Here is a 67,554-nt window from a genome sequence, read left to right as displayed (position 1 = left end):
CTCACTAAGAGACAACAGTAGCAGTGAATCAATGGCTGTCCTGGGGGTGGTGCACAGCAGCACCAGCCCATGGGGGCAGCAGGAGATATTGCCTCCTGGATCTCCCCCAGTCACAGAAGTGTCTGAGATGCTGCAGTGTGCCCCCCCTCCCTCCCACCGCCATCATGGCCGGCCAGCTCTGCAGTGCAACAATTGCTGTGGCCCCAAGTCCTCCCCACTGCCATGGGGTTTCAGCTTGTGTGCTTGCCTGAGCACCAGGAATGCTCGTGTGACTGGCCCCTGCACAGAAGGTGTCAGGTGGTGGGAAAGGCTTTGAAACCTTCCCTCCACTTTTCACCCCTGTGCAGTGGCTGGTCACCATCGGGCACTAAGGAGCTGAAGGTCGAGAGCACCTCGGATTCACCAAGGGGCAGATTCCATCTCACTTGCAATTTGAAGCCTCCTTTGTTTGTAACGTGGGTACCTCACTTTAGCTCTTTGTCCCACTTCTGAAAGTGCAAATTCTGCATGGGTCAGTTCTGAGTCTTACAGCTGAAGAGCTCGGAGTCAGACTCTGGCCAACCCCTCTGGGGAGTGCCGGCCCTGCTCCCTGCGAGGATCCCGTATCAAGCAGCAGCTTGAAGTAGGTTGGAGAAGGTGGAGTCACGGACCCCCCCCCTCCTTCTGCTTGCACAGTGTGTATCGGGGAAGTGAAAGGACCCCCATCAGTTTGGAGCTGTGGAGTCCCAGGGAAACATTTGTCTGTGTGAACCAGAGGTGGAGGGAGCCTCCCGATTCAATGGGTACGCTTCCCTGCCACTGACTCTTCCTCCTCCTCAGCCCACTGAGGGGGCACAGACCAGCCACAACAGCACCCGCTCCCTCAGCACCGCAGCCCCAATCCCCGCCAAGTGCCGAGGGGAGGCCAGAGGGTAGGGGGCTGGAGAGTGAGCCCAGCCCACACTCATCCTGCCGTAGTTTGTCCTGTCCCATGGGGCTGTGCCTGGCTCCCCTTTGCGGGCTGAGTGACGGGCAGGCTCACTCTACAGCTGCTCCCCCATTGTCCCTTTGCACCAGGCTGGGTTTAGGGTCACAGTGCAGAGGTGGAAGGTGTTGCTGCAATTGGTCAGAGCCCCCAGGTCACAACACCCACAGCAGGGAGCCAGGCCCAGGCCTGTGGGACAGAAGACACCACTGCAGGGTTTTTGTGGGTGTCAGTGCGCCTGTGAACCCCTGATCAAACCACCCTGGTATGAACTTCTCCTCATGTCTGTGCTCCTTCCATGTCTCATTCTTTACAACCCACTAGATGGGCTCTCTGGCCTGTGAGCCAGACATCAGCAACGTTTGCTGTTTGCAGTCGGGATGCTCTTAGTGGGTATCTGAAGAGATGTGCAGCTTTCCGAGTCAGGGCAGACACCGTAAATTCCTCCAACCAAGCCAAAGAGCTCTGGGATCTACGTGCCCCCAGGAGCGGGTCATGGGGCTCCCAGAGTGGAACATCCACAAGCCATTTCCTTCCCATGCCCCCCTGAGGCGTGCACCTCTGAGCATGCTGAGATCCACGGCTACAGCTGCATAAACTGCAAGGAGCAGGGGTCAAAGATAAAACCCGAATCCACCTACAGCCTGACAATGTGTGTCCCCAGACTGTGCCATCAAAATGGAGACACTCAGGCTGTACCTTCAAAATGAGATCAACTCTAGCTTGTCAGAGTAAGCCAAAAAGTCTGGACACCGATGGCTTCTGGGAAAAGCTAAGCGCTTTTTTGTTGAAGAATTGCCAATTTTATTGCTGTTATTGTGTGACCAGGGAGATTGAAGAGTTCTCCTGCTGGTTTTTGAATGTTATAATTCCTGATGTCAGATTTGTGTCCATTTATTCTTTTCCTTAGAGGCTGTCCAGTTTGGCCAATGTACATGACCGAGGGACATTGCTGGCACATTATGGCAGATAACACATTAGTAGATGTGCAGGTGAATGAGCCTGTCAGGATTCCTTCCCCACTCTGAACTCTAGGGTATAGATGTGGGAACCCACATGAAAGACCCCCTAAGCTTATTCTTACCAGGTTAGGTTAAAAACTTCCCCAAGGTACAAACTTTGCCTTGTCCTTGAACAGTATACTGCCACCACCAAGCGTTTTAAACAAAGAACAGGGAAAGAGACCACTTGGAGACGTCTTCCCCCAAAGTATCCCCCCAAGCCCTACACACCCCCTTTCCTGGGGAGGCTTGAGAATAGTATCCTAACCAATTGGTTAAAAAATCATCAAAGATCCAAACCCCTGGATCTTGGAACAATTGAAAAATCAGTCAGGTTCTTAAAAGAAGGATTTTATTAAAAAAAAGAAAGGTAAAAATCATCTCTGTAAAATCAGGATGGAAAATACTTTACAGGGCATTCAGATTGAAAACACAGAGGATTCCTCTCTGGGCAAAACCTTAAAGTTACAGAAAACGAATAAACCTTCCTCTTAACACAGGGACAATTCACATAAAACAAAAGATAAACAAATCCGCCTCGCCTGGCTTACCTATACTGGTTGCAATATTGGAGACTTGGATTAGGATGGGTTGGAGAAGATGGATTTCTGTCTGGCCTCTCTCAGTCCCAAGAGAGAACAACCACGTAAACAAAGAGCACAAAACAAAAGCCTTCCCCCCCCAGCCCACCCTGCAAGATTTGAAAGTATCTTGTCCCCTTATTGGTCCTTTGGGTCAGGTGCCAGCCAGGTTAGCCGAGCTTCTTAACCCTTTACAGGTAACAGGAAGTTGCACCGGCCAGGAGGGATTTTATAGCATTGTATACAGAAAGGTGGTTACCCTTTCCTTTATATTTATGACAGAGCCCTTGATGGTGTGGCTGATGTGGTTAGGTCCTATAGTGGTGTCCCTTGAATAGATATGTGGACAGAATTGGCACCGGGGTTTGTTGCAGGATTAGTGTTTTTGTTGTGTGGTGTGTAGTTGCTGGTGAGTATTTGCTTTAGGCTGGGAGGCTGTCTGTAAGTGAGGACTGGCCTGTCTCCCAAAGTCTGTGAGAGTGAGGGATCGTCCTTCAGGATAGGTTGCAGATCATTGATGATGTGCTGGAGAGCTTTTAGTTGGGGGCTGTAGGTGACGGCTAGTGGCATTCTGTTCCTTTCTTCGTTGGGCCTGTCTTGTAGTAGGTGACTTCTGGGTACCCTTCTGGCTCTGTCAATCTGTTTCTTCATTTCAAAAGGTGAGTATTGTAGTTTTAAGAATGCTTAATAGAGATCCTGTAGATGTTTGTCTCTGTCTGAGGGATTGGAGAAAATGCAGTTGTATCTTAGAGCTTGGCTGTAGAAAATGGATCGTGGGATTTGGTCTGGATGAAAGCTGGAGGCATGTAGGTAAGTATAGCAGACAGTAGGGTCGTGTTTATGTGACCATCGCTTATTAGCACTGTAGTATCTAGGAAGTAGACCTCTTGTGTGGACTGGTCCAGGCTGAGGTTGACGGTGGGGTGGAAATTGCTGAAATCCTGGTGGAATTCCTCAAGGGTCTCCTTCCTATGGGTCCAGGTGATGAAGATGCCATCAATGTAGCACAAGTGGAGTAGGGGCGTTAGGGGACAAAAGCTGAGGAAGCGTTGTTCTAAGTCAGCCATAAAAATGTGGGCATACTGTGGGGCCATGCGGGTACCCATAGCAATCCCGCTGACTTGAAGGTATAAATTGTCCCCAAATCTGAAATAGTTGTGGATGAGGACAAAGTCACAAAGTTCAGCCACCAAGTTTGCCTTGATAGTATTGGGGATGCTATTCCTGACGGCTTGCAGCCCTAAGTGTGGAATATTGGTGTAGAGGGCTTCTACATCCATCGTGGCCAGGATGGTGTTTTCTGGAAGATCACCGATGGATTGTAGTTTCCTCAGGAAGTCAGTGGTGTCTCAAAGATAGCTGGGAGTGTTGGTAGCGTAGGGCCTGAGGAGAGAGTCTACATAGCCAGACAATCCTGCTGTCAGGGTGCCAATGCCTGAGATGATGGGGCATCCAGGATTCCCAGGATTATGGATTTTGGGTAGCAGATAGAATACCCCTGGTTGGGGCTCTAGGGGTGTGTCCGTGTAGATTTGTTCCTGTGCTTCTTTAGGGAGTTTCTTGAGCAGATGGTGTAGTTTCTTTTGGTAACCCTCAGTGGGGTCAGAGGGTAATGGCCTGTAGAATGTGGTGTCAGAGATTTGTCTAGCAGCCTCTCGTTCATATTCTGACCTATTCATGATGGCGACAGCACCTCCTTTGTCAGCCTTTTTGATTATAATGTCAGAGTTGTTCCTGAGACTGTTGATGGCGTTGTGTTCGGCACGGCTGATGTTATGGGCCAAGTGATGCTGCTTTTCCACAATTTCAGCCCATGGATGTCGGCGGAAGCACTCTATGTAGAAGTCCAGTCTGTTGTTTCAACCTTCAGGAGGAGGCCACGCAGAATCTCTCTTTTTGTAGTGTTGGTAGGAAGCTTTCTGTGGGTTAGTGTGCGGTTCGAATCCCCTGGGAATGCTGGGTAGAACTAGACATTAACTAGGGTGTCTTGATAACTTTTCCCTTTAATTTTGAAATGCAATTTTTCTCCCTTGTTCTCACTGGACTGAGCCTATTGTCTTGGAAAAAAATAAAGGGGTCAGACACCGCTGCCCCATTCTGGGAGCGTGAGGGGCTCGTCTCCAAGCTAAGCCCACAAGTGAGTCATGGACTGGGGAAGATTGGCATTCAGCTGCCGATCTTGCACGTGAGGCCTGATCCTCCCAGCATGACTACCAGATTGGGTCCCATTCAAACAGCTGTCCAATGGAAAAGGTGGTGGTGCCCACCTTATAACTTCTAGCCCAGTGGTTAAAGCCCTGAGCTGGAATATGGGGAACCCAAGGTCAGTCCCACCTCCCTGCCAGGAAGTATTTGAACTGTGTGTCTCCCACAGCTCAGATGGGCGTGTTAATCCCTGTGACGGGGTCCTCAGACTATGGGACTGCTGAGCCCTCTGTCCCACCAACCTGAGCTTCCCCTCACACTGTGATGCCGATGAGAAGCTACAAAGCTCTGGCAGGTGCTGCCCTTACTCTGCCATCCACCGGCAGGGACTCACCCAACCGAGTTACACGAATGCTTTTGTGAGCAATTCATGAACCAACAATAGAGAGGCTCCAGCTGATTGACACAGCTCCTCAGCCTTGCACCCCAGAACTTTACCATCTTGCACAGAAGCCTGGCCAGAGTCAGTTCATTTCACCCAGTCCGCCCCTCCCTCGATGTGGACAGGACACACACTAACTAGCCATTGTAAACTGACCTGAGATTTCCCAAGCACTTCAACCAAAACACACTGTTTTAGATAAAATATAAAACTGATTTATTAACTACAGAAAGATCACTGTGTGCTGAAGGGTTAACTTTCAAACTCTACTAGTTTGGACTTTCCTGGGGCAGTTTATAGTGCTGCCTTCCAGAAGGCTACCCTGCCTGGGAAAGGCATTTGATACTGCATTGAAGGACCATCGCTGAGATCAATCAAGGCTGCAGTCTGGGGCCATCAACTTTGAATGACTCAAAGCTACTGACCCGTCTCTATGGAGTAGAAGAATTTCTATACAGAAGCTGGGGGACAAGCATGAGTGGCTGTTAGGAAGTACACAGATTGACCAGTGGGGAGCAGGGCCGTCCTTAGGCATATGCAGCATACGCGGCTGTGTAGGGCACCTGCAAATTTGGGGCACCACTAGGACCATAGGGGCTGACTTCTCATCTTGCCAGGGGATGCTTGACCCCCCACTCCACTCCAGGCCCCTCCCCCCTCCACTCCTTCCCCCAAACCCCTGCCCCTCCTCCACCCCCGCCCCGCCTCCTCCCCCCTCCCTCACAGAGCTTGAACATGTGAATCAGCTGTTCACGGTGCTCTGGAAACATTGGGGGGTGGGGGGGAGGAGTTGGTCAGTGTGGGGCTGCCAGCACGCAAGAGGTGTTGGGGAAGGGAGGCAGAAGGGGGGAGCTTTGCGCTGGTGGGTGCTCCACACCCACTAAAATTCCCTGTGGATGCTCCAGCCCTGGAGTCCGCGCCTATGACCGGGACAGCAGGCAAGAGCGGGTCTGGTCCTGCACACCCAGTGCACGCGGCAGTCTCCTTCCGGGGCAGAAGGCCGGGGCCGTATTCACAGAGCCGAATGTGCTGGTTTGGGGCACCAGTTTAATAATATCGCATAGGGCCCATAAATCCTAAGGATGGCCCTGGTGGGGAGATCAAGCACATTGCACAGACACAATGGCCCTATTCAGGGGTGGGGGGCCTTCTCTGCAAGGGGGCTGACCATTGCCACATGAAAGAAGGAGAAGGAGGGCAGGGGCAACATTGGCCAGCGTGAAACACTGACAAACCACCGACGTACAAGAAGGGGTGAACTCAGACTACAGGAGGGCGCATCTCTGGACTCGTTATATTACTCAACTGTGCTTTATGAGTAAAGACTCCGTGGTTAAGAAATTCCTTTGCTAAGCCTGTGTGCCTTGCTTCCCCTCCACATTGTTTCTGAAATGGTTAACGTGTAAGTCCGGGGTGCCCACAGCCTAGGGGGAGTTCTGAGGGCATGTGTGTAAGTGATGTGGAGGCTAGAGGGGCTCAAACGCTGGTTTCAGAGTCTTAGGAAGCTGCTGACAGATCCCCCACATCCTAAGGGAGGACAGTAGATAAATGGTCTGAGCCCAGGAGTGAGCCCTAGAGTCCCAGGGCTGGATATAGTGACTAGACTCTGCCCAGAGCCAATTGGCTCAGAAGTATAGGAGACCCAGTAATTCAGTTCACTCACAACAGATGAGTGACTGTACAACGGCTCACTGGGCTGGCCTGTAACAACCACAATGCCATGTAGCCTTTAGGGTATCCTATTGCCTGCAATCTTAGAGACCAGTTCTGTCTAGTTTGCATTGGTATTTCTGGGAAAAGGACCAGCTAAGTAAATTCACCTGTTTCACCGTGGAAATGAAAATGTCAGCAAGTAAATAGTGAGCAATGCAACTGGAACTGATAAGAGTGACTTTATGGTAAAACTTCCCTGCTTTATTACTTGAGAGTCAAATGTTCACGGCCTATCCCATTCCCGGTTAGCAGGTGGTGATTTCAGTTTTAATTGTGGGAAACTCAACTCACAGAACCAGAAATGGTTTCTGTCAGGTCTTTCATGTGATCACAGCTAGTTTCCAAGGAAATTAGCTCAGTAATAAGAGAAAATGAAAGGGAAATGATAAAATAGTAGGTAATCTTTAAGCAGGGATATGACAGAGACTTCTTTCATTCAGCTCCAGCTCTCTTGAATGATCTGAAATAACCCTGGATTCCCTGGTGCCCTCTTCCTAAGCCTGGAGTCCTCTTGGGCTCACTAAGAGACAACAGTAGCAGTGAATCAATGGCTGTCCTGGGGGTGGTGCACAGCCGCACCGGCCCATGGGGGCAGCAGGAGATATTGCCTCCTGGATCTCCCCCAGTCACAGAAGTGTCTGAGATGCTGCAGTGTGCCCCCCCTCCCTCCCACCGCCATCATGGCCGGCCAGCTCTGCAGTGCAACAATTGCTGTGGCCCCAAGTCCTCCCCACTGCCATGGGGTTTCAGCTTGTGTGCTTGCCTGAGCACCAGGAATGCTCGTGTGACTGGCCCCTGCACAGAAGGTGTCAGGTGGTGGGAAAGGCTTTGAAACCTTCCCTCCACTTTTCACCCCTGTGCAGTGGCTGGTCACCATCGGGCACTAAGGAGCTGAAGGTCGAGAGCACCTCGGATTCACCAAGGGGCAGATTCCATCTCACTTGCAATTTGAAGCCTCCTTTGTTTGTAACGTGGGTACCTCACTTTAACTCTTTGTCCCACTTCTGAAAGTGCAAATTCTGCATGGGTCAATTCTGAGTCTTACAGCTGAAGAGCTCGGAGTCAGACTCTGGCCAGCCCCACTGGGGAGTGCCGGCCCTGCTCCCTGCGAGGATCCCGTATCAAGCAGCAGCTTGAAGTAGGTTGGAGAAGGTGGAGTCACGCCCCCCCCCTCCTTCTGCTTGCACAGTGTGTATCGAGGAAGTGAAAGGACCCCCATCAGTTTGGAGCTGTGGAGTCCCAGGGAAACATTTGTCTGTGTGAACCAGAGGTGGAGGGAGTCTCCCGATTCAATGGGTGCGCTTCCCTGCCACTGCCTCTTCCTCCTCCTCAGCCCACTGAGGGGGCACAGACCAGCCACAACAGCACCCGCTCCCTCAGCACCGCAGCCCCAATCCCCGCCAAGTGCCGAGGGGAGGCCAGAGGGTAGGGGGCTGGAGAGTGAGCCCAGCCCACACTCATCCTGCCGTAGTTTGTCCTGTCCCATGGGGCTGTGCCTGGCTCCCCATTGCGGGCTGAGTGATGGGCAGACACCACTGCAGGGTTTTTGCGGGTGTCAGTGCGCCCGTGAACCCCTGATCAAACCACCCTGGTATGAACTTCTCCTCATGTCTGTGCTCCTCCCATGTCTCATTCTTTACAACCCACTAGATGGGCTCTCTGGCCTGTGAGCCAGACATCAGCAACGACTTGCTGTTAATGGTCAGGATGCTCTTAGCAGGTAGCTGAAGAGATGTGCAGCTTTCCGAGTCAGGGCAGACACTGTAAATTCCTCCAACCAACCCCAAGAGCTCTGGAATCTGCGTGCCCCCAGGAGCGGGTCATGGGGCTCCCAGAGGGGAACGTCCCCAAGCCATTTCCTTCCCATGCCCCCCTGAGGTGTGCAGCTCTGAGCATGCTGAGATCCATGGCTACAGCTGCATAAACTACGAGGGGCAGGGGTCAAAGATAAAACCCGAATCCTCCTACAGCCTGACAATGCGTGTCCCCAGACTGTGCAATCACAACAGAGACACTCAGGCTGTACCTTCAAAATGAGATCAACTCTAGCTTGTCAGAGTAAGCCAAAAAGTCTGGACACCAGTGGCTTCTGGGAAAACAATGCAGCAAATACCAAGGTGCAGCACCTCGACCTTTCTAGCAGTTGGCCCGAAGCCCCCAGATTGCCGATATAGGGCTTGATCTTGCTTCTATCGGACTCAATGTCAACACTCCCATGGAGCCCACAGAGAAATAAAGCTACTGTGACTACACTAAAAATCCTGCCTCTGATGCTCTTACCTGAGCTGTCGACTCTTGATGCTGGTGATCTGGCAGTTCAGGCACCTTAATTCTGGCACTTCACAGTGTTTACATACTTGACTTCGCCACCGGAACTTTTTTTTTAATGTCGTTCTCTGCATGGAATTGAATCTCAGCTGTGCCATCAGGCAGTGCCAGCCTGCGCTGTACGGCCTGCCTGCAGAGTGCCCTCACTGCGGGCAAGGCAGAGTTCAGGGGCTGTAGCTTAGGCTACACTTGCAACTGAACCACAAAAGTTTTGCTGTGGCAAGTGCAAGTGTAAACGGCTCTTTGTTGACACAGCCTTGTCGCTAACAGCTGCACAGTGTAGACATAGCTGAAATGGTCTCCGGTTTCCACTGTCTACAGGACAGGAGAATTTGGCCAAAGCTTGCCACACAAAGCAAAGTGAGGTTCAAAATGGCAGGGGCTTTGAATCCTTAGTGTCCTGTAGCATTTATATTTACAGAAATTTCCAAAGCATCCGTAACCCTGACTTTCTACCTGAGCTTTGTGACACCCCCTCCTCTCCTGAGGGAGCCGAAAAATCCCTCAGTGCACTTGTAACCCTCTGGTGAGTGTGTGTCATTCACACCCCCCTTGATGGCTGACGCACAGGGTTTGTGGGTTTTTACAGCTCTGAACTTCACAGACTGACTCTTTAGCTCCAGCTGTAGAGACTTGTGCTAAGCGCTGTAGGTCCCCACTTCAATCCCCAGGGAGTGTTGGGGTGGGTTAGACAGTTCCTGCCCGTGGGGCAGGGGATATGCTCTCCCTTCCAGCCTTCCAGCAATACACATCAGATTGGTTCATATTCTTCCCCCTCATTCCATTGCCCCCTGTTCTCCCATCCCTTCTCCCCACCTCCATCCATTCCTTCTCTCCTGCCCTCTCCCTGTCCTTCTCCCTCTTTTACTCTCCTTCAGTTTCACTTTCCTGTTTTCTCTCCCTCCTGGCTCCTCCTTTTTCTTCTTCTCCTTCTGTGGCTGGGACTAGCAGATACTTGCAGGTGGCCCCTTCCAGCGTCAGCACAAGCCCACACTGTGTAGAGCCAAGGGCAGAGAGAACAGATACTCACCCGGCTGCCATGGCCACTGCAGCTACAGTAGGGGAAATACAAGATGAAGCTATTTGCTCCACCTGCCTGGGGTATCTGACGGAGCCGGTGACTATCGCGTGTGGGCACAACTTCTGCGGAGCCTGCCTCACCCAGTACAGTGAGGAGAAGGGAACGGGGACACCCCTGACCTGTCCCCAGTGCAGAGCCCAGTTCCAAAAAGGGGAGTTCAAGCCCAATGTCCAGCTGAACAACATCATACAAAGGATCAAACAACTGGGGTTAAAACCAGGAAAAGGGCAAAAGGATTATCTGTGTGGGAAACACAAGGAACATCTCAAACTCTTCTGTGAGGACGATGGAGAAACTATTTGCTTGGTGTGTGAGAAATCCCGGGACCACAAGTTTCACACTGTGGTTCCCATTGAGGAGGCTGCCCAGGAGTACAAGGTAGGAAATCCTGTTGACTTTGCTTAATTAAACCCCTTAAGGACACCAGGTTTATCCCCCATCAATACAAGGACAAACATTTCACACCTGGCTGCCTAAAGTTAGGCACCTAAACGAAAGGGGCCTGGTTTTCAGAGGGGATGAGCACTGGGGTTGTGGATAATGGGAAAAGATCCGAACTTTTTTTTCTCCGACACTGCAAGTTCCAACACGTAATAGAGGGAACAGGGCTGACGGCTCTTTGTGCACCTGCAACCCGTCTGCCAGGTGGAGTGGGCAGCAAGGACATAAGACCATAAGAACAGCCATCCCCTGTCAGACCAAAGGTCCACCTAGCCCAGCGTCCTGTCTTCTGACAGTGGCCAACGCCAGGTGCCCCAGAGGGAATGAACAGAAGAGGTAAACATCAAGTGATCCATCCCCTGTCACCCATTCCCAGCTTCTGAACAGCTGATCCGTGGCAGGTGGGAGGCGCTGGGAGGACGGGGCAGGAGCTGATCTCAGGGTCTCCAGCAGGCAGAAGACGTTGGGGGGCAGGGGCAGAGCTGATCGACGGGGATGCCAGTAGGTGCTGAGCACTCGCTATTTTTATTCCACGGTTGCTCCAGCCCTGGAGCACCCACAGAGTTGGTGCCGATGGTAGAAAAGAAACTTTAAATGAGAGGAGGGAAGTCACTGGCATTAATTAAGGAAAATGCCACACGCAGGATTCATAAACATAAAACTGTGAGCAAAACACCCTCTCCAGTGTACGTTGGTCAGTGTCTTCTGCCTCATGTTCTGGAGTTCCATAACCAAAAGCTCCTTTGCTCTGCCCCTCTCTGCTCCCTCACCCCACCCCACTCACAGTGGCTGTCCTTGGTCAGTGAAGACTCAGGGTTCAGAGATGCATCTGTGTGAGCTCACCTCCCACCCTGGTTCGGGGGGGGGAGGATGAAGATGGTACCTTGCTTGCTCCAGTGTCCAAGCCAGGGCCGTCCTTAGGCATACGCAGCTGCGTAGGGCACCATGAAATTTGGGGCACCAAATTGCCCCAAATTTAATGGTGCCCTAGGCAGCTGCATGCTGCATACGTGGCAGCACCAGCCCCGGCAACCAGCCCTTTCCCTCAGCCAGCCCCCCGCGGGCTGCGCCCACTGCAAGGGGCAGGGCCGTTCCTACGGGGGTGTGGGGCTCTGGACACTCCCTCCACCCTGCCTCTTACCCTTCCCCCCTGCTCTGCCCCCGGCCCGCCCCCATTCCACCTCTTCCCCCAGCAACCCCGCACTCACCAGCAGCGGCGGGAAGTGGAGCAGCCGGGCCCCAGCCTGATCTACTCCGCCAGATCCCAGCCACGGCGCTCCACTTCCCGCTGCCGGTGAGAGCGGGAGGCGGTCCTTTCCCCAACCCGAGCGACATGGCTGGGGCCGGGGCAAGAGAAGCGGGGCGGGTCCTCCCGGCCCCCCACTAATCCCCCGGGCCACTCTGGGCCTGTGGGGCCCCCAAAGGTGGCCCCCCACAGCTCCTGCCATCCATACCCTGGGGGTGGGTGGCCTAGGGCCCCCCCCACCCCCCTCCCACAGGGGGGCTGCGTAGGGCACCCAAATGGCTAGGGACGGCCCTGGTCCAAGCACTTGCTCTAAGGGTCACCACCCTACCGCACACCCCACTGTCTCACTCCACTGGCCACTCAGCCAGCCATCATCTGCTTCTCTGCTATAACCTCTGCAGATCAGGGCATGTCTACACTTGCAATTTAAAGCAGAAAAAGTCCCCTTTTTGCACAAAAACCTAGTCTCTTGAGGTTCTACGCTGCTCTTAGTGATTTTCAACTCTTAGTGGGGGAACGTCCTTGCTGAAGCAGGCTGGGCAGAAACGCTGTCCCACATCAAGTGATTTCAGCTCTAGTGATCACTTAACAAAACAAAAGACTCCGAATAGAGCCTTAATTAGTTCTGCCTGTGAACAGTGGAGAGGAGCAAGTTAAACCATGCCTAGGACTCTTGGGTAAAGTCCACACTTCCCAGCAAGCACACCTGTCTCCACCCCCTCTTCACCGTCACAGGGGTCTGGCATCCAAGCCCCCTGCTTAGCGAGTTTAGGGGCTTGTGACACCCTCAATCAGGACAGGCTAAGCCAGGGCTGGCCAACCTGAGCCTGAGAAGGAGCCAGAATTTACCAATGTACTTTGTCAAAGAGCCACAGTAATATGTCAGCAGCCCCGCATCAGCTCCCCTGCCCCGCTCTCAGCGCCTCCCAACCACCAGCAGCCCCGTCGATCAGAGCCTCCCCCTCCTCCCTGCACCTCCCGATCAGCTGTTCCGTGGCGTGCAGGAGAGTCTGGGGGGGAGGAGTGAGGGCACGGCGGGCTCAGGGGAGGGGGCGGGAAGGGGTGAAGTTGGGGCAGGGCCCATGGCAGAGCCAGGGGTTGAGCAGTGAACACCCCCCGGCACATTGAAAGGTTGGTGTCTGCAGTTCCAGCCCCGGAGTCGGTGCCTATACAAGGAACCGTATATTAACTTCTGAAGATCTGCATGTGGCTCCGGAGCCACAGGTTGGCCACCCCTGGGCTAAATGCTTCTCTGCTGCCCTTTACTCATACAGTAAAGATAACACTATTTCATTACCCCCACATTCAATACTGAAGTGATTTGTGTAACCCTTCTGCCCGTCAGAGTTGGCAGCAACAAGGGCCGGGTTCAATATCTAGGGGATCCATTCCAACAACACAATGCAAAACCGGCTCGAGCCCCCACCCATTTGTGACCTGGGACAAATATATACCACCCCCGCTGGGCGCCTCTGTCATAAATATAAAGGGAAGGGTAAACCCCTTTAAAATCCCTCCTGGCCAGAGGAAAAATCCTCTCACCTGTAAAGGGTTAAGAAGCTAAAGGTAACCACACTGGCACCTGACCAAAATGACCAATGAGGAGACAAGATACTTTCAAAAGCTGGGAGAAGGGAGAAAAACAAAGGGTCTGTGGCTGTCTTTATGCTGCTTTTGCTAGGGGCAGAACAGGAATGGAGTCTTAGAACTTTTAGTAAGTAATCTAGCTAGGTATGTGTTAGATTATGATTTCTTTAAATGGCTGAGAAAAGAACTGTGCTGAATAGAATGACTATCCCTGTCTGTGTATCTTTTTTGTAACTTAAGGTTTTGCCTAGAGGGATTCTCTATGTTTTGAATCTAATTACCCTGTAAGGTATCTACCATCCTGATTTTACAGAGGTGATTCCTTTACTTCTATTAAAAGTCTTCTTGTAAGAAAACTGAATGCTTTTTCATTGTTCTCAGATCCAAAGGTTTGGGTCTGTGGTCACCTATGGAAATTGGTGAGGATTTCTACCAAACCTTCCCCAGGAAGTGGGGTGCAAGAGTTGGGAGGATTTGGGGGGGAAAGACGTGTCCAAACTACGTTTCCCAGTAAACCCAGTTAAAGTTTGGTGATGGCAGTGGAAATTCCCAGGGCAAAGGGTAAAATTAATTTGTACCTTGGAGAAGTTTTAACCTAAGCTGGTAAAAGTAAGCTTAGGAGGTTTTCATGCAGGTCCCCACATCTGTACCCTAGAGTTCAGAGTGGGAAAGGAACCTTGACAGCCTCCAAGAGGCAATACTTCCCCTCTTGCAAGCACAGAGTCTGAGTGTGGCAAAAAGCCTTTTAATAACAGAGAGAAACAATGTGGCATTATGTTGGGGAAACACAACCAACAGGATTCATAACACAACCCATGAGCAAAAACCCACCCCAAGCAAATTGGGTCGTGTCCTTTCCCTTTGGTTCTTGAGTCCAGCAACCTGAAATCACCAAAAGTCCAATGACCCAAAAGTCTCTATCCCTGGTCAGGGCAGCCCCAGAGTTCGAAAGTTTATCTGCAGTGCTCCCAACATGGGTAGAGATGGGGGGTGGGGGTAGAAAGAGAGGTAAGGGACACTTTACATGCTCTGAAGCTGACTGCCCTGCAGCTCCATAGGGCTCCACTCCGCGTCCCATAAGCAGCTCCCGCCATCCCATAAACTGCTCCACAATATAGCCTCAGGCTCCCCCACTACTTAACACAACCCTCAGTGATTTCAGCTCTTAGTCAGTTCAACTCTTTGGTGAATTCAGCTTGTAGAAGAGGAGTCTTAACACTAGTACACCATTAGCCTAAAGTGAGCTCAGCAGCCTATAACTAGACTCCTAATGGAATCAAAATTAGCTCTGATATTCCACAGTGAAGAGAGAAGGAAGTACAATTAGCATGTAAGGCACTCCCTAAAAGACCCATACTATTAATACTTATCCCCAGTCTCTCTCAACTCACAGAGTTTTGGAACCCATGACCCTTGCCTAGTGAGTGCTACTTAGTTGATGGTGAGTCCCTCCATCATAACAAAAGGCCAAGTACAGTTCCAAGCACAGTTCCTGTAATCAGGGTAATAACAATTTATTCTTCCTGCCCCAATAGCAGAGACATTGAGGATCCCAAAACAGCCAAAGTGACCATTTGGGCAGCTATGGCCTCATTCTAGGCGGGGTGGGTGTGCCTATGCAAATGAAATCGGCCCCTGAAGTTCTTTTCCACAACTTGCCACATCTCACCACCAGATGTCAGGGTGGAGCTCATCCTGACTCTGCTTACATTTGTAAAAAGAAAAGGAGTACTTGTGGCACCTTAGAGACTAACCAATTTATTTGAGCATGAGCTTTCGTGAGCTACAGCTCACTTCATCGGATGCATACCATGGAAACTGCAGCAGACTTTATATACACACAGAGATCATAAAACAATACCTCCTCCCACCCCACTGTCCTGCTGGTAATAGCTTATCTAAAGTGATCATTAAGTTGGGCCATTTCCAGCACAAATCCAGGTTTTCTCACCCTCCACCCTCCCACACACAAACTCACTCTCCTGCTGGTAATAGCCCATCCAAAGTGACAACTCTCTACACAATGTGCATGATAATCAAGGTGGGCCATTTCCTGCACAAATCCAGGTTCTCTCACCCCCTCACCCCCCTCAAAAAAACACACACACAAACTCACTATCCTGCTGGTAATAGCTCATCCAAAGTGACCACTCTCCCTACAATGTGCATGATAATCAAGGTGGGCCATTTCCAGCACAAATCCAAGTTTTCTCACTCCCCCACCCCCATACACACACAAACTCACTCTCCCGCTGGTAATAGCTCATCCAAAGTGACCACTCTCCCTACAATGTGCATGGTAATCAAAGTGGGCCATGTCCAGCACAAATCCAGGCTTTCTCACCCCACCCCCCCTTTTTTTTCTTTTTTTTCCCGGGGACACACACACACACACAAACTCACTCTCCTGCTGGAATAGCTCATCCAAACTGACCACTCTCCAAGTTTAAATCCAAGTTTAACCAGAACGTCTGGGGGGGGGGGGGTTAGGAAAAAACAAGGGGAAATAGGCTACCTTGCATAATGACTTAGCCACTCCCAGTCTCTATTTAAGCCTAAATTAATAGTATCCAATTTGCAAATGAATTCCAATTCAGCAGTTTCTCGCTGGAGTCTGGATTGGAAGTTTTTTTGTTTTAAGATAGCGACCTTCATGTCTGTGATTGCGTGACCAGAGAGATTGAAGTGTTCTCCGACTGGTTTATGAATGTTATAATTCTTGACATCTGATTTGTGTCCATTTATTCTTTTACGTAGAGACTGTCCAGTTTGACCAATGTAAATGGCAGAGGGGCATTGCAGGCACATGATGGCATATATCACATTGGTGGATGTGCAGGTGAACGAGCCTCTGATAGTGTGGCTGATGTTATTAGGCCCTGTGATGGTGTCCCCTGAATAGATATGTGGGCACAGTTGGCAACGGGCTTTGTTGCAAGGATAAGTTCCTGGGTTAGTGGTTCTGTTGTGTGGTATGTGGTTGTTGGTGAGTATTTGCTTCAGGTTGCGGGGCTGTCTGTAGGCAAGGACTGGCCTGTCTCCCAAGATTTGTGAGAGTGTTGGGTCATCCTTTAGGATAGGTTGTAGATCCTTAATAATGCATTGGAGGGGTTTTAGTTGAGGGCTGAAGGTGACGGCTAGTGGCGTTCTGTTATTTTCTTTGTTAGGCCTGTCCTGTAGTAGGTAACTTCTGGGAACTCTTCTGGCTCTATCAATCTGTTTCTTCACTTCCGCAGGTGGGTATTGTAGTTGTAAGAAAGCTTGACAGAGATCTTGTAGGTGTTTGTCTCTGTCTGAGGGGTTGGAGCAAATGCGGTTGTATCGCAGAGCTTGGCTGTAGACGATGGACCGTATGGTGTGGTCTGGGTGAAAGCTGGAGGCATGTAGGTAGGAATAGCTGTCAGTAGGTTTCCGGTATAGGGTGGTGTTTATGTGACCATTGTTTATTAGTACTGTAGTGTCCAGGAAGTGGATCTCTTGTGTGGACTGGTCCAGGCTGAGGTTGATGGTGGGATGGAAGTTGTTGAAATCATGGTGGAATTCCTCAAGGGCTTCTTTTCCACGGGTCCAGATGATGAAGATGTCATCAATATAGCGCAAGTAGAGTAGGGGCTTTAGGGGACGAGAGCTGAGGAAGCGTTGTTCTAAATCAGCCATAAAAATGTTGGCATACTGTGGGGCCATGCGGGTACCCATAGCAGTGCCGCTGATCTGAAGGTATACATTGTCCCCAAATGTAAAATAGTTATGGGTAAGGACAAAGTCACAAAGTTCAGCCACCAGGTTAGCCGTGACATTATCGGGGATAGTGTTCTTGACGGCTTGTAGTCCATCTTTGTGTGGAATGTTGGTGTAGAGGGCTTCTACGTCCATAGTGGCCAGGATGGTGTTATCAGGAATATCACCGATGGATTGAAGTTTCCTCAGGAAGTCAGTGGTGTTTCGAAGGTAGCTGGGAGTGCTGGTAGCGTAGGGCCTGAGGAGGGAGTCTACATAGCCAGACAATCCTGCTGTCAGGGTGCCGATGCCTGAGATGATGGGGCGCCCAGGATTTCCAGGTTTATGGATCTTGGGTAGTAGATAGAATGTCCCAGGTCGGGGTTCCAGGGGTGTGTCTGTGCGGATTTGATCTTGTGCTTTTTCAGGAAGTTTCTTGAGCAAATGCTGTAGTTGCTTTTGGTAACTCTCAGTGGGATCATAGGGTAATGGCTTGTAGAAAGTGGTGTTGGAGAGCTGCCGAGCAGCCTCTTGTTCATATTCCAACCTATTCATGATGACAACAGCACCTCCTTTGCTGACAGGGCAGGAGCACGTTGCTGTGCTGTGTGAATGCATCACACGCTGTCAAAGGGGAAGGGAGCCCTGGGTTATTACAGCTCTGGAGCCATTATAATTAAGGATGGCCCATTTCCCCAGACCGAGTGTGTTCCCTGTTCCTCACTGACCTCCAGCCACATCACAGCTTCACCCTGTCCAGTTAACGGCATTGTACTGGCTCAGGTGCTCAGCTGCTGCCCGAGGAAGGCCACATGGGAGCCTGGACAGATGAGAGCACAGTGGGGTCTTGTTCCTGGCCTGGGTCTGGGGTACAGTGGAGTGAGGTGCTGTCCCAGCCTCTTCATTCTCACTGGCAGGAGGGATCGTTCAGAACCTTCCCAGCTATTTCACCTCTGGCCTGTGCTCTGGGATGGGAAACTTTAGCTAAGACACAGGCTTTGAGAAGTCCTGAGTGTCTGCACAAAGCAGAGCCCCAGCTCTGAGACTGGTGTCTTGGCTCCCATGAGGCCTTTGGGGCTGGCAGAGCCAGGTCTGCTGCTCGCTTCCAGGGTATTTTACTGCTCCTGTATAAAATGCTAATATGGATAGTACTGTCCGCCCATCAGACAGGCAAACTAATGGCCGTTTATCGCACACGATGCCCTTGTAGGTGAAACTCCAGGGAGCCCTGGACCCTCTGAGGAAGGAGCTGCAAGAGGCCCTTGCTCTGACGTCTAAAGAGAAAAAGAAAACTACAGAGTGGCAGGTGGGTGTCTGGTTTTATTCCTCCCTTCCCCCTTCCCCCTGCAGCATTCCCAGGAATGCTGGGCCCGTAAAGCTCCAGGATGAGGCTATGAACCTGCTCTGGTTGTTTGCTCCGTTGCACAGGCTTGGTGCCGGCCATGGGCAGCGGATGCCTCCAGCATTTGGGGAGGCCGGGCGTGAGTGCCGGAACCTCCCCGGTGCCTGGATCATCGCCCTGCCCACTGCTCCACCCCCATTTGGCCTCCTCTCCCCGAGGCCCCAACCATTCTCCCTTCCTGCTCTGCCCCAAGCCCGGCCCCACTCCTTTTCATCCCCCTCCCCAGAGGCTCCCTGTTCACTGTTGCAGCTCGCTCCTCTCCCCCACCCCCTCTCCCAAGGCCCCCCTCACCTGTCACTTGCTCCTTTCTGCCCCCTCCTGCCTTAAGGGCGAGCGACAGGGGAGGGGTGGAGAGGAGCAAGTGGCGGAGCCCCCCACACAGCTGATGGCCGCAAGCGGCGGGTGCTGTGGGGTTTGGGGGAAGAGCAGGAGCGAGGACTCCGGGCGGAGCTCAGGCAGCACTCCAAAGGCAGCAGGTCTGCAGCCTGCCTCCAAAGGGAGGGGCACTGCATCCTGTTTGGGGAGGCTCGGCCTCCCCGGCCTGTGGTACCTGCCATCCAGGGTGCTGGCAGCATCAGGCTGTGTCTCTGGTGGGGATCTCAGTGCAGCAGCTCCTGTAGGCGGAGGAGGAGGGACCGTTCCTGGCCCTTGTGCAGTGGTGCAGACCCACCCCTGAGATCTCTGATGGGGCAAATTCTCCATACTGGGTGCAGTGTTTTCACTATTCCATGGATCCTGTTTCCCTCCTGCAGATGGGGAGGGTGTGTCGGCTGCTCCAGCCATCGGTTTTCAGTGGCCTCCATGACAAAGCTCTGCAGCTTCTCTGCAGCCTGGAGGAAACAGATTGTTCCTTCTCGCCCTGCTCCCACAGTCCCTGCAATGAATCTGCCCAGTGCCTGGGCCAGACACTGGAGCTGGGAGCTGGGAGGAGGATTTGCCCCCATGGGTGAGGTTCAGATTCGCTCAGCTGGCTGGGCTGGGGGCACGCTGGGAGCTGAGCTCTTCTGAACATCAAACCCAGTGGTGGGTGTGGAGCTCTGTGGAAAATCTGCCCCCAGGGTGCATCTACATGGCCCCGGCAGCTAGCTGCAGGCTAGTCAGGGAGTGACACCCAGGGGTCTGGGTGGGCGTGAACAGCCCGTGCTGCTGTGGCTTCATAGCTACCAGTACCCGAGCTAGCTCGATCAAAGCTAGCTGGGGTGTGTCTACACACGTTGCTGTCAGACCTTCACTGCAGTGTGGACACCCCCTGAGTGAGCAGAGCCAGGGGCAGGTCAGTGTAAAGCCAGGCAGCGCTCGGCCACTTCACAGTCTCTGTTGCCATCACGTGGCCACTTCATCCCAGTCACCTGCTACTGTTACTGTGACTTGACCTGTGCTCGTCTGTAGCCAGGTGATGAACCCATGGGACAAAATGTCTGTTCCGGTTCACCTGCCTTTTCCAGTGAAATCCCTGCAGAGCGCGTGGGGGGTGTGAGGAAGACGCCAGCAGCAGGGCGGAGAGGAGAAGCAGGTGTCCCACTATTCAGATGAAAATGGCCATTTACAAGAGCTGAAATGCTCAGAGCTGGGTGCCCCTGGTTCTGCATCTGAAGCCGTGTTTAGAGCCCGGAGGAAGTGGGCCCATTTCCAGAGGACAGAACTGCAGCAGCTCCCACTGTCCGCAGCGGAAGCAGCTGGTGCTCAGTTCCTCAGACAGCAGGGATTTAGGTGCATAACAGTTAACGGCCAGGTTTGAATGTGTCCGGCAAAGTTCCCAGCTGGTGCCATGGAGGTGGCTGCACCTTGGGACAGTCACTGGGGTGGTTCTGAAACCCTTGATTATCGCCCAGTGAGAGCGAGTTACGTCCAGCAGGACCAGAGGTCATGGCCCAATGATCAGTGTCACTCGGTGCAGAGTAACTGCAGCCCCAGCGACTGTGAGATGAGGCCCAGCAGGGGCGGCCAGTCACCCACTGAGAGGGGCCGTCATGGGCCTGAGCCAGGTGGGGAGTATCCCCATGGGTGGGAGCAAGGCCCGGGAGGTGACAGGCCCCCATGAAGGATGCGTTGTCCATGTCTGATGGGGGGAGATGTTAGGGGATATGGTAATGCTGCACCACTCGAATTAGCTGTAACTCAACAGCTCCCAGGGGGCAGGAGGGGAAGGAGGCTGCAGGCCCACGGCCCTTTGCAGGGTCCAGGCCACATGCACAAAGCCTCGGGCAGGTGCCCACAGGGTCTCCTGAGGGGGCTGGGGCTTGTCAGGGCTATACCCAAGTTGTCTGAGTGCCCTTTGGCTGCAGCGCTCCCAAGGGTGGGGTGGGGGTTTGTCTGGGGGATGGGTTGGTGCCCAAAGCCCATTGGCAGAGGGACCCTGGGGTACTGGAGGGCTGCGCTGGGGGCTCGGTTCAGACGGGGCAGAGGTAGGAGGTGGACGTTACAGCGCTCAAGCAGCTGCCTCTTCAGACACAGACACTGGGCATGGCCCCTCCCCCACCACACAGGGGAGCCGGACGGACAGACAGACGGGTTAGAGCCCTGCACAGGGAAGGGGAGGGGGGTCAGCTCAGGGCACAGACTTGTGGGGGGAAGGGCTGGGGGTTTCAGGGAGGAGGGCTCTGGAGGGGGTTTCAGGGAGGAGGGCTGGTGGGGGGTTTCAGGGAGGAGGGCTCTGGAGGCAGGGGACAGGGGCTGGGGAAGCTGCTGAAGCCCCTGGCCCTTTTGGCATCTCAGGGAGAGTGAGAGGGCGGCTGTGATTGCAGAGCCATTGGCCATTATCTTTGAAAACTCATGGCCATCGAGGGAAGTCCCGGATGACTGGAAAAAGGCTAATGTAGTGCCCATCTTTAAAAAAGGGAAGAAGGAGGATCCTGGGAACTACAGGCCAGTCAGCCTCACCTCAGTCCCTGGAAAAATCATGGAGTAGGTCCTCAAGGAATGAATCCTGAAGCACTTACACGGGAGGAAAGTGATCAGGAACAGTAAGCATGGATTCACCAAGGGAAGGTCATGCCTGACTAATCTAATCACCTTTTATGATGAGATTACTGGTTCTGTGGATGAAGGGAAAGCAGTGGATGTATTGTTTCTTGACTTTAGCAAAGCTTTTGACATGGTCTCCCACAGTATTCTTGTCAGCAAGTTAAAGAAGTATGGGCTGGATGAATGCACTATAAGGTGGGTAGAAAGTTGGCTAGATTGTCGGGCTTAACCAGTAATGATCAATTACTCCATGTCCAGATGGCAGCCGGTATCAAGTGGAGTGCCCCACGGGTCGGTCTTGGGGCCGGTTTTGTTCAATATCTTCATATTGATCTGGAGGATGGTGTGGATTGCACTCTCAGCAAATTTGCGGATGATACTAAACTAGGAGGAGTGGTAGATATGGTGTCAGGTAGGGATAGGATACAGAGGGACGTAGACAATTTGGAGGATTGGGCCAAAAGAAATCTGATGAGGTTCAACAAGGATAAGTGCAGGGTCCTGCACTTAGAACGGAAGAATCCAATGCACCGCTACAGACTAGGGACCGAATGGCTAGGCAGCAGTTCTGTGGAAAAGGACCTAGGGGTGACAGTGGACGAGAAGCTGGATATGAGTCAACAGTGTGCCCTTGTTGCCAAGAAGGCCAATGGCAATTTGGGATGTATAAGTAGGGGCATAGCCAGCAGATCGAGGGACGTGATCGTTCCCCTCTATTCGACATTGGTGAGGCCTCATCTGGAGTACTGTGTCCAGTTTTGGGCCCCACACTACAAGAAGGATGTGGAAAAATTGGAAAGAGTCCAGCGGAGGGCAACAAAAATGATTAGGGGACTGGGACACATTACTTACGAGGAGAAGCTGAGGCAACTGGGATTGTTTAGTCTGCAGAAGAGAAGAATGAGGGGGGATTTGATAGCTGCTTTCAACTCCCTGAGAGGTGGTTCCAAAGAGGATGGTTCTAGACTATTCTCAGTGGTAGAAGATGACAGGACAAGGAGTAATGATCTCAAGTTGCAGAGGGGGAGGTTTAGGTTGGATATTAGGAAAAACTTTTTCACTAGGAGGGTGGTGAAACACTGGAATGTGTTACCTAGGGAGGTGGTAGAATCTCCTTCCTTAGAAGTTTTTAAGGTCAGGCTTGACAAAGCCCTGGCTGGGATGATTTAATTGGGGATTGGTCCTGCTTTGAGCAGGGTGTTGGACTAGATGACCTCCTGAGGTCCCTTGCAACCCTGATATTCTATGATTCTATGATTCTATGATTCCCAACATCACTGTGGCCAGAGTCACACTGGGGGAGAGGCTCACCCCAGGGTCACCCAGCACCTCTGGGCTGAGCTGCAGGGGAGCTAGAGAGGCCAGTGCAGAGCAGCCAGCCCCTTCCCCTGCCAGGATCAGCACCGGCTCAGCATCATTCCCACGGTTCCTTTCAGAGAGCAGGTGGGGACACAGCTGGCATCAGCAACCCACTGCTCTGTGAGCCTGGAGGGCTCCCTAAAGGCTGCCATCCCAGGGGCACTGGGTACATGGGCATGGGGCACTCGGCCAGGCTGGGTGAGGCCAAAGCCAGCCCTGACAATACCCTGGGCGCCCAACAGCCATGTGAACCTTAGGATGGCACCCAAAGGACTATTAGCACCAGCCCTAGGTCCTGAACGTTGCAGCCCTGGGAGCTGGTTGTAAAAGAAGGAGCTTTGCCCACATCCCACTGTGACAGGTACCCTGGGTGTCTGAGTGCCCAGCACTTGGCACCCAAATCCCCCCACGGACGCCCTGTGCAGCCCCCTGTAAATCTTTACTGTCCCCTCGATTTCTCCCCACTCCACTGTGTCCATCCCTTGCCACCTGCACTAACATACTGCGTCTTTACAAAGCACCCTAGACAACCCCGCTATGGAACTGGCCATATGAACTAAATACCCTTCCAAACTGATACTGATCTAATATCCCCTGTTTCATGGACAGAAGCCCAGTCCGTGTAATACAAGATCTGGCTCATGTTTTCTCTGTGCCTTTCCTATTTTTCTGTCTCAAGGGGAAAGTGAAGAATAAGAGAGAGATGATTTCAGGTGAATTTAACAAACTGCACACACTGCTGAGAGAGGAGGAGCAGCTGCTTCTGCAGAGCCTGGAGGAGGAGGAGAGGGAGACTCTGCAGAGACTACAGGAAAATGTCACCAAACTCTCCTGGCAAAGCTCCTCTCTGCAGCAGCTGATCACAGAGATAGAGGAGAAGTGTCAGCAACCGGTTGCGGAGCTGCTGAAGGTGAGATGGCATCAAAATTCTCCACCCATCCAGAATTATAACTCAGATCCAATGGGTCTGGATTCCATCAATTAGAGTCAATGTGTTCTGTGGTTTACTGACAAACAGAACATCAGGCTGAGGGCTCCATCAGATCCCAAATATCGCAGCTCATGATACAGGGGACTTCTCCTCACGGAGACCCAATGAGGCCATGGGAGATTAAATGGACAATACAAAAATGATACTGAGCTAAAACCATCCCTGCTCTGACCCCAGAACATTGGACCCAACAGTCGATAAACACAGATACTGATGGGTTGTGTCCCTAGAAGGGAGAACCCTTGAGCTAAATTCCTGTCTCCCCTATATGGATGAAACAAGTGTTCAAAACAGTGAAGCCTGGGAGAGTTGATCTATTTTCTACAAGAAAGTTTGATGCTCAGAGTGAAACTCACTCAGTTCTATGCACATTGTGTTAATACAGGACATTGATTCTCTTTTTCCTTTCAGGATGTGAAAAGCACATTGAGCAGGTGTGTTTCCTATGTTCATTGCTCTTATATTCTTGGTGGTGGTTCTGGGATGACGTGTGTACAGAGCAGCGGAGTGATGATGGGACGTTTTCTTCATAGGAGCGAGAATGTGAAACTCCAGGAACCAGAAGCTGTTTCTACTGACCTGAAGAACATGTATAAAATTTCCCTTGACATGAGGGAAGCGCTGAAGAGATTTGGAGGTGAGTGGCGTGTACTGGGACATTCAGCTGTATTGTGCCTGGGGATCTGGACAGAGCCTGGGACCCCAGGACACGCTTGCACCCAGCTGCCAGGCTTGGAGCTGTGTGAGAGCTGGAGGCTGATGCGCTGAGTGCTGGGCAGTTTGCCTGCTACTTACAGCCACCTGCTGGTACTTGCCCAGATGTCTGACCAGGCCCCATCACTCTGACATCTTGACCTCTCCGTGGCTGAGTTAATGGGTGTCCCTGAGCCAGGTGCTGTGAGGCCTGGACTGGGCCCACTGTGCTGGGAGCTGCACAGACTGGTAACGGATGACATGTCTGTGCCTCTCTCCTGGGACAGGTGAGGGCTGCGTTGTGTGGCCACTGCTCAGCACTGCCCCAGCCCCCTTTAGCCAAGGCTGGCCAAGCTTTCTGAGCTGGAGGAGGAGCCGGTCTGGCTGCTGCGGTCTGACCTGGGCCGTGTGTTACTGGGTAACAAGCTGAACCCTACGGGCCCCTCGTCCGCTCTGAGCACAGCCCAGTGTGAGGTTGGGTCAGTGGTTTGCTGCTCAGTGAGTGAGATTCACTCACAAGAATGTGACCCTGTCACAGTGTCTGAGCGTGAGCTGCCCCCATCCAAACCCCTCCCCACATCCCCAGCGCGGAGACTGGGGGCAAAGGCACAAACCTGACAGTGAAGTGGGACAGAAAAGAAGCTAAGGCCGAGGAGAGGGGGAGAGGGAAGGTTCAGTGAGCTCAGTCTCTGATAGTTGAACTGACCCTTTCACCCTACCCCCGCCCTCCCCTCTTCCCACCCACCCCCCAGCAGGGGGCAGTCGAAGGGGCCAAGCTGGGTGTGTCTGTCCCGGCCGATGGAGGCTGCGCAGTGGGTGCCGGCTGCAGGGCCAGGATCTCAGGGCTCTGGGGAGCAGGAACCCCAGGCTGTGGGGGAAGCAGCTTCCTCTCTGTGGCTGGCTGGAGCCAGCACATCCCTGCTCCCCTCCCCCCTCGCTGCCCCCAGCCCAGCCCAGTCTGTGCCCACCGGACCCTGAACACGGCTGGGCTCTGGGCCATTCCACAGCCCTGGCCCCTGAGCCTGTGGGGATCCTGAGCCAGTCACCTCCGTGCCTCCTTCTAGGGGATCAGCAGCCCCTGGGGAGCCTCCTGTCACCCCCCGGAAACCCCGTCCTGGGCAGGGCCCCAGGCCCTGAGTCACTCGCTGGCTGCTCCCGGCTGGCCAGGCCCAGGGTCTCCAGCAGGGCCCTTGGTGCCGGCCCCGCGCTGGCTGCCAGAGCTCCCAGCCCCTGGCCCAGCCCGGCCTGTTGTCCCAGCACTGACCCCTCCCCTGCGGGTGGGGGGGGACCCTGCTGCTCTCGATGGCTGAGCCCCACCCTCTGCCGCGGCCTCTGGTGCTGCGCTCGCAGGCTCAGCCCGTGCCAGGGCCAATGCGGCGCTGCTGGGGCTGCTCCTCCCCCGGCACCTGGGTTCTCTGGGTCGGGGCGAGTGGCCGGGCGAGTGGGCAGGGACCTGCTCAGAGACACGCGCCCTGTGCTGCCCCCAGAGGGCAGAGACCAGCCAGGGCCGGGCAGCAAAGCGCCACCGCGCTGGGATTAACCCTTTCCTGCCACCCACCCCAGCAGCCCCGGCCGGTCACTGCCACTCGACTGCCCGCGCTCTGACCCCAGGGACCCGGGTCCGGCAGCCGAGGGAGTCGCTGGGTGAATGTGTGGGGCAGAGTAACCAGGGCTCCCTGCACCCCAGGGTCCCCATGTGCAATGGGGAAGGCCCCGTGCTGTCGTGCAGCCCTTAGGGGCTGGGCAGTGAGTGTTTTCATTCGTACAGTGCTCACGAGTGAGCCAGGCACTGCAGAGACAGAACAAGGGGCTGCCAGCCCCACAGGGCTCCTGGTCTGAGTGCAGACAAGGCCCAGCAAGGGCAGCAGCAAACACTGGGGGAGGGGGTACGAGGCTCCCATTGTGGGGCCAGCCACTCCCTGAGCCCATCCTGTGCCTGTCTTCCGGGTGTGGTAGACAGTATTGTAGTGACCCTGATGTCTCCATGCTGGGCCCTGGGTCACCCCCCAGGGAACAGGGCAGGGCAGAGGCAGCCTGAGGTTGGGGGGAGCTGGAGGCTGTGGGGGAGCGGGAGCATCCTGGGAGCTGGCACAGGGACACTGGATGCCAGGTGGGTGGCCCAAAACCCTGTGCTGTGTTTGCTCCAGGTTCCCACTCTGTGATGCAGGCTCTGTTGGGGTCAGATGCTGTGGTGAGGGGCCCACCCAGACAGACTGAAAAGAGCGAGGCTCTGTCTGCATGGGGAAGGGGCAGCAGTTCTATTAAATAGGTTCCAGTTTTGTAGACTCATCGTGGGGTGGCGCCCTCAGGTACCACCCTCAGTCATTTCTGAGTGTCTTGGCAAGCATCTTGCCTCAGTTTACCCTCTTCAGCACTTCTTAAATTATGCCTCACAGTCCAAAAGATCTGAGGGAAAAGTCCCCTCCTGGGGTCCGCTCTGAGTCCAAGTAAACCCCCAAATAAAATCTTTTCCTTCACTCTGCTCCAGCGTTCAGCTCTCACTCAAGCTCCTCACTGTCCTCAAGTCAGGAGTCCTTAATCCTCCTTCCCGGAGCTGGGCTTAGACTAGTTTCCATTGTGGAATCACATGACTCCAGCCCTCCTTCCCGGCGCTGGGGTCATTTCAGACTGTGCCTTTATTCTCTCCATCCACTTTCTCCAGCCGGGGGCAGCTCTCCAGGGCTCTGTCCAGCTACAGCTGCTGCTGTCATTGTCACCTCTGGCAGTGCCTCCCCCTTACATTTTTGGTCATGCCCTCCCTTACCTGGTTGTGCCCCCACTCCAGGAGCTGCGGTAGGGAGCTGGGCCAGGAACAGGGCTGCAACTGGGGCTAGGAGCTGGGGGCCATGTTTGGAAGTGGACCTGCTGTTGGGACCGGGAGCCGCAGGCTACGGCTGGGAGCGAAGCCACTGGTGCAGCCTGAGCTGAAACTGGGGCTGCAATTGGGGCCAGGAGCTGGGGGCTTTGGCCGCGGGCGGAACCACGGTTGGGCTGGAGCTGCAGCTGGGGTCGCAGCCTGGAGCAGGGCCAGGAGTCGGTGGCTGAGGCTGGGGCCACAGCTGGGGCTCAGGGTGGGGCCAGAGTGGAGGTGGGGGCAGAGTAAGGCTGGTTGGCGTTCCCTTTCCGCCACCCATGGGGGCTGGTCCATGCCCTGCCATGCCCCCAAATGTTCCTCCACATCCTCTAGGGGGGCACGACCCACAGTTTGGGGACCACTGCTCTGGAAGCACCCCTTCCAGGCTCCTTGCTCTGGTGAGCTCTCCTGGGAGCTCCTCTTCTCGGCAGCTTCCTGTTCCGAGGATTCCTTCAGCTGAGCCCCGGTAACCCTTTTTCAGGCTCATTAGCTACTTAGCTGCTAACTAGCCACACAGGGATTTAATTACTTCCAGGTCGGTCTGGTTTGTCTCATTCTCCCTTACAGGAGACTGTCACAGGTAGTCTGGTCCCTAACTCCCATAAAAGGGCCAGCCCTCTTCATACATTTCTCCCCACCCCCAGAGACAACCTATATTCCAAGGTAGGCTTGACCATGGCTGATACTTGGTTATGTTCTGCAGCTGGGGTGGGGTGGGGTGGGAGGTACTTCCTGCCCTGCTGCCAGAAGGAAATCTGCAAGGCCCTTGGCAATAATTTAATTCTCGTCACTGAAGTGTGAAGAGACCAGGAGTTTGATTCTCCAACTTTCTATGTAGCTCATGTCATGGGTCAAATCCCCCATAGTCTTCAGCATGTCATAGTTCAGAACAACTCTTTGGCCATAGCAGAGGTAGCCAATAACACTGGGCTTTCGTCATTGGTGTGATGGTCCTGTAGCAGATATGGGCTGGCTACAGAGCTTCCCTCTCAGCCAGATACACACCAGATGTGTTCATCAGAAAATCTTTAATGTTCTGCCAAGTATGGCTGAGGTCTGCTTAAAGATGGTATTTTACACACAGCGCTACCTAGGGGTTGAAGAGCATAATACAGTTTAGCGTTCCATTACATCTCCCCCGTTAAGTTCTACATTCCGACCATTTATAATATTTACATTATCTCACTGTCTTTGAAGTTCAGTGCAGATCAGTCTGTTAGGTGTCTCTGAATGGTGCTGGTCTTTTAATTACACAACCCAAACAGGTAACAGCTTCGTCATCTGGCTGTCCATTAGTTCCAACGACTGACTATGGTCAGTCTGGAATCCTTGAGTCTTCTTTTTGTTCTGCATCCGTCATCTGCAGAGTTTGCTCAGTTGATTGTTCTTTCTGAGGAACAAACTGTAGATGTTGAGAGTTTCTGTTGAACTCTCCTCTCTGTTACGAATTACACCTGGTAGGACACGCACACCAATGCTGCGAATTATACCTGATAGGTCACGCACAGTTCGAATCTAGGCTGAGGCACAGAAACAAAGTCCACAACTGCAGAGTTCCCAAAAGACACTAAGTTTATTACGCTCGAGCGTGGTGCCCCCCTGCTAGCCGGGGGGGACCCTGAATACAGATTATACAAAGGTTATATACTTTTTAGCAAAGCATGTTGCCCTCGTGCATTGGAAACCTTAGCCAATAAACAAACCCTTGTCTTATCTACCACCTATCCCTGCTTGGTGCATTCCTCGTGCTTTTCCAGTATGTTAATTACACAGCATGGTCCTAAAGCCATGCATCAGTAACTTTTATTATCAGAATGGGAGGCCTCACATCAAGGCCAAGAGACAGGGAGTTAGAGACTGACAAAAACCAGATACTGGGAGTCAAGGCAGGCTGGAGACAAGGAGGAGGATTTTCACAGGGATTCAGTATCTAAGGATCACTCCTTCTGGTGTATGATGTGCTGGCATTTAAACAATGGTGGGTCCCAGACCAAAATGGAGTCACGTGCTAACTTTTCCTTAACATTCTCTTGGTCTTGATCACATACAACCTGGGTGTTGAATTCTTTTTCTTTACAACACCTGGTATATTCCATTATTTTTCTCCATCCAGTTTGACACAAACATGGTCACCGGGTTCTAGATTTGGTAGTTTTCTGAGTGATGTCTGTTGTAAAAGTGTTTGCAATCTCTTTTTGCCTTTTTATTCAATTTGACTACTCTTTCCATGTCTGACAACTTTGGAGGTAGATTCTTTTCCAAAGTTGGGAGGGTAGTTCTGAGTTGTCTTCCCATCAGGAGTTGTGCTGCACTATATCCAGTAGCTGCTACTGGTGTTGATCTGTAACTCAGTAGAGCAAAGAATGGATCTTCCTGCTGAAGGATATTCTTCACTGTCTGTGCAACTCTCGCAGCCTCTCCATTCGCTTGTCAATAATATGGGCTTCTCGTAATATGAGGAAGATCATATTTTGTTTGGATAAATTAAATTCTACGTCAGTGAATTATGGTCCATGCTCTGTCACAAGTTCTTCTGGAACCCTGAAATGACCAAAAGTGCACTTCAGTTGCTCTATAACACTCTGGTATGTTACATCTTTCAAGTACACTCTTTCTATATACCTGGAAAAATAGTCCACGACTACCAGGTAAAGATGTCCCCTGAAGTCATATAAATCTGCGGCTAGTCTCTTCCAAGGTCTCTTTCATTCAGACTAGCTCCTTGTTAGTGTCACTAATTACTACTGGCCGTATCTTTTTCCCTGCAGCCTTCAGTAAAAGAGCTATGGGAACCCTTGGGGAAATTTTTCTACCAAGGGCAAATTTAACAGCAGCTCTGGAGTGTTTCATAGCTGATGTCCTGAGCCTGCCCTGCCCGTACCTGTGTGGTTCTGGGGATGTTAATAGTCACTCACTGCAAGTCACTGGGATTTGGGCTCCTAAGTTGCTGGGACACGTTTGAAATAGAGCTGGGTGTAATTTTGGGGGTAAATAGTTTATTTGCTGAAAAATTATATTTTGGGTCGACAGAAACTATTCCTGAATCCATGTCGAGTTTGCTGAGTAGTTTCAATGAACAGAAAAAGGCGGCACCGCTTCCCTTCCAGCCTTTAGTCCTGTGGCTGGGCCCTCGGCGGGGAGCCCCCAGTTCAATCCCCCCGTGGGATGTGGGGCAGGGATTGGAATGTGGAATCCAGGTTAGGGCTGGAACTGCTGGGCTCTGGATGTCTGATGTGTCCTGCTGAAGACGTCCCCCTGTGTCTAAACACTGCCATGGGCACTGGGCCAGAGTGTAGGAGCGAGACTGACTCTGCAGCCCAGTGGGTCGGGCTGCACCTGGTAGCCCAGACTCCAGCTCCCCTGGTCCAGTGACCCTGTAAATACTGATCAATAACCCCAGTGAGGGGAGGGGTTCTGGCCCCTGGCACAGCAGTGTCTCAGCCATGTCGGTGCCCCACTGCAAACCCCGAGTGCAGATGCGCTGCACTGGTGTGAACTGGGCCTGGCCCCTGGTGCAGCTTCTCCCAGATGGAGTGGGCAGCAAGTGAGGAAATGCCCCCTCCCCTCCCCACTGCCCCAGCCTCATTAGCAATGGCCCCTGTTCCCCCCAGCACTCCTCAACTCCTGTCTCCCACTACCCTTTCCCCTTCCAGCGAGCCCAGACACCCTGCCCGTGCCCTAGCATGGAGAGTTCCAGCTGCGCCCTGTGGGTCAGGGCTGCACCCCCAGTGTGTGTGGGGATGGCACCAACCTGCTCTTAGCAACAAACCAGCCACACACGCCCCAAAGCAACAGAGATTCCCTGGGGCCTGCCCCCTTCACCTTCCTCTATAACCCTGGCACCTGCCCCTCCCTTACCCTTCCCTCAATTCCTGTGCCCACCTGACCCCTGCCTCTATACTGTCCCTTACCCTCACCCCAAACTCCTGCTGCTCCCCTGGGACCCTGCCCCTCTCCCCACCTTTGTCTCCCTGGCATCTGCCCCTGCCCTCCACCCACCTCTGTCCCCTGGCACCTGCCAATCTCCTCATGCCCCTGTGCCCCCTGGCTCCCGCTCCTCCCTTACCTCTGTGCCCACCTGGCCCCTGCCTCTATCCTCACCCCTCCCCTTCTTCTCACCCCCTTTCTGCTCCCCTGCAACTCTGCCCCCACTTTGCCTCCCTGGCATGCGCCCTTGCCCTCCACCCACCTCTGCCCCCCTGGAACTCACCCCTCCCTTCTCCCTCTGCCGTCCTGTCAGCTGCCCCTCTCATAGAATCATAGAATCATAGAATATCAGGGTTGGAAGGGACCCCTGAAGGTCATCTAGTCCAACCCCCTGCTCGAAGCAGGACCAGTTCCCAGTTAAATCATCCCAGCCAGGGCTTTGTCAAGCCTGACCTTAAAAACTTCCAAGGAAGGAGATTCCACCACCTCCCTAGGCAACGCATTCCAGTGTTTCACCACCCTCTTAGTGAAAAAGTTTTTCCTAATATCCAATCTAAACCTCCCCCACTGCAACTTGAGGCCATTACTCCTCGTTCTGTCATCTGCTACCATTGAGAACAGTCTAAAGCCATCCTCTTTGGAGCCACCTCTCAGGTAGTTGAAAGCAGCTATCAAATCGCCCCTCATTTTTCTCTTCTGCAGGCTAAACAATCCCAGCTCCCTCAGCCTCTCCTCATAAGTCATGTGTTCTAGACCCCTAATCATTTTTGTTGCCCTTCGCTGGACTCTCTCCAATTTATCCACATCCTTCTTGTAGTGTGGGGCCCAAAACTGGACACAGTACTCCAGATGAGGCCTCACCAATGTCGAATAGAGGGGGACGATCACGTCCCTCGATCTGCTCGCTATGCCCCTACGTATACATCCCAAAATGCCATTGGCCTTCTTGGCAACAAGGGCACACTGCTGACTCATATCCAGCTTCTCGTCCACTGTCACCCCTAGGTCCTTTTCCGCAGAACTGCTGCCTAGCCATTCGGTCCCTAGTCTGTAGCGGTGCATTGGATTCTTCCGTCCTAAGTGCAGGACCCTGCACTTATCCTTATTGAACCTCATCAGATTTCTTTTGGCCCAATCCTCCAATTTGTCTAGGTCCTTCTGTATCCTATCCCTCCCCTCCAGCGTATCTACTACTCCTCCCAGTTTAGTATCGTCCGCAAATTTGCTGAGAGTGCAATCCACACCATCCTCCAGATCATTTATGAAGATATTGAACAAAACCGGCCCCAGGACTGACCCCTGGGGCACTCCACTTGACACCGGCTGCCAACTAGACATGGAGCCATTGATCACTATCCGTTGAGCCCGACAATCTAGCCAGCTTTCTACCCACCCTATAGTGCATTCATCCAGCCCATACTTCCTTAACTTGCTGACAAGAATACTGTGGGAGACCGTGTCAAAAGCTTTGCTAAAGTCAAGAAACAATACATCCACTGCTTTCCCTTCATCCACAGAACCAGTAATCTCATGATAAAAGGCGATTAGATTAGTCAGGCATGACCTTCCCTTGGTGAATCCATGCTGGCTGTTCCTGATCACTTTCCTCTCATGCAAGTACTTCAAGATTGATTCTTTGAGGACCTGCTCCATGATTTTTCCAGGGACTGAGGTGAGGCTGACTGGCCTGTAGTTCCCAGGATCCTCCTTTTTCCCTTTTTTAAAGATTGGCACTACATTAGCCTTTTTCCAGTCATCCGGGACTTCCCCGGTTCGCCACGAGTTTTCAAAGATAATGGCCAATGGCTCTGCAATCACAGCCGCCAATTCCTTCAGCACTCTCGGATGCAACTCGTCCGGCCCCATGGACTTGTGCACGTCCAGCTTTTCTAAATAGTCCCTAACCACCTCTATCTCCACAGAGGGCTGGCCATCTCTTCCCCATTTTGTGATGCCCAGCGCAGCAGTCTGGGAGCTGACCTTGTTAGTGAAAACAGAGGCAAAAAAAGCATTGAGTACATTAGCTTTTTCCACATCCTCTGTCACTAGGTTGCCTCCCTCATTCAGTAAGGGGCCCACACTTTCCTTGGCTTTCTTCTTGTTGCCAACATACCTGAAGAAACCCTTCTTGTTACTCTTGACATCTCTCGCTAGCTGCAGCTCCAGGTGCGATTTGGCCCTCCTGATTTCATTCCTACATGCCCGAGCAATATTTTTATACTCTTCCCTGGTCATATGTCCAACCTTCCACTTCTTGTAAGCTTCTTTTTTATGTTTAAGATCCGCTAGGATTTCACCGTTAAGCCAAGCTGGTCGCCTGCCATATTTACTATTCTTTCGACTCATTGGGATGGTTTGTCCCTGTAACCTCAACAGGGATTCCTTGAAATACAGCCAGCTCTCCTGGACTCCTTTCCCCTTCAAGTTAGTCCCCCAGGGGATCCTGGCCATCCGTTCCCTGAGGGAGTCGAAGTCTGCTTTCCTGAAGTCCAGGGTCCGTATCCTGCTGCTTACCTTTCTTCCCTGCGTCAGGATCCTGAACTCAACCAACTCATGGTCACTGCCTCCCAGATTCCCATCCACTTTTGCTTCCCCCACTAATTCTACCCGGTTTGTGAGCAGCAGGTCAAGAAAAGCGCCCCCCCTAGTTGGCTCCTCTAGCACTTGCACCAGGAAATTGTCCCCTACGCTTTCCAAAAACTTCCTGGATTGTCTATGCACCGCAGTATTGCTTTCCCAGCAGATATCAGGAAAATTAAAGTCACCCATGAGAATCAGGGCATGCAATCTAGTAGCTTCCGTGAGCTGCCGGAAGAAAGCCTCATCTACCTCATCCCCCTGGTCCGGTGGTCTATAGCAGACTCCCACCACTACATCACTCTTGTTGCTCACACTTCTAAACTTAATCCAGAGACACTCAGGTTTTTCTACAGTTTCGTACCGGAGCTCTGAGCAGTCATACTGCTCCCTTACATACAGTGCTACTCCCCCACCTTTTCTGCCCTTCCTGTCCTTCCTGAACAGTTTATAACCATCCATGACAGTACTCCAGTCATGTGAGTTATCCCACCAAGTCTCTGTGATTCCAATCACATCATAGTTCCTTGACATCACCAGGACCTCCAGTTCTCCCTGCTTGTTTCCAAGGCTTTGTGCATTCGTATATAAGCACTTGAAGAAGCACTTGTCTCCTCGAAACATCCTTTGCACCCTGGAACCCACCCATAACTTCACCCCCCTGCTACCTCCTGGAATGAACCTCTCCCTTTTCCCCCTCTCCTGCCATGTCTCCTTACCCTCCCCTTGCCCCCCCGTCCCTCTGGTGCCTGTCACTGCCCTCACCCCCTCTGCCCTTTCATGCCTCCCACCCATCACCCTCCTCTGCTGTCTTGGCTCCTGCCCTTCTCACCACCCTCAGCCCCCCTGTTACCCGTCCCTCTCCCCAACCTCTCTGACCCCTGGCACCCTTCCCTTCCCTCGTCCCCCTGTGCCCACCCCTCCTCTAGCCCCACTCTCACCTTCTGGTTCCTGCCCCCCCCCATTCCCCTCTCCTAACACCTCCCTGTACTGCCCTGCCTCTCTCCTCGCCCCTCTCTGGCCCCTCGTGCACACCTCTCCCATCGCCCCCCTCTCTACCTCCTGGCACCTGCCCTTTCCCTGACCCCCCTGCATCCTCCTGGTGCAGACCCCTTCCCTCACTCACCCTACCCCCCTGGTACCTGTCCCTCCTCTTGCCCCCTTCCACCCTGATGCCCACCCCCCTCACTCCCTCTGCCCCCTGACTCCACTCTCCTCACACCCCTCTGCCCCCATCACCCATGACTTGCCCCACCCCCTGCCTTTCTCATGACCACCCCTCCTTTCACCCCCCATCTCCTGGCACCCACTCCTCCCCACCCCCTTCCCTCCTTTTTGTCTGCCCCCTTCCTTTACCCCCTTCTGTCCCCCGGCACCTGCCCCTTCCCCTGCCCCTCTGGCGCCCAGCTCTTCCCTTGCCCCTCTCTGCCCCCAATACTGCCTCTTGCCCCTTGTTGTCCCTGGTGCCTGCCCCATTCCATGCCTCACCACTGTCCCCCTGGCACCTGCCCCTCCCACTGTCCCATTGCAGCCTCTCCATCTGCTCACCCTCCTGTGCCCCCCGGCTTTCACCCCTCCCCTTGTACCTCTCTAGTCTCCCGGCACCTTGCCTTGCCCTCCTACCCACTGACGACCACACTTTCCCTCACCGTCCTGCCCATTTCCCCTGGTGCCTTCCTCATCCCATGCCCCACCACTGTCCCCCAACCCCCCAGCATTTGTCACTCCCCCACTCTGCCCCCGGTTCCTGCCCCTTCCTTCTCCCGCCCTGGCCCCCACCTCTCCCCTCAGTACAAGCCACTTCCCTCGCCCCCACCCCCTGTTGCCTGCCCCTTCCCTTGCACCCCCTCCCCTGCCACCTTCCGCTTAGTTCTTCCCCCTTCCCTTTCCTCACCCTCTGCCTCCCTAAAACTGGCACCCCTCACCCCCGTCTAGTCCCCTAGTGCCAGCCCCTCTGTTCACTCCTCCTCTGCCCCTTTGAGGCCCATCTCTACCATTGCTACCATCTGCCTCCATGGTGCCTGCCCCTTCCTTTGCCCCCTCTGCCTGCCTGGTGCAAACCCCTTCCCTTGCCCGCCTTTGGGCCCCCTGGTGTCTGCCCCTCCCTTCCCCCTTTCCTAACCTCTGGATCACACCCCTCCTCTCCCCCTCTCTCTTCCCCCCTCATGCCCACATCTCCACACCCCTCTGCCCATAGGGCGTGCCCTTCTCCACACCCCACTTTCTGCCCCCCAGTGCCCGCCCCTCTCCTCTCTCCATTCTTTGTATCTACCCCTCTGCTCATGTCCCCCATCTGTCCTGGTGACGACCCCTTCCCTCCTCCCACCTCTGTCTTCCTGTCACCCACCCCTCATGCCCTTCTCCCCCTTTATGACTGCCCCTTCCCTTGCTCCACTGTTGACCCCTGGGGTCTGCCCCACCGCTTATCCCTGCATATCCCTCTGAAACCTGTCGTACCCCTCACCCCTCTTTGTCCCCTTGTCACCTGCGCCTTCTCCCCCCCTCTCCTTTTCCCCTGGTGCCAGCCCCTCCTTCTACTCCCCCTCTGCCTCCCTACTGCCTGCCCCTCTGTTCACCCCTTGTGTCCCCTGGTGCAAGCCCCTTCCCCTCCTCCCATCCCCCAGTGCCGCCCGCCCCTTCTGTATCCCACCCTTTGGGCCCCTGGTGCCCACCCCTCCCCTCATCTTTCTCTTTCCCTTGGCACCAGTCCTGCCCCTCACTCACACTCTACAGCCCTGATGCAAGTCCCTCCCCTTCCCCCTTAGCCCCTCCCCAGTGCCTGCCCCTCCCATCATCCCATTTTCTCCCCTGGCACATGCTCCTCTGCTCACCCTCCCCCCGAAGCCTTCTGGCACCTGCCCCTCCTCTTGCCCTCCTCCACCCACTGCTGACTGTCCCTGCCCTAGCCAGACCCTCTGCCCCCAGGCTCCTGCATCACTCCGTCCCCCTGGTGCCTGCCCATTCCCTCCCCACCAAGGTCCTGGAACCTGCCCCACTCCTCATCCCCCCCACCCCCTGGCATCAGTCCCTCCCCTTGATTCCCCCTGCCCCAATGGAGCCCCCTATTCCCTCACATCCCTCTGCCCCCTGGTGCCCGCCCCTTCCCTTGCTTGCCTGTGCCCCCTGGGGTCCATCCCCTTCTTCTGTCCTGGTGCCCACCTGTCTCGTCACCCCGTGCAGCCCCTGGGAACCTGCCCCTCCCTTCACCCCGCTCTGTCCTCCTGGTGCCCGCTCCTCTTACCCCCCCAGTGCCCTTGTGCCTGCCCCTCCCCTCTGCCCCTCCAACCTCTACTCTTGTCATCTGCCCCTCCCCTGTCCTCTCCCAGCATCAGCCTGTCTCCTCCCCCACCCCCACTGACACCTTCCCACCCCTCCCCCTCTCCTCCTGCCCTTGTCCCCACAATTTCCTTCTCCCCGAACATGCCCAGACAGGAGCTGTTCAGTGGCCCCCTGGATCTGGGGGGAGTCAGGCCCTGTTTAAAACCTGCCAGGGGAGACAGGTTTTAAAACCAGCTTGTGACACTCCCCTGACCCAGTTACAACCAATTGTGCCCCCGTGGCAGCTTTTCTGCCTCACAGCCGGGGCTGAGCTGTGTGTGCGTTTGCTCCCAGCCTCCTGCCTGACCCTGTGTGTGCCCTGGAGCCTGCTGGGGGAGTCGGGGCCGCTCCAGCAGGGATCAGAGAGCCCAGGGGCCATGCACACACATTGCAGCCCCACTGGCCCAGGGGTCCATGCACTCCGGGGTATCCTACCACACAGAGCTGGGAGGGAGGGGGGCATCCAGGGCATTTACACAAACACCGCTGGGGGTCCTGTTTGGGTCGCCACCTCTGAGGTCCAACAAAACAGGAAATCTGCCTGCTTCATGGACATCACCTGTCCCCTCACCCGGGCACCGTCTCCCCATCCGAATCCCGGGAGAGGGCACCAGCCACCACAGGCTCCAGCTCCTGGACTGCCCCAAGTACCAACCTCACTGAGCAGGACATGGCGCCAGATCTACCCCGCTGCCCCCGGCAGTGACCCCCGCGGCTGGTACCTGCACAGGGGTGACTGGGCCCTGCTGGCCCTGAGCTCCCGATCTCACTCACTGCTCCAAGCTGCCCCGTCTCTGCAGCTCCAGGCACTCTGGACCCAGAGCTCCCTTTGCGTAGGCACGGTCACCCCGCAGCTCCCCCATTACAGCCATTGACACACCTGGGACTTGTCACGTCCTGGGCAGACTCACAGATTTCCCAGGAGAGTGACATGGACAAAGGGACAATCCTGGGAAAACCTGGACAGGTCGGGTGCCAACTTTCTAATCTCACAAAACCGAACACCCCTTCCCTGCCCTGGCCCTGAGGCTCTGCCCTTCCCCCTCTCCGGGGCCCCGCCCTCGCTCCCTCCATCCCCCCTCCCTCCGTCGCTCACTCTCCCCCACCCTCACTCACTTTCACCGGGCTGGGGCAGGGGTTTGGGGTGTGGGAGGGGGATGAGGGCTCCGGCTGGCGGTGTGGACTCTGGGGTGGGGCCAGGGATGAGGGGTTTGGGGTACAGGAGAGGGCTCCAGGATGGGGCAGGGGATTGGGGTGCAGGGGGGGTATGGGCTCTGGGCTGGGGGTGTGGGCTCCAGGTGGGGCCAGAAATGAGGGGTTCAGGATATGGGAGAGGGCTCTGGGCTAGGGCAGGGGGTTGGGTGCAGGGGTGGTGAGGACTCCAGCTGGGGGTGCAGCCTCTGGGACGGGGCCAGGGATGAGGGGTTTGGGTTGCAGGAAGGGGCTCTGGGCTGGGGCCGAGGGGTTCAGAGTGAGGAAGGGGATGCGGACTCTGGGGTGGGGCTGGGGATGAGGGGTTTGTGGTGAAGGACGGATGCCTGGCAACCTTGTGGACAGGTGGCAACCTTGTGGACAGGTGCCAACCCTAGATCCTGTCCACATGGCCCAATAACACCCTGCTGAGCTGGGTACAGGCAGCCACATGCCAGCCCAGGCCCCTGGCACGGACGCTGAGCTACTAAGGTCACTAACAGTGTTAACTCTGCCACGTGCCACACACCACGCCACAGAAACAGCTGTAACCTAGACTCATGGCACTGCAGGGCTGGAAGGGACCTGGAGAGATCACCTAGCCCAGCCCCTGGTGCTGGGGCAGGGCCTAGACCATCTCTGGCAGGGGTTTGTCCAATCTGTTCTTACAAACCTCCAGTGACGGGGATCCCACAGCCTCCCTTGGACCAGGTCCAGAGCTTCACTGCCCTGAGACATAGAAAGTGTTTCCTCATCTCCAGCCTCAGTCTCCCTTGCTGCAGCTTGCACCCATTTTTCCTTGGACAGGCCCTTGCCCTGCCCACTGTGGGCACTGGGGGTGTCACCAGGTGTGAGCATCGCTGTTATCGCACTGAATGGCTGGGGGCGCTGGGCTGGTTCAGGGGGGCAGTGAAGGAGCTGGGGCCTTTCACTCCCCAGTCACCGATCTCAGCCCAGGTTCAGAGTCCGGCTCCCAGTGAACAGGAGCTCATGTCGTAATTCTCGTCAACGGCAGCCTGACCGGCCACCTCAACAGGGAGGCCAAGGCCTGAAGGGGCTGCAGGGATGGTTCCTCTCCAGGGAGAGGCTCCAGCAGGTGTCAGGGCTGAGCCACGTTGGCAGGACAGTGCGGGGCTCACATGGCCACTGTGACACCCTCGTACCCTCGATACCCAGAGCTCCAGCAAGAGGGGTGTAAACCCCACTTGTACCCCCAGCACTGAACTCACTGACACTGCCCCAAGGCCACCGCTCCTCCCGGGGATTGAGGGGGATAAATGGCACTGGAAGAGAGGGGCCAGGAGACCATGGCCCCATCACTTTTACTGATAGGAGGGCTAGGTCTCCCACTTTTTACCGGCTGTAAGGGTGAGTGATGGGGGGCGAGAGGGGGCAGAGAGGAGCGACCATGGGGGCAGGGTGTTGGGCGGGAAGAGGCGGTGCGGGGGTGGAGTCTTGGGGAGAAGGGGCGGTGTGGGGGTGGGGTCTTGAGAAGAGGCAGTGTGAGGGCCATGGCTCGGGGAGAAGGGGCTGTGTGAGGGCAGGGGTTCAGGGAGAAGGGGTGGTGCGGGGGCAGGAGCTCCAGGAGAAGGACCCACACGGGAGGGCGGGACCATGGTTCAGGCTCTGGTGGCTCCTCTACTTTTTGGGAGCTTCCATCACTCCTGGGGAGAGGACCATCCCGGATCCTGATCCACGGGCACTTCTGTGTATTTGCCGGGTGCACAGAGCTCTCCAGGTGGAGACACTTTCTCACTGACCCAGGAATCGGTGCTGCTGGGAGGCCCCACTGCCCAGGAGGCCAAGGGCTCTCGCTCCCCTGCCCTGGGGGTGAAGGGAGGGGCCCTGGGGCTGCTGCTCCCTGTCCCAGGAATGGGGTGAAGGGGATGTGGACACAGACAATCTCCTCGCTTGCGCTGTGTGGGGCAGACCTGGCTCCACGCTGGGCTTCAGAGCCTGAGCTCCAGCCTGAGCGTGAACGTCTAGGCGGCTATTTTTAGTGCCAAAGAGGGAGCCCCACAAGCCTGAATCTGTCCACCCCGTTTGGAGACTTGCTGCCGCAGGCTGTGTACATGAACCCAGAGTGTGTCCAGAGTCTGGGTCTGAAAGTTCCCAGCGCGTCTGATCCAGGGCTGGTTAATGAGAGCGATGGGGGTGGCTGGCGCAGTGGTTAGATGGAGACATCGGAGCCCCTGGGGCTCTGGGACGGTCTCTGTGACCATTGTCTGCTCTGGGAGACGCCCAGGTGCAGCTGCAGAAGGTCTGTGCCACTAGCATCGTCCATGGGACAATCGCTCTGGGCAGAGTTCAGGCTGATTTGTGGGGGTCTCCATTTTCAGCCTGATTTATGGGCGAGATCAGGGGCTCAGGGGGAATTTTTTTACCCAGGTCAAATTAAATAGCAGCTCTGGAGTGTTTCATAGCTGATGTCCTGAGTCTGACCTGCCCGTAACTGTGTGTTTCTGGGGATGTTGAGAGTCACTCACTGCAAGTGACTGGGTTTTGGGCTCCTAAGTTGCTGGGACATGTTTGAAATAGAGCTGGGTGAAATGTTTTGGACAAATAGTTTATTTGCTGCAAAATTATATTTCGGGTCGACAGAAACTATTCGCGAATCCATGTCGAGTTTGCTGACGAGTTTCAATGAACAGAAAGGTGCCGCCACTTCCCTTCCAGCCTTTAGCCCCGTGGCTGAGCCCCCAGCGGGGAGCCCCCGGTTCAATCACCCCGTGGGACGCCATGAGGGCTTGAGCTGCTGGGCTCTGGGGGTCTGATGACGTCCCCCTGTGTCTAAACACTGCCCTGGGCACTGGGCCAGACCCTGGGAGTGAGACTGACTCTGCAGCCCAGGGTGTCAGGCCCCGACCTGGGAGACCCAGAGTCCAGCTCCCCTGCTCCAGTCACCCTGTAATTATTGATCCATAACCCCAGTGATGGGAAGGGTTACGGTCCCTGGCACACCAGTGTCTCAGGCCATGTCTGCCGGGGTTTCCTTGCACCGGTGCAACCCCCCAGGGCAGACTTGCTGTGCGGATATGAACTGGGACTGGCGCCTGGTGCAGCTTCCCCCAGATGAAGGGGTAGTTAGTGGGGAAATGCCCCCTCCCCTCCCCACTGCCCTGGCCTCATTAGCAACAGCCTATTAGTACGCATTCACAGCCCCCCAGAATCCTCCACTGCACTGCCGCCCCAGTGAGCCCAACCCAGACCACTGCCCCATGGCGGACGGGCTGGGCCAGGAGAGGGGAGGGGCTGGCTGTGGGGTTTGCCTGCCTGGAAGGTGGTCCCCGAGGGGCCCGCCGGTATGGAGAGTCCCAGCTGTGCCCCTTGGGGCAGGGCTGCACCCCCAGTGTGTGTGGGGCCAGCACCAACATGCTCTTAGTGAGAAACCAACCACACATGACCCCAATGCAAAAGAGATTCCCTGGGGCCTGCCTCTCCCTCACCCCTCTGGCTCCTGCCCCTCCCTTACCCTTTTCTCACCCCTGTGCCCACCTGGACCCTGCGTCTATTCTGACCCCTCCTCCTCGCCCCTCCCCTTCTTCCCACCCACTTTCTGCTTCCCTAGGCCCCTCTGCCCCCCACTTTGCCTCCCTGCCATGTGCCCCTGCCTTCCACCCACCTCTGCCCCACTGCAAACCCCCCTCTTTCCCCCCCTGCCCTCCTGGCACCTTCCCCTCTCCCCCAAACATCCTCTGCACCCTGGAGCCCACCCATCACTTCACACCCCCTCTATGTCCTGGCATCCACCTCTCCCTTTTCCCTCCTCTGCTGCCATGTCTCCCACCCTTCCCCTCCCATCTGCTTCCCTGGTGCCTGCCACTGCCCTCACCCCCTCTACCCCCGATGGCCGTCCCACCCTTCACCCTCTTCTGCTGTCCTGGCCTCCGCCCTTTTTACTCCCCTCAGCCCTCCTGGCACCTGCCTCTCTCCCCACCCTCTCTTACCGCTGGCACGCACCCCTTCCCTCACCCCCCTGTGCCCACCCCTCCTCTAGCCCCACTCTGACCCCCTGGCACCTGCCTCTCCCGAATGCCGTCTCCTAATACCTCCCTCTACCCACCTGCCCCTGCCTCTCTCCTCACCCCTCTCTGCCCCCTGGTGCTTGTCCCTCCCCTCCTCTGCCCTCCCTGTGGCTGCCCTTCTGCTCAACCCCCTCAATCCCCCTGGCACCTACCCTTTCCCTTACCCCCCGCCAACCCCTTCCCTCCTTCCCCCTGCCCCCCCAACAACTGACCCTCCCCTTGTCCCCTTCCTCCCTGGTGCCTACCCCCTCACCACCCTCTATCCACTGACCCCACTCTCCTCTCGCCCCTCTGCCACCATCATCCATGCCACCTTCTCTTTATTTCTCACTCTGCCCCTCCCCTCACCCTCTGGCTCCAGGACACCTGCACCCCTCACCACCCCTCTAGTCCCCTGGTGCCAGCTCCTCCTCTGCCCCAAGTCCCAGCTCTACCCTTGCCCCATCTGCCTCCTTGGTGCCTGCCATTTCCTTTGCCCCCTCTGCCCCCTCTGGTGCAAATCCCTTCCCTCGCCCCCCTTTGGACCCCTGGTCTCTGCCCTTCCCCTCACCTCAGCTCTGGCCTGGCCCTCCCCTAACCCTCTCTTAATCTCTGGATCCCACCCCTCCCTTCATCCTCCCTCTGCCCCCCTGGTGCCCACATCTCCCTTCACACTCCTCTGCCCCCCTAGGTCCTGCCCTTCTCCACACCCCTCTCTCTGCCCCCCTTCTGCTCACCTGCTCCCTCACCCCCCATTCTGCCCCCCCGGCACCAGTGCCTGCCCATTCGCTACCCCCCCATGGTTCCACCTCCCCACTCCTCATCATCTCACCCCCTGGCAGCTCACCCTCCCCTTGATTTCCCCTCCCCATTGGAGCTCCCCCATTCCCTCACACCCCTCTGCCCCCTGGTGCCCGCCCCTTCCCTTGGCCCCCGCAGCCCCCTGGGGTCCATCCCCTTCTTCTCCCATGGAGCCCACCCCTCCCCCTGACCCGCTGTAGACCCCGGGATCCTGCCCTTCGCCCCCCTCTGTTCTTATGGTGCCTGCCCCTTCCCTTGTCCCCGCATTCCCCTTGTGCCTGCCCCTCCCCTCTATCCCTCCCCCCTCTACTCCTGTAACCTGCCCCTCCCCTCTACCCCTCCCCCCTCTGCTCCTGTCACCTGCCCTCCCCTTTCCTCTCCCAGCATCAGCCTCTCCCCTCCCCCCGCCCCCACTGACACCTCCCCACCCCTCCCCTGCTCCTCCTGCCCCTTCCCCCCATTGTCTCCTCACAGGCAGAGGGGCCCTGACTCCCCTCAGGCAACAACCCCCCCACAGTGATTAACGGGGACGCAGGTTAATTTCCCTTCGATCCCAGTGACCAGCCCCTGCCCCCGGCCCTGACTCTGTGACTCTCTCCCCAGAGGACATGACACTGGATCCAGACACGGCTCATCCCAACCTCGTCCTGTCTGAGGATCGGAAACGTGTGAGACACGGAGACAGACGCCAGGATCTGCCCGACAAGCCTGAGAGATTTGAAAAATATCCCATTGTCCTGGGCGCTGAGGAGTTTGCGGGCGGGAGGTGTTACTGGGAGGTGGGGGTGGGAGACAAGACTGAGTGGGCTCTGGGGGTTTGTCGGGAATCTGTGAGCAGGAAGGGGGAGAGCTTTCTCTCCCCTTGGAATGGATACTGGGCCGTGTGGCTGAGGGACGGGGGATACAAGGCCCTCACCTCCCCCTCGACCCCCCTCCCCGTGAGCGTCCGGCCCGGCCGGGTGGGGATTTTCCTGGACTATGAGGCGGGCGAGGTCTCGTTTTACAATGTGACTGACGGGTCCCATCTCTTCACGTTCACTGACACCTTCTCCGGGACGCTCCGCCCTTATTTCTGTCCCGGTCTCAACGCTGGGGGTACAAACGCTGCTCCCCTGATCATCTGCCCGGTCCCGGCTCCGGCCGGGGGAAATCTCGGTCCCTGACAGTGACCCCGCGGCTCAGACCGACCCCCGCAGCGCTGCTGCTCCTCCCGCTCCCCTGTAGTGGGGGCCGGTTACTGCAGCTACTGGAGTTTTTGTGCTGACCGGACGCTGCCAGTTTCCCTTTTCCACTGGAGGGTCCAGTGAAAAACCGGACACCTGGCAACCCCCAGCCCTCACCTTGCCCCGTCCCCTGCCCCGGGGTAGCAGATGGTGGGGGATGGGGTCATTCACTCCTGCCAGAATTTTCTAGCCCTGTGAAATCTCAGTGTAAAATAGGAAAGAAAAAAGATTATTCTAATTTAGAAAATATTATTGTAACAAGGTGTAAATACAAGAATATTTTAATTTACATTTCAACAGTATTTCAAAATCAAGCATCTAAACATCTTTTTAGAAATGGAATTATTTACATTTATTTTTTGATTCTTTCCTCAAATCTGTATTGAAGTTTAACTTCTCTAAATGACATCATTTGTATTTCAGCTGTGGAATTTCAAGAAATCGAAAATATTTGTCTTAACAAAATAAACTATTAAATTGTCAGACGGGATTGTTCAGTTACAATGTACGTGTGTCATAAACATCACAACTACACATATGTGGAGCTGCTCTCTCTCTCTCTCTCTCTCTCTCTCTCCCCCCACCCACCCCCTTTATTGTGTTGACTGGTTCTCTCTGGGAGGCAGGGCACATACACCCACCTCCTGCACTACCCCTTTGAAAATTAATAGCTTAAAAATGATAGAATTAATGAAGCAATATATTTAAATTAACTCATACAAGATTATATAATATTCTTTGAAGTTCTGTCAGCATTAATTCACTTTCTAGCTGCATATAATTGGTAATCAAGATATGACCCTTCCTTTCTTTTTCTCACAAAACATGGTCCCCAATCTCAAATGCTATATTCTTATATACCAGGGGTCGGCAACCTTTCAGAAGTGGTGTGCCGAGTCTTCATTTAGTCACTCTAATGTAAGGTTTTGTGTGCCAGTCATACATTTTAAAGTTTTTAGGAGGTCTCTTTCTATAAGTCAATAATATATAACTAAACTATTGTTGTTTGTAAAGTAAATAAGGTTTTTAAAATGTTTAAGAAGCTTCATTTAAAATTAAATTAAAATGCAGAGCTCCCCCGGCCCTTGGCCAGGACCCGGGCAGTGTGAGTACCACTGAAAATCAGCTTGCATGCCGCCTTTGGCACACGTGCCATAGGTTGCCTACCCCTGCGAAATACAAAAATGTCTTTTACAATCTCCTTTTTTTGGTTTATTTTTCTTTAGAAATATTATTTGCAGGGAATGTCCTGTCAGTGTCCATTGTTGATTTCAAAGTACTGCCAGGCTTTCCATGTTCTTGGTTATAAGGAAACAACAAATGTAGTTTGATAAAGAAATAGAGAAGAGGTTGTATTCCTTTACTGAATCATCACAAATTAACTTAATTGTAGTAAAGATGCTGGCACTTAATGACATCTAACATGAAATTTGGTGAAGTTTTATTGGGAGATCTTTCTTCTTGGCCACAAATCAGTCAAAAGGGTGATATTTTTGTTGTCATGTGAGGTTTAGAGTACAAAGAAAACAAAGTTGCTCCAGGAAATTCATCACAATTCCTCTGAGTTCTGTCCACCACCTTCTGGAATGCTCTGTAAAACTAGTGACAGATTGGTCCAATTCCTTGATATTAGTGATTGAACCTAATTTCTTGAAGAGCTGGCTGAGCAGAGTATGAGGGGAGGCACATCACTCTCACAGATCTTGGGAGACAGGCCAGTCCTTGCTTACAGACAGTGCCCCAACCTGAAGCAAATACTCACCAGCAACCACATACCACACAACAAAAACACTAACCCAGGATCCTGTCATTGCTACAAAGCCTGTTGCCAACTGTGTCCACATATCTATTCAGGGGACACCATCATAGGACCTAATCACATCAGCCACACTATCAGGGGCTCATTCACCTGCACATCTACCAATGTGATATATTGCATCATGTGCAAGCAATGCCCCTCTGCCATGTACTTTGGCCAAACCGGACAGTCTCTACATAAAAGAATAAATGGACACAAATCAGACGTCAAGAATTATAACATTCAAAAACCGGTTGGAGAACACTTCAGTCTCTCTGGTCACTAGATTACAGACCTAAAAGTCGCAACTCTTCAACAAAAAAACTTCAAAAACAGACTCCAACGAGAGACTGCTGAATTGGAATTGATTTCCAAACTGGACACCATTAAATTAGGCTTGAATAAAGACTGGGAGTGGATGTGTCATTACACAAAGTAAAACTATTTCCCCAGGTTTATTTCCCCCACACACACACATACACTGTTCCTCACACGTTCTTGTCAACTGCTGGAAATGGCCTACATTGATTATCACTACAAAAGGTTTTTTTTCTCTCCTGCTGGTAATAGCTCACCTTACCTGATCACTCTCGTTACAGTGTATATGGTAACACCCATTGTTTCATGTTCTCTGTGTATATAAAATCTCCCCACTGTATTTTCCACTGCAGGCATCCGATGAAGGGAGCTGTAGCTCACGAAAGCTTATGCTCTGATAAATTTGTTAGTCTCTAAGGTGCCACAAGTCCTCCTTTTCTTTTCACTAGCTTGTGTTTCTCTTAACACCCCAGCTCCTGGAATCCTGTGATTACGTGACAATCTCAGCTCTCACTTTAACAAAGGTCAGTTTCTTTCTCTCATGGCTCAGTAGAAAAAGTTGAGAATGTGACCAGAGTGAATCATGAACGCTCAGAAACAAACAAAAACTCCAGAATGTAATTTTTTAGAAGAAAAACCCTCTATGTTTCCTTCAGCCAACCTCAAGATTTTTGATTACGTGGTGTTGACTGTACTGCCTTTGCAATGATCAGTTTGTTTTCAGGCCTCTTGTCTCCAGCAAAAGCTCTAAGCTCTAAATATAAAAATGAACATTCTAATTTCTCTCTTTACTTCACCCTTTCTCCAGGAGACCTGTGCTCCTTTGCTGCTTGGGCCCACAGCCGAGCTCCCTGTGCATTCCCACACTTTGCCCTCCCTTTCTATTAACTGTGCTGTTTTAGATAAATGATGGCACTAAATTAGAGGGTTTTCCAGGGGTAGCAGATAGAGATTTAAGGCCTGAGTTCTCAGTGGCACAGGATTGCCAACCCCAAACTTTTGAAAATCATGAGTCAGAACCCCCAAAATGATGGAATTGCTTTTATGAGACATAAAAATAAAAATAATAATAAATGTTGAGCATAAGCTTTCGTGAGCTACAGCTCACTTCATCGGATGCATTCCAATATTGCTGGGTGGGTTAAGGGAACCACTGTCGTGGCCCATTGTGGCATGTAGTAGTTTAGATAGTTTAGTGTCCTTTTTCTTTTGTAGAGAAGCAAAGTATGTGTTGTAAATGGCTTGTCTAGTTTCTGTAAAGTCCAGCCACGAGGAAGTTTGTGTGAAAGGTTATTTTTTTATGAGTATCCATCCGATGAAGTGAGCTGTAGCTCATGAAAGCTTATGCTCAAAGAAATTGGTTAGTCTCTAAGGTGCCACAAGTCCTCCTTTTCTTTTTGTGAATCCGGCCTACACAGCTGCTACTCTGAAACCAATACATGTTGAGTTTTTTTTCGATTTGCCTTCTGGCTTCTCAGTCCTTTAGGCTGCACTGAGATCACATTTTTATAGATTTTTTCTGCAACCAAGAGAACCAGAAACTTCCTTTGTTTAGGAAACAAAAGCCAAGAGTCTCACCTCGTCACATGCTTCCAGGAGCTCTGGCTTTAACAAACACACCAAATAGCCGGCAAAACCATGCTCTGAAGTGTCCCTAGTCTCTGTTTGCTAGAAGCTGGGAATGGGTGACAAGGGATGGATCACTTGATGATTGCCTGTTCTGTTCATTCCCTCTGGCGCACCTGGCATTGGCCACTGTCAGAAGACAGGATACTGGGCTAGATGGACTATCGGTCTGACCCAGTCTGGCCGTTCTTATGTTCACGAGATTCATTATAAAATCATGAATGTTGGCAACACTTTTGACACAGCGTCTCCTTTACACTGAGGCAGAGCTGTCTTAGTGTATGTCAGAATCAGGCCTTTGAAACACTGATTCCAGCTTAACCAAGTTTTTGGCCTGTGAATTTAATATCCCGAGACTTGGAAGGATTAGATTTTATCAGAAGATGTCAGTAAATATTGATTTCACTGTACACACAAACCATGGAAAAACATTTCCACTGATAATAACTGAAATTTACAAATAGGCACAGTAAGGAAAATGCTGCTTGAGAACTTACTAGAGTTTGATTTAAGGAGATTTACTTTGTATGTTTTGACAGGTGATGTTGACAATTTGTGTTTTAACAGTTACACTTTTTAACTTTTTGAATCTCCTTGTCCACTGTCACAAAATAATTATTGTCTGACTAAAATATTGTCTGACCCCTGCCCCAAATTTCACACAACTATGAATAATAATATTGACAAAAGTTGAAACTGATAAATACAAACAAATTCCTACAAATAAATATTAATCTTATCTGTCAAAATTACATATTAAACCAAATGAATTCTGCCAAGCCTAAATATCACTCCTTAAACATGCAGTTCTGTGAGCTCATCAGGACAGGGGGATGCTGATGTCCATGTGAAGCCCTAGTGACCCCCCCCACACACACACAGACACCGGCAGAGGGGGCTGATTGCAGGATCGGAGCCTTTTGGGGACATTTCTCACCAAAGCTTCCAAGGCTGGAATGTTGCCAGTGATCTGGCTCCAGCTCAGCAAACAGCCTGAGTCAGTTCCAGGAATTCCAGCTATTACCAGCAGGAGAGCGAGTTTGTGTGTGTGGTTTTTGGAGGGGGGTGGGGGGTGAGAAAACCTGGATTTGTGCTGGAAATGGGCTACCTTGATTATCATACACATTTTAAAGAGAGTGGTCACTTTGGATGGGCTATCACCAGCAGGAGAGTGAGTTTGTGTGTGGAGGGGCGGAGGGTGAGAAAACCTGGATTTGTACTAGAAATGGCTCAACTTGATGATCACTTTAGATAAGCTATTACCAGCAGGAGAGTGGGGTGGGATGAGGTATTGTTTCATGGTCTCTGTGTATATAATGTCTTCTGTAGTTTCCACAGTGTGCATCCGATGAAGTGAGCTGTAGCTCACGAAAGCTCATGCTCAGATAAATAGTCTCTAAGGTGCCACAAGTACTCCTTTTCTTTTTGCGAATACAGACTAACTCGGCTGTTACTCTGAAAACAGTTCCAGGAAGGGAAACACCCAGCTGCTGCTGCTGGAGCGGGGCATATTTCTGAGCTCAGGAAAGTGAAACTACCCCTGTTCCACTGCCCGGAGGGAACCATGGCTGCAGACAACCCCTTGGAAAGTCTCCAGGAGGAAGCGACATGTCCCGTCTGTCTGGAATATTTCACAGACCCTGTCACTCTGGAGTGTGGGCACAATTTCTGCAGAACCTGCATCGCCCAGTGCTGGGAGGGACCTGACACAGCTGCCTCCTGCCCTCAGTGCAGAGAAACTGTGCAACAGAGAAACCTCAGGCCCAACAGGCAGCTGGCAAATGTCCTAGAAATCGCCAAACAGCTGCGTTTACAGGCAGCGAAGGGAGCAGGAGAGGATGGGGTGTGTGGGGAACACCAGGAGACTCTGAAACTGTTCTGTGAAGAGGATCAAACTTCTGTCTGTGTAGTTTTCCATCTGTCCTGGGCTCACAGAGCTCACAGGGTGGTTCCCATAGAGGAGGCTTCCCAGGAGTACAAGGTAGGGAATTGCTGTCAAGTTTAATGGGTAATAACTTTGGATTTTCATTACAGGCTGATTTCACTGGAAGTTGCCTGTCACAGGTGTGACACATCACTCAGCTCTGTAAAGCCTTCATTGTATGGGAGATGCTGTAACAAAATGAATGATCTGGCAGTGTGGCAGCAGAATCAGAATATCAAGTCTTAAAAGATATTTGCTGTGGGAAACTTTTCTCTGAGATTCTGAATGCTTTTCAAACCCAGCTTCCACTGCTGAAAGAAGGGGACTTTTTACACAACGGACCGTGTTATGTTAACAATCAGTGAGGTTTAAATCACAAGAGCTGCAGACCAGTCTATGTGAGTGTGTTACCTTCAGACTACAGAACTGATCATTTAAATATCAACACTGTTAATTATTTTGTTCCCCATGTGAGAGCAGAGAGGGAGAATTGCAGCTCGGCACCATTTACTGCCAGTGACGCCTCCTTCCGGTGCTACAAGCGGGTGATGTTTGGGAGATGCCACCTCTTCTGTTCCCCCCAGTAAAGGAGGACCCGGCCCAGAGAGTCCAGCAGAGCCCAGGGGAATATTCTAGCCCCATGAGGGGACCAAGCCCCAAGAGCCCTTGGAGCCCATCAGGAACTCCATCCTGTTCTGAGCACTGCACCATCTACTGTGAACAGATCATGGTGTCTCCTTTTGGTGACTCACATGGGCAGAGCTTATTTGTGGGTGGAGCTTCAAAGAATCCAGCCACATCCCTCCCCCCAACCCCTGTGCGCCCTTTCTGATCCCTGCTCATTTATGAAGCTCTTTTTCTGATGCAAAGGCTGCTTTTCCGCCTCCTGTCTGTCACCAGCCCCTGCTGGCTCCCTCCCTCGCTGCTTCCCTGCAGCAGCACCACAGGGGTGTCAGCCAAACAGCAGCCCATGAGCTCTCAGCAGCAGCAGCAGCCTGGGCCCTTGGGCAGAGAGGAGGAGAGAACTCGAGGGCTCAGAGAAAAGAGACAGAGGGTGAAATGGGGAGATCTCTGGAGGGGACTCTGGGGGGCTGCCAGGGGTGTTGCACAGAGCGGGGCTGACGGGGCAGGAGCACGTTGCTGTGCTGTGTGAATGAATCACACGCTGTCAAAGGGGAAGGGAGCCCTGGGTTATTACAGCTCTGGAGCCGTTATAATTATGGATGGCCCATTCCCGCAGATCGAGTGTGTTCCCTGTTCCTCACTGACCTCCAGCTACATCACAGCTTCAACCTGTCCAGTTAACGGGACTGCACTGGTTCAGGTGCTCAGCTGCTGCCACATGGGCACCTGGACAGATGAGAGCACAGTAGGGTCTTGTTTCTGGCCTGGGTCTGGGGTACAGTGGAGCAAGGTGCTGTCCCAACCTCTTCACTCTCACTGACAGGAGGGATCGTTCAGACTCTTCCCAGCTATTTCCCCTCTGGCCTGTGCTCAGGGATGGGAAACTTTAGCTAAAACACAGGACTTGAGAAGTCCTGAGTGTCTGCACGAAGCAGAGCCCCCGCTCTGAGACTGGCCTCTCTTCCCCCACGAGGCCTTTGGGGCCGGCAGAGCCGAGTCTGGTGCTCGCTTCCAGGGTATTTTACTGCTCCTGTATGAAATGCCAATATGGATAGGACTGTCCACCCATCGGACAGACAGACTACTGGCTGTTTATTGCACACGATGCCCCTGCAGGTGAAACTCCAGGGAGCCCTGGGCCATCTGAGGAAGGAGCTGGAAGAGGCTCTGGCTCTGATGTTGAAAGAGGAAGAGAAAACCACAGAGTGACAGGTGGGTGTCTGGGTTTATTCCTCCCTGAGTCCTTCCCCCTGCAGCGTTCCCTGGAATGACGGGGCCGTAATGCTCCAGGATGAGGTTATGAACCTGCTCTGGTTGTTTGCTCCGTGGCACAGGCTTGGTGCCGGCCATGGGGGGTACATGCCTCCAGCGTTTGGGGAGGCCGGGCGTGAGTGCCGGAAACTCCCTGCGCCCAGATCATCACCCCGCCCAATGACGGGAGAGGGACGGAGAGGAGCAAGTGGCGGGGCCCCCCACACAGCTGACAGGCGGCAAGCGGCGAGTGCTGCGGTGTTCGGGGGAAGAGCGGGAGTGAGGGCTCCGGGCGGAGCGCAGGCAGGACTCCACAGGCGGCAGGTCTGCAGCCTGCCTCCAAAGGGAGGGGCGCTGCATCCTGTTTGGGGACGCTCAGCCTCCCTGGCCTGTGGTACCTGCCATCCAGGCTGCTGGCAGCATCAGGCTGTGTCTCTGGTGGGGATCTCAGCGCAGCAGCTCCTGTAGGCGGAGGAGGAGGGGCAGTTCCTGGCCCTTGTACAGTGGTGCAGACCCACCCCTGAGATCTCTGATGGGGCAAATTCTCCATACTGGGTGCAGTGTTTTCACTATTCCATGGATCCTGTTTCCCTCCTGCAGATGGGGAGGGTGTGTCGGCTGCTCCAGCCATCGGTTTTCAGTGGCCTCCATGACAAAGCTCTGCAGCTTCTCTGCAGCCTGGAGGAAACAGATTGTTCCTTCTCTCCCTGCACCCACAGTCCCTGCAATGAATCTGCCCAGTGCCTGGGCCAGACACTGGAGCTGGGAGCTGGGAGGAGGATTTGCCCCCATGGGTGAGGTTCAGATTCGCTCAGCTGGCTGGGCTGGGGGCACGCTGGGAGCTGAGCTCTTCTGAACATCAAACCCAGTGGTGGGTGTGGAGCTCTGTGGAAAATCTGCCCCCAGGGGTGTCTACATGGCCCCAGCAGCTAGCTGCAGGCTAGTCACTATAACACCCAGGGGTCTGGGTGGGCGTGAACAGCCCGTGCTGCTGCGGCTTCATAGCTACTAGTGCCCGAGCTCTCTCGATCAAAGCTAGCTGGGGTGTGTCTACACATGGTGCTGTCAGACCTTCATTGCAGTGTGGACACCCCGTGAGTGAGCAGAGCCAGGGGCGGGTCAGTGTAAAGCCAGGCAGCGCTCAGCCACCTCACAGCCTCTCCTGCCATCACGTGGCCACTTCATCCCAGGCACCTGCTACTGTTACTGTGACTTTACCTGTGCTCATCTCTAGCCGGTGATGAACCCATGGGACAAAATGTCCGTTCCGGTTCACCTGCCTTTTCCAGTGAAATCCCTGCAGAGCGCGTGGGTGGCGTGAGGAAGACGCCAGTAGCAGGGATGAGAGGAGAAGCCGGTGTCCCACAATTCAGATAAAAATGGCCATTTACAAGAGCTGAAATGCTCAGAGCTGGGTGCCCCTGGTTCTGCATCTGAAGCTGTATTTAGAGCCTGGCAGAAGTGGGCCCATTTCCAGAGGACAGAACCGCAGCAGCTCCCACTCCCTGCACCGGAAGCAGCTGGTGCTCAGTTCCTCAGACAATAGGGATTTAGGTGCATAACAATTAACAACCGTCTTGAATGTGTCCGGCAAAGTTCCCAGCTGGCGCCATGGAGACAGCTGCACCTTGGGACAGTCACTGGGGTGTTTCTGAAACCCTTGATTATCGCCCAGTGAGAGCGAGTTACACCCTACAGCACCAGCGGTCACAGCCCAATGATCAGTGTCACTCGGTGCAGAGTAACTGCAGCCCCAGCGACTGTGAGATGAGGCCCAGCAGGGGCGGCCAGTCACCCACTGAGAGGGTCCGTCATGGGCCTGAGCCAGGTGGGGAGTATCCCCACGGGCGGGAGCAGGGCCCGGGAGGTGACAGGCCCCCATGAAGGATGCGCTGTCCGTGTCTGATGGGGGGAGATGTTAGGGGATATGGTAATGCTGCACCACTCGAATTAGCTGTAACTCAACAGCTCCCAGGGGGCAGGAGCGGAAGGAGGCTGCAGGCCCACGGCCCTTTGCAGGGTCCAGGCCACATGCACAAAGCCTCGGGCAGGTGCCAGGAGGGGCTCCTGAGGGGGCTGGGGCTTGTCAGGGCTGTACCCGAGTTGTCTGAGTGCCCTGTGGCTGCAGCGCTCCCAAGGGTGGGGTGGGGGTTAGTCTGGGGGATGGGTCGGTGTCCAAAGCCCATTGGCAGATGGGCCCAGGGGTGCTGGAGGGCTGCGCTGGGGGCTCGGGTCAGCCGGGGCAGAGGTAGGAGGTGGACGTTACAGCACTCAAGCAGCTGCCTCTTCAGACACAGACACTGGGCATGGCCCCTCCCCCACCACACAGGTGAGCCGGACAGACAGACGGGTTAGAGCCCTGCACAGGGAAGGGGAGGGGGGTGATCACAGGGCACAAACTGGTGGGGGGAAGGGCTGGGGGCTCACATACTGGGGTTTCAGGGAGGAGGGCTCTGGGGGCAGGGGGCAGGGGCTGGGGAAGCTGCTGAAGCCCCTGGCCCTGTTGGCATCTCAGGGAGAGGAAGAGGGACTTGTCCCAACATCACTGTGGCCCGAGTCACACTGGGGGGCAGGCTCACCCCAGGGTCACCCAGCACCTCTGGGCTGAGTTGCAGGGGAGCTAGAGAGGCCAGTGCAGAGCAGCCAGCCCCTCCCCCTGCCAGGATCAGCACCGGCTCAGCATCGTTCCCACGGCTCCTTTCAGAGAGCAGGTGGGGACACAGCTGGCATCAGCAACCCACTGCTGTGTGAGCCTAGAGGGCTCCCTAAAGGCTGCGATCCCAGGGGCACTGGGCACATGGGCATGGGGCACTCGACTTGGCTGGGTGAGGCCAAAGCCAGCCCTGACAATGCCCTGTTCGCCCAACACCCATGTGAGTCCCAGGATGGCACCCAAAGGACTATTAGCACCAGCCCTAGCTCCTGAACGTTGCAGTCCTGGGAGCAGGTTGTCAAAGAAGGATCACCACCCACATCCCACGGCAATGGCTCCCCTTGGTGTCTGAGTGCCCAGCACTTGGCACCCAAATCCCGCCACAGACGCGCTGTGCAGCCCCCTGTAAATCTTTACTGTCCCCTTGATTTCTCCCCACTGCACTGTGTCCATCCCATGCCACCTGCAATAACATACTGTGTCTTTAGAAAGCACCCTAGATAACCCCACTATGGAACTGTCCATATTAACTCTGAACTAAAACAAACCCTTTATGGTACATTTCCCAAAAAAGTAAATATCCTGACAAACCTGAAACTTATCTAATATCCCCTGTTTCATGGACAGAGGCCCAGTCCGTGTAACTCAACATCTGGTTCACGTTTTCTCTGTGCCTTTCCTATTTTTCTATCTCAAGGGGAATGTGAAGAATAAGAGAGAGATGATTACAGGTGAATTTAACAAACTACACACACTGCTGAGAGAGGAGGAGCAGCTGCTTCTGCAGAGCCTGGAGGAGGAGGAGAGGGAAACTCTGCAGAGACTACAGGAAAATTTGAATAAACTCTCCCAGCAAAGCGCCTCTCTGCAGCAGCTGATCACAGAGATAGAGGAGAAGTGTCAGCAACCCATTGTAGAGCTGCTAAAGGTGAGATGGCATCAAAATTCTCCACCCATCCAGAATTATAACTCAGATCCTTGGGTCTGGATTCCAACAATTAGAGGAAATATGTTCTGTGGTTTACTGACAAACAGATCAGGCTAAGGGCTCCATGAGTTCCAAAATATCACAGTTCATGTTAGAGGGGAATTCTCCTCATGGAGATCCAGTGAGGCCGTGGGAGATTAGATGGATGATGCCAAAATGATACCGAGCTAAACCCCTCACTGCTCTGACCCCAGAACATTGGCCTCAATGCAGGTGATAAACACAGATACTGATAGGTTTTGTCCCTAGAAGGGAGAACCCTTTAGCTAAATTCCTGTCTCCCCTATATGCATGAAACAAGTGTTCAAAACAGTGAAGCCTGGAAGGGTTGATCTATTTTCTACAAGAAAGTTTGATGCCCAGAGTGAAACTCATTCAGTTCTATGCACATTGTGTTAATACAGGACATTGATTCTCTTTTTCCTTTCAGGATGTGAAAAGCACATTGAGCAGGTGTGTTTCCTATGTTCATTGCTCTTATATCCTTGGTGGTGGTTCTGGGATGACGTGTGTACAGAGCAGCTGAGTGATGATGGGACGTTTTCTTCATAGGAGTGAGAATGTGAAACTCCAGGAACCAGAAGCTGTTTCTACTGACCAGAAGAATGTGTATAAAATTTCCCCTGATGTGAGGGAAGCGCTGGAGAGATTCGTAGGTGAATGATGTCTACTGGGACATTCAGCTGTATTGTGCCTGGGGATCTGGACAGAGCCTGGGACCCCAGGACACGCTTGCATCCAGCTGACAGGCTTGGAGCTGTGTGAGAGCTGGAGGCTGATGCGCTGAGTGCTGGGCAGTTTGCCTGCTACTTACAGCCACCTGCTGGTACTTGCCCAGGTGTCTGACCAGGCCCCATCACTGTGACATCCTGACCCCTCTGTGGCTGAGTTAATGGGTGTCCCTGAGCCAGGTGCTGTGAGGCCTGGACTGGGCCCATTGTGCTGGGAGCTGCACAGACTGGTAAAGGATGATGTGTCCTGGGATATGTGAGGGCTGCGTTGTGTGGCCACCATTCAGCTCTCCCCCACCCCCATTAGCCAAGGCTGGCTGAGCTTTCTGAGCTGGAGGAAGGGCTGGTCTGGCTCCTGCAGTCTGTTCTGGGCCGTGTGTTACTGGGTAACAAACTGAATCCTACGGGCCCCATGTCTGCTCTGAGCACAGCCCAGTGTGAGGTTGGGTCAGTGGTTTGCTGCTCAGTGAATGAGATTCACTCACAAGAATGTGACCCTGTCACAGTGTCTGAGCGTGAGCTGCCCCCATCCAAACCCCTCCCCACAACCCCAGCGCGGAGACTGGGGGCAAAGGCACAAACCTGACAGTGAAGTGGGACAGAAAAGAAGCTAAGGCCGAGGAGAGGGGGAGTGGGAAGGTTCAGTGAGCTCAGTCTCTGATAGTTGAACTGACCCTTTCATCCTACCCCCGCCCTCCCCTCTTCCCACCCACCCCCCAGCAGGGGCAGTCGAAGGGGCCAAGCTGGGTGTGTCTGTCCCGGCCGATGGAGGCTGCGCAGTGGGTGCCGGCTGCAGGGCCAGGATCTCAGGGCTCCGGGGAGCAGGAACCCCAGGCTGTGGGGGAAGCAGCTTCCTCTCTGTGGCTGGCTGGAGCCAGCACATCCCTGCTCCTCTGCCCCCTCGCTGCCCCCAGCCCAGCCCAGTCTGTGCCCACCGGACCCTGAACACGGCTGGGCTCTGGGCCATTCCACAGCCCTGGCCCCTGAGCCTGTGGGGATCCTGAGCCAGTCACCTCCGTGCCTCCTTCTAGGGGATCAGCAGCCCCTGGGGAGCCTCCTGTCACCCCCCAGAAACCCCGTCCTGGGCAGGGCCCCAGGCCCTGAGTCACTCGCTGGCTGCTCCCGGCTGGCCAGGCCCAGGGTCTCCAGCAGGGCCCTTGGTGCCGGCCCCGCACTGGCTGCCAGAGCTCCCAGCCCCTGGCCCAGCCCGGCCTGTTGTCCCAGCGCCGACCCCTCCTCTGCGTGGGGGGGGACCCTGCTGCTCTCAATGGCTGAGCCCCCCCTCTGCCGCGGCCTCTGGTGCTGCGCTCGCAGGCTCAGCCCGTGCCAGGGCCAATGCGGCGCTGCTGGGGCTGCTCCTCCCCCGGCACCTGGGTTCTCTGGGTCTGGGCAAGTGGCCGGGCGAGTGGGCAGGGACCTGCTCAGAGACATGCGCCCTGTGCTGCCCCCAGAGGGCAGAGACCAGCCAGGGCCGGGCAGCAAAGCGCCACCGCGCTGGGATTAACCCTTTCCTGCCACCCACCCCAGCAGCCCCGGCCGGTCACTGCCGCTCGACTGCCCGCGCTCTGACCCCAGGGACCCGGGTCCAGCAGCCGAGGGAGTCGCTGGGTGAATGTGTGGGGCAGAGTAACCAGGGCTCCCTGCACCCCAGGGTCCCCGTGTGCAATGGGGAAGGCCCCGTGCTGTCGTGCAGCCCTTAGGGGCTGGGCAGTGAGTGTTTTCATTCGTATAGTGCTCCCGAGTGAGCCAGGCACTGCAGAGACAGAACAAGGGGCTGCCAGCCCCATAGGGATCCTGGTCTGAGTGCAGACAAGGCCCAGCAAGGGCAGCAGCAAACATTGGGGGAGGGGGTACAAGGCTCCCATTGTGGGTACAGCCACTCCCTGAGCCCACCCTGTGCCTGTCTTCTGGGTGTGGTAGACAGTATTGTAGTGACCCAGATGGCTCCATACTGGGCTCTGGGTCACCGCTAGGGAACAGGACAGGGCAGAGGCAGCCTGAGGACGGGGAGAGCTGGAAGTTGTGGGGGAGCGGGAGCAGCCTGGGAGCTGGGACAGGTGTGGAAGTTTAGTGTGGAAGCCAGGGGGGTGGCCCAAAACCCTGTGCTGTGTTTGCTCCAGGTTCCCACTCTGTGATGCAGGCTCAGTTGGGGTCAGATGCTGTGGTGAGGGGCCAACCTAGACAGACTGAAGATAGCGAGGCTCTGTCTGCATGGGGAAGGGGCAGCAGTTCTGTTAAATGGCTTCCAGTTTTGTAGACTCATCATGGGGACGCGCCCTCAGGTACCACCCTCAGCTGTTTCAGGGTGTCTTGGCAAGCATCTTGCCTCAGTTTACCATTTTCAGCACTCCTTAAATTTGTCTTACAGTCAAAAAGATCTGAGAGAAATATCCCCTCCTGGGGCCTGCTCTGAGTCCAAGTAAACCCCAAAATAAAATCTTTTCCTTCACTCTGCTCCAGCCTCCAGCTCTCACTCAAGCTCCTTACTGTCCTCAAGACAGGAGTCCTCAGCCCTCCTTCCCGGAGCTGGGGTCATTTCAGACTGTGCCTTTATTCTCTGAGTCCACTTTCTCCAGCCAGGGGCAGCTCTCCAGGGCTCTGTCCTGCTACAGCTGCTGCTGTCCTTGTCATCTCTGGCACCTCCTCCCTCTTAAGGGAGCTCCTCTATCTAGGACAGTGGTCCCCAGACTTTTTTGGTCATGCCCTCCCTTACCTGGTTTGTGCCCCCACCCCAGGAGCTGCGGTCGGGAGCTGCAGTCAGGAGTTGGGCCAGGAACAGGGCTGCAACTGGGTCCAGGAGCCGCGGGCTTCAGCTGGGAGTGGAAGCACGGTTGGGGCTGGAGCTGCAGCTGGGGTTTAGGTTGGGGCCAGAGTAGAGCTGGGGGCAGAGCAGGGCTGGGTGGCATTCCCTTCCCACCACCCATGGGGGCTGGTCCAGGCCCTGCCATGCCCCCCAAATGTTCCTCCACACCCTCTATTGGGGCACAACCCAGAGTTTGGGGACCACTGCTCTAGGAGCACCCCTTCCGGGCTCCTTGCTCTGGTGAACTCTCCTGGGAGCTCCTCTCCTCAGCAGCTTCCTATCCCTTGGATCCCTTCAGCTGAGCCCTGGTAACCCTTTATCAGGCTCATTAGCTATTTAGCTGCCAACTAGCCACCTAGGGATTTAATTACTTCCAGGTTGGTCTGGGTTGGCTGGTTCTCCCTTCCAGGAGCCTGTCAGAGGTAGCCTCTCCCTAACTCCTGTAAAAGGGCCAGCCCTCTTGACACATTCCCACTCTTCCCCCCGACCCCTGAGAGCCAACCTGTATTCAAAGGTCGGCTTGACCATGGCTGACACTTGGTTATGTTCTGCAGCTGGGGTGAGGTGGGGGGTACTTCCTGCCCTGCTGCCACAAGGAAATCTGCAAGGCCCTTGGCCATAATTTTATTCTCGTCAGTGAAGTATGAAGAGACCAGGAGTTTGATTCCCCAAGTCTCTATGTAGCACATGTCATGGGTAAAATCCCCCATAGTCTTCAGCATGTCATAGTTCAGAAGAACTCGTTGGCCATAGCAGAGGTAGTCGATAGCGCTGGGCTTTCATCATTGGTGTGGTGGTCCTGTAGCAGATATGGGCTGGCTACAGAGCTTCCCTCTCAGCCAGATACACACCAGAAGTGTTCATCACAAAATCCTTTAATTTTCTACCAACTATGGCTAAGGTCAGCTTAAATATCGTATTTTTTACCCAGCGCTACCTCGTGGTTGAACATCATAATACAGTTTAGCGTTCCATTACATCTCCCCCTTTAAGTTCTACATTCCTACCATTTATAATGTTTACATTATCGCACTGTCTTTGAAGTTCAGTGTGGATCAGTCTGGTAGGTGTCTCTGAATGGTACTGGTCTTCTAATTACATCACCCGAACAGGTAACAGCTTGGTCATCTGGCTGTCCATTAGTTCCATCGACTGACTGTGGTCAGTCTGGAATCCTTGAGTCATCTTTTTGTTCTGCATCCACCATCTGTAGAGTTTGCTCAGTTGATTGTTCTTTCTGAGGAACAAACTGTAGATGTTGACAGTTTCTGTTGAACTCTCCTCTCTCGGTCTTGATCACATACAATCAGTGTGTTGAATTCTTTTTCTTTACAACAGCTGGAGTATTCCATTCTTTTTCTCCATCCAGTTTGACACAAACATGGTCACCAGGTTCTAGGCCTGATAGTTTTCAAAGTGATATCTGTTGTAAAAGTGTTCGTAAACTTTTTTTCTCCTTTTTATTCGATTTGGCTATTCTCTACGTGTCTGACAACTTTGGAGAAGTTGGGAGGGTAGTTCTGAATCATCTTCCCATCAGGAGTTGTGCTGCACTATATCCAGTAGCTGCTGTTGGGGTTGATCTATAACTCAGTAGAGCAAAGAATGGATCTTCCTGCTGAAGGCTATTCTTGGCTGTCTGTACAGCTCTCAGCATCTCCATTCGCTTGTGAGTAATATGGGCTTCTAGTAATATAAGGAAAATCATATTTTGTTGAGATAAATAAAATTCTACTTCTATGAATTGTGGTCCATGCTCTGTCACAAGGTCTTCTGGAACCCCGAAATGCCCAAAAGTGCACTTCACTTGCTCTGTAACATTCTGGTCTGTTATGTCTTTCAAGTACACTCTTTCTACATACCTGGAAAAATACTCCACGACTACCAGGTAAAGATGTCCCGTGAATTCACATAACTCTGCAGCTAGTCTCTTCCAAGGTCTCTTTCATTCAGACTAGTTCCTTGTTAGTGTCACTGATTACGACTGGCCGTATCTTTTTCCTCGCAGCCTTCAGTAAAAGAGCTATGGGAGCCCGTGGGGAAATTTTTCTACCCAAGGCAAATTTAACAGCAGCTCTGGAGTGTTTCATAGCTGATGTCCTGAGCCTGCCCTGCCCGTAACTGTGCATTTCTGGAGGTGTTGACAGTAACTCACTGCAAGTCACTGGGATTTCGGCTCTTAAGTTGAAGTCAAGCTGCATGTAATTTGGGGGGTAATAGTTTATTTGCTGCAAAATTATATTTCGGGTCGACAGAAACGATTCGCGAATCCATGTTGAGTTTGCTGACAAGTTTCAATGAACAGAAAGGTGCCGCCGCTTCCCTTCCAGCCTTTAGCCCTGTGGCTGGGCCCTCAGCGGGGAGCCCCTGGTTCCATCCCCCCGTGGGATGTGGGGCAGGAACTGGAATATGGGTTCCCCCCCGAGGTTAGGGCTGGAACCACTGGGCTCCAGGTGTCTGGTGTGGGGCTCCCTCAATCTCTCTTGCTGAAGACACCCTGTATGTCTAAACACTGCCATGGGCATGGGCCAGAGCGTGGGAGTGAGACTGATTCTGCAGCCCAGTGGCTTGGGCCCCTGCTGGGAGCCCAGAGTCCAGCTCCCCTGCTCCAGTGACCCTGTAATTATTGATCCATAACCCCAGTGAGGGGAGGGGCTCTGGCCCCTGGCACAGCAGTGTCTCAGCCATGTCGGTGCCCCACTGCAAACCCCGAGTGCAGACGCACTGCACGGGTGTGAACTGGAACTGGCCCCTGGCGCAGCTTCTCCCAGATGGAGTGGGCAGCAAGTGGGGAAATGTTCCCTCCCCTCCCCACTGCCCCAGCCTCATTAGCAATGGCCCCTAATCCCCCCAGCACCCCTCAACTGCCATCCCCCCACTACCCTGCCCATGCCCTAACATGGAGAGTCCCAGCTGCGCCCCGTGGGTCAGGGCTGCTGGGACTCTCCACTGTGGACTGTTGATCTCAATGTATTGCCAGGCTCTTCATGGTTTTGGTTATAAGGATCTCATTATCTCATTCCCGCTGCTCTGAGTGGTGCCCATGTGCGCACGACCCAGCTCAGCTCTTCCTGTATCCCAGGAACGTCTTCATCTTCTGGGATCCTCATGGCAGCAGTGGGATGATTTAACGGAGCCCCTTAGTCATGGGGCCTTTCTCTCGCTTTTGTTTCAGAGCCAGCGTCCTGGAATCGTCTCCTGGTGCGTGGAGTGGTGGCAGTGGTGGGGGTGCTAGTCTCACTATACCGATGTGGGGTTTGGAAAGGTAGAGGGAAAGTGTTTGCCTACTCGCAACTCGTCGTCAGGAAGCTGCTGACTCATCCCTCCCCGCAGCCTGGAAGTCGGCAGGATTCCCAGGAATCTGAGCTCCCTGCAGTGTGTGACAGGGACGGGGACCAGACCCAGGGAACCAGAAACAGGAATCGAGACCCAGCCCTGGAGAATGATGAAGGAGACCTGTTTGCGAATTCGTATCCGGTCTGCTGAATTGTTCACGTCCAGAACCTCCCCACAGTTCTTAAAAAGTCGAAGCATTTCGTTTAGACTCTTTCCAAACAAACCATTTTGATTTTTCAGTTTGAAACAATTTTTTGTTTAAAAATGTCCTTCAATTTTATTTTAAAAATTCAAAAAGTTACAACCCTTGAAATGTTCCTGGGTCTTTTTGTTTGTTTTTTTTTAAAGCTTTTTGGTTCATCAAAAATTTGGAAAAATGTTAGTTTTGTTCAACCTGAAACCGTTTTTTTCCATCTCTTTTTTGGAATTGTCAGGAACCAAAAAATTCTGTTTGCCCAGCTCGAGGGGCGGGTGAGGATTTTGGCGGTTATATTGTGGGTCTCTAAGTCTCCTTGTTGCTCAAAGTTTTCTTACTGCAACAAATTAATTTGGGATGAGGGAAGGATGGGCAAAAGCTTCCTAAAAGTGGTGGGGGCTGCTGGCACCCAAACTGTTGCCCAGCCCCTGTGCCACCCCTTCTCCTCAAGGACCTGCCCCCTCAAACAGCCCCTTTCCCTGAGGCCCCCCTCACACCGCCTTTCTCCCTGACCTCCCACTTCAAGCCACCCCTTGTCCCCAAAACAGTGCCCCCCCACTCCCTTCTCTCCCCCATCATCCAGTCGCTCACACTTATGGCCAGTAAAAAGTGGTGAGCCCTGGTCTCCCCTGTTCCGGGACCCCTGGGTGAGAGTGGGAGAGGATGAAGAACTCCTTTCAAATATAACTCCCCCCCACCTCAAAACAGCACAATTTGCCAGCAACAGCAAAACATGCACCTAACCAACCCGGGCCAGTCACACTGTGTTGTGTGTGACATTCCCGTCCTGGGGCGATTTATGTCTTTGAGAATATGAACCCTGCAGGCATGGGTGTTTCTCTGCGTAATGTGACCTCAGTGCTCCTCATGAGAGCCATTGTTTGTAAATGTTTCAGTAGCAGACATATTTATCATTCATGTACAGACAGACATTTATTCACAATTAGAACTGGTCAAAAATAGCGAGGGTGGAGAGGTTCATGAAAATTGAAGAAGAAACCACTCCCCCCCCCGCATATACTTCAAACTTATTTGGAAATGTTTTTAATTATCAAATTTTTGTTTCGTTTTGGTGGGAAAAACTCCATGTTCTCTCTGAAGTGGGCAGAGAAATCCAAAATGTTTTTTTTAAAGAGGGAACTTTTTTCAAATGATCAATGTAATCCAAAGTGGCATTTTTAGTTCAAAGGTTGCATTGTCAGTCTAAAACACTTTTGAACCAGCTCTGTTACTGTATAACAAGATGAGTTTATTTTTCATGATGCATTGTTTGGGCCAGGTTCCCAGTGGCATTTCAGTTTTTCCACAGCTCTTCTCTTCTTGCGTCCGCACCTCTCATAAACTGTGGCCTTAATCTTGGGCCTGGAAACACTTACGTGCATGTTTCACTTTAATTACTGCTGTGAATAATTCCATTTCAATGGGACAACTCTGAGGCCCTATATCGGTGTAACTATGTCATTTCTTTAATTTTCTTTCTTTTATATGTGAAAGTTCTTGAGAGGTTAAAGCAGGTAAAATACATGAACAGGTTCGGACAGTCCGAGTTTGTCAGTGCAAAGTGACAGCAGAGATGTGGGATCTGCTAGTTTTCCATAAGTCTCTCAGGGTTACCCAGGATAACTTTGGGGATCTCTGTCTCTCATCGGGAATGTTCCCTGAAAGTGTCCAAACAGCTCAGAAATACAGAACCATTCCCTGGATCCATTCTTATAGCTGTCTTCCCCGGAAAGCAGTCTGGCAAGTGTTCCTGTCAGCTCATTGCTAAGTTATCTGTCAAAACACTAGAGTTTTCAGGTGCCTAAGTAGCCCCTGGAATCAGGGTGAAATTATCCTCCCCGCCACCACCAAAATTGGAAATGGTGCCCCTGAGTGCACGGTACCCTACCGTGCTTCCCCCATAGGAACTGCATGAACAGGCAACTCTGCAAGTTATCTGCATGCCTCTGCAAGTCACCCCCATGCCTCTCCATTTCCTTGGCCACATGTATCCTGTCCCCATGCTGGCAGCTAATCCAGAAAAAGAGGGAAAGAGCTCACCACTGCGACCACCTGAGGGAGGTGTTGGGTTGAGATCAGCTGGTCAAAGCAGGCAATAGGGACAGAATCGGAGACTTGAAGCTCCTCGAGTGACCTCTGCCCTTTCTAGACCTGCCCTTCAATCAGACACAGCGATTGTAAAGTTGAATGTGGTAGTAACTAGACCCATTTGAAACCCTTCACCACACAAGACAAAGCCCGTAGGATTCATCGTGAACCATTTATTTCCCCTCCCCTGGCTCCCTGCAGCCACCAGCCACCCTGGAGCTTTCCCTCGTCTCTCCCAGGCTGGGCTCACTTGATCACAGGAGCTCAGCGGATGGTCCAGCTTTGCTCTTTTGCTTCCATTCTTCCCGTCTTTGGGTGGCTGTATTTGCAGCTGAGCAGCCTGATGGAAACACTGAGTCCTCTGTCTCGGCAGCCAGGCCCAGCCGCCAAAGCCAAAGACTCCCTGAGAACAGGGGGAGGTTCGCCTAAACTCTCAGGAGTGGAGGCTGGGCCCATAGGGTAGGGTTACCATATTTGAACTTTCAAAAAAGAGGACACTCCGAGGGTGGGGGGGAGTGGTAGCCCTGCCACCTATCTACTCCCTCCCACTTCCTGCCCCCTGACTGCCCCCTACAGAACCGCCAACCCATCCAACCCCCCTGCTCCTTGTCCCCTGATTGCCCCCTCCCAGGACCCTGCCCCCTATCTAAGCCTTCCTTCTCCCTGTCTCAACTGCCCCCTCCTTAGACTCCTCCACCCTAACTGCCCCCCTTGAACTCCACCCCCTACCTGTCCCCTGACTGCCCTGCCCCCTATCCGCACCCCCGCCCCCTGACAGACTCCCGGCTCTCCCACACCTATCCAACCACTCCCTGTCCCCTGACTGCCCCCGCAGAACCCCCAACACATCTAATCCCCCCTGTTCCCTGCCCCTGATTCCCCCCCCGAACCTCCGCCCCATCCAACACCCCCGCTCTCTGTTCCTTGACTCCCCCGACCCCTCTTCATATGCCCACCCCCTGACAGGCTCCCCCCAGAGCCCCTCACCCATCCAACCCCTCCTGCTCCCTGTCTCCTGACTGTCCCTTGGGACCCCATGCCCCTTCTCCAGCCCCCCCGGCCCACGTACCCTGCTGCTCAGAGCAGTGTGTCTGGGGTGCGGAGCCAGACACAGTGCCGTGCTCCCCTGCAGAGTGCGCAGCTCCCCCCCCTCCCCCAGAGTGCTGCATTAGGAGGGAAATCCTCGACCTTTACAGAATTTTACAAATTCCTCCCGGAGGGCGATTTAGAACCCAAAAAGCCGGACGTGTCCGGGAAACTCCGGACGCATGGTAACCCGACCACAGGGACTCCAGGATCTGCAGCTGCTGCCACCTGTATGGTGAATCCTTCAACTCATCACCAAACAGCTCTTCCCCATTCTGCAGCCTGGCCCCATGGTCTGACCGTGCAGGAGAACAGAAACCCTTTGGGACAGCAGGAGAGTCTCCTCAATGCCGCACTCTTCGCTTGGCTTCCCGCGGTCACCAGGAAACACGACTACCCTGCCCCCAGGAGTCTCTCAAGGAGCTGCCAGCGCAGTCACTGGGCACCCACTCGTAATGGTCTCGGGCAGTGGCATTGCAGAGGGAGCTGAGCAGACCGTCCCTTCTGTGACTTCCTGAATTGCTGCCAGGACGGATTCTCCTCTGCGCTAGGGAGAGTCCCCGAGGAAAAGAAGCTGTGGTGGGGGAGGGGGCAAGACAAGCACTCCCCCTGAGCCCTTGACTAGCAGGCAAGCAGGACTCTGGGAGTCAAGGCATTGGTGTGTCTTGCTGGGAGAGCAGAGCTGGAGAGCAGAAAAGGGCATTGGAGGAATTGTAGAAAAGTCAGTGTCATGGCCGGGTCATGGGCAGCCAGACCTAGTGGTCAGAGGCAGAGTCCACACTCACAAGACAGGAGTCGAGAGTCAGCTGGGTGAGGACACTGGAAGAGCAGAAGCAAAAGACCAAATTGTGTTCAGAACCTCAAGTCAGGTGAGTCACCCTGAGTCCAGATGCCAGGAAATCAAGCCTGGGGAGTGGGAGCAGGAACAGCCAACACACGGTCCAGAGCCGGGGAGGAGCTCAGCAGTTCAGACAGCTTCTTCTTCCTGCTGCTGGTTTAAGGAGGTCCCGGGGGCCGATTAGCTGCTCTGGGACTCTGCCAATAGGAGCCTCAAACTGGGTCTGGACTTCGTCAGTCCTAGATAAGCAGTTTTTCGTAGGCTTCCAGGTGGCGTGCTGGAGGGTGGCTGCTCCCAGGAACCCGGCAGACCCGGGTTAATGACCCATGGGTCAGGACAGTGAGTGATCTCTCCCCGCTCAAACCTCCTGCACGAAACAGTCTCCAGGGTCCCGGATGCATCCTCTGAGAAGAAAAAAACACAGACATGAGGACAAATAGGCTATGGAACAGGAGCCCCCTCTTTCTTGCAACAGCCCCAAGTGTCCAGAAGAGTGGACGGTTCTTACCTCCAGGAGATGCCTGGGATCTTCCATCTAAGCCTCAAGGGGACCCCTGTTGCTTGGTCTGACAGGAGGAGATCATCTGTCCCCACTGCTCCCTGCGCTGGGCTGGCTGCAGCACACATCTGTGTAAGAGGCTGGGCCAGAGAGATGTTACAATCAGGGTCCAGGCACCCCAGAAGGAGAACAGAGGGTCTGAAACCAGAAGACGAAGCAATCAAATCAGCGGATTGGACAGAGAA

The 67,554-nt window shown here is 53.8% G+C and overlaps 1 protein-coding gene and 1 pseudogene across 2 annotated transcripts; both read left to right on the top strand.

Moving 5' to 3' along the window:
- The first annotated feature begins 10,213 nt into the window (after window positions 1-10,213).
- On the top strand, window positions 10,214-44,859 carry LOC144275272 (E3 ubiquitin-protein ligase TRIM39-like). Its single transcript, XM_077834469.1, has 6 exons — window positions 10,214-10,633; window positions 18,457-18,552; window positions 23,651-23,881; window positions 24,374-24,396; window positions 24,496-24,599; window positions 43,931-44,859. The coding sequence occupies exons 1-6, from the start codon at window positions 10,214-10,216 to the stop codon at window positions 44,488-44,490; spliced, it is 1,434 nt and encodes a 477-aa protein (XP_077690595.1). The 3' UTR covers window positions 44,491-44,859.
- Window positions 44,860-49,581: 4,722 nt separating this feature from the next.
- Window positions 49,582-62,752, top strand: LOC144274127 (E3 ubiquitin-protein ligase TRIM11-like; annotated as a pseudogene). Its single transcript, XR_013347834.1, has 6 exons — window positions 49,582-50,273; window positions 51,957-52,052; window positions 55,442-55,672; window positions 56,163-56,185; window positions 56,285-56,388; window positions 62,442-62,752. The product of XR_013347834.1 is annotated as an E3 ubiquitin-protein ligase TRIM11-like (transcript).
- The last annotated feature ends 4,802 nt before the right edge of the window (window positions 62,753-67,554 follow it).

Source organism: Eretmochelys imbricata, chromosome 14, assembly GCF_965152235.1.
Source record: "Eretmochelys imbricata isolate rEreImb1 chromosome 14, rEreImb1.hap1, whole genome shotgun sequence".
In the NCBI taxonomy this organism is placed as follows: Eukaryota; Metazoa; Chordata; order Testudines; family Cheloniidae; genus Eretmochelys; species Eretmochelys imbricata.
Note: the sequence above shows the minus strand (reverse complement) of the source record. Positions and strands in the feature narration are given on the sequence as shown.

Coding starts and splice junctions, on each gene's coding strand:
- LOC144275272 (XM_077834469.1), top strand. CDS start 10,214: ATGGCCACTGCAGCTACAGTAGGGGAAATACAAGATGAAGCTATTTGC. Junction 23,882..24,373: donor CGGTTGCGGAGCTGCTGAAG/GTGAGATGGCAT, acceptor TTTTCCTTTCAG/GATGTGAAAAGCACATTGAG. Junction 24,397..24,495: donor GTGAAAAGCACATTGAGCAG/GTGTGTTTCCTA, acceptor TTTTCTTCATAG/GAGCGAGAATGTGAAACTCC.